Raw genomic sequence first — 51,697 nt, forward strand, 5'->3', positions numbered from 1 at the left:
AACCCCCTGCCAAGAAGCAGGAAAATCTCATTCAAAGCACCCCCGACAGATGGCCATCCAGCCTCTGCTTAAAAGCCTCCAAAGAAGGAGCCTCCACCACACTCCGGAGCAGAGAGTTCCACTGCCAAACAGCTCTCACAGTGAGGAAGTTCTTCCTGATGTTCAGGTGGAATCTCCTTTCCTGTAGTTTGAAGCCATTGTTCCGTGTCCTAGTCTGCAGGGCAGCAGAAAACAATCTTGCTCCCTCCTCCCTATGACTTCCCTTCACGTATTTGTACATGGCTATCATGTCTCCTCTCAGCCTTCCCTTCTGCAGGCTAAACATGCCCAGTTCTTAAGCCTCTCCTCATAGGGCTTGTTCTCCAGACCTTTGATCATTTTAGTCGCCCTCCTCTGGACGCTTTCCAGCTTGTCAACATCTCCCTTCAACTGCGGTGCCCAGAATTGGACACAGTATTCCAGGTGTGGTCTGACCAAGGCAGAATAGAGGGGGAGCATGACTTCCCTGGATCTAGACGCTATTCCCCTATTGATGCAGGCCAGAATCCCATTGGCTTTTTTTGCTGCCGCATCACATTGTAGGCTCATGTTTAACTTGTTGTCCACGAGGACTCCAAGGTCTTTTTCACACGTACTCCACACATGTCGAGCCAGGCTTCCCCCATTCTGTAGCTTTACATTCCATTTTTTTCTGCTGAAGTGAAGTATCTTGGGCAGAAAAAATGAAATGCAAGGGTACAGAATGGGGGACGCCTGGCTCATCTATGCAGCAAACCATTCAGTATGGGCCTCACTGAATGGTCAGTGGCGATAAGGAGGCATCACAGAAATGTCTGACCATGTGCTTTTAAGAATCTACAATTTGCCCTTAAGGAGAATGAGAGTAGGTGAAGTAGCCTATTCCTCCCTCTGCAATGACCAAAAAAGAGAGAGAGAGATGCAGATGTGCACTGCAGCCAAGATCCTTGTTCATCTAAGCCAGTGGTTCTCAACCTGGGGTCCCCAAGTGTTTTGGCCTTCAACTCCCAGAAAACCTAACAGCTGGTAAACTGGCTGGGATTTCTGAGAGTTGTAGGCCAAAACACCTGGGGTCCCACAGGATGAGAACCACTCATCTAAGCGTAACTATAACAATTGAGTTTATTTATTTATTTATTTACAGTATTTATATTCCGCCCTTCTCACCCCGAAGGGGACTTAGGGTGGATCACATTACACATATAAGGCAAACATTTAATGCCTTAACATAGAACAAAGACAGAGACAAACGCAGGCTCTGAGCTGGCCTCAAACTCATGACCTCTTGGTCAGAGTGATTTGTTGCAGCTGGCTGCAGCTGGCTGCTCACCAGCCTGCGCCAGAGCCCGAGTTCCATGATTCAAAGATTTAAGGATGATGTAGCTTTAAGGAACTGATTTTCACCAGTTTCTACTGAGCCACAAGAGAGTAAAGAAGGCAGGCAGGCAGGCTTCTTCAGCAAAGGTTTGCAGGGAAATGGCCGTAGGGTGCATTTAGAACCGACCACAATTGCATCTTTCAACATGTCCCATGACTGAGAGAGCATGACAAAAATAATTTCTAATGCCCTGATCTGCAAGCTGCCTAGTTCAAAAGATAAGCTTTTGGGCGTCATGAACATGGAGAATGATCTCATAGCTATTGAACAGATGCCTATGACATCAACAGGAACTTTGGTGGAGGCCTAAATGAATGTCCTGAATGGCATGGTCATTATATATCTGCTTTCTTTCCCTCTCTCCTTACACAGGCGATTCCATGTATTTAGAGGAAGAGCTGGCGCGGATTGAGCTCTTCTCCTTCTTCACCGCTCTGTTGAGGACATTCCGTTTCCAGCTGCCAGAAGAAGCAAAGATACTCAACACACAACCTCGAATAGGACTGACAACCTACCCTCATTTTCATCAACTCTGTGCCATTCCTCACCATAGGACAGCATAAATTATAACCATATTGGGAGCTGGAATGGAAAAGAAATGTACAAATATAGCCAATGTGTCGTCTAAAGGATCATTGACAATAGTGTACATGTATCTTTTAGTTTCACAACACTGAGAGCAACCCTACATTTTTCATTTTTTGAAAAATTGTATCACCCCCACAGACTTTCATTTCCTACGAGTAAAGAAATGTAATAAAGTAATTTAATAAATTAAGTTCTTGTTCGGATTGGGCAGTGGTTTGGATAGATTATTTGTACTGTCTTCTGTCACTATGAACTTATCAAAATTATTTCCAGATTAGCACAAAGATGGCCATATCCAAATACAGTAGAGTCTCACTTATCCAACACTCACTTATCCAACGTTCTGGATTATCCAATGCATTTTTGTAGTCAATGTTTTCAAAACATCGTGATATTTTGGTGCTAAATTAGTAAATACAGTAATTACTACATAGCATTACTGCGTATTGAACTACCTTTTCTGTCAAATTTGTTGTATAACATGATGTTTTGTTGTTTAATTTGTAAAATCATAACCTAATTTGATGTTTAATAGGCTTTTCCTTAATCCCTCCTTATTATCCAACATATTCACTTATCCAACGTTCTGCCGGCCCGTTTATGTTGGATAAGTGAGACTCTACTGTATATGAAAATGTATGTCCCCTTTTGCCTGGTGTCTGTTGCATGTACATGCAGATCATGTGTAATTAAGACTGGAATTTTATTTAATTTCAATGTATGATTTTCAGCAATGTTTCTTAGCTTGACCAGCTATTGGGAAGAATAAAGTAGGGAGAAGGCAAGCCATGTTTGCTGCCTTGAGCTTTTTCAAGGAAAGGCAAGATAGAAATATTATTTTATTTATTTCCAATATTTATATCCCGCCCTTCTAACCCACCCTTCTACACATAAATGATAAGGATCCTTACCTTCCAGAATTCTATGACTAGACAAAAATGCAATTGAGATACTCATTGAAATAGTACATTAGAGGAGAACAGAAGTGAGATGGTAAGGGAGCAAGAAAAAAGAGAAGGGTTTTTCGTATGATGGAAATACGAGGGTTGAATGAAAAGTAATGCCTCCACCTTCGTTACTTGGGTTTGGATGGGAATATTTTAATAAATCAAACGCAGAAATAATCCTTAGAATGTGCTCTTTAACTACCAGTGTTCATTTCGCCACATAATCACCAGACAATTGGATACATTTCTGCCAACGATGAACAAGTTTTCTGAAGCCGTCCCGGAAGAAGTTGACACTCTGTTTCCGCAACCAACGTCTCACAGGACCCGTTGTGCACAGATCTTCCGATAGCCAAGCAAAGCAATAATGTGACCCACACATTCTTGTAAAATGCCGATTATGCTTGAAATTTGATTGTCCTGAATCAATCTGTCAACTTTTGCTTGTGAAATTTGGTGGTTGCTTTCACAGGACGTCCAACTCTTTGTTTGTTATGCAAGTCAGATGTTCCCACCTCAACATCTTCAAACTTACTCGCCCAATGATCACATCAACACAATCACCATAAACAGCTTGAATCTCCTTTGAGGTGACACCTTCTGCTGTCAAGAATTCAATGACTGCACTTGCTTAAGTTGCATTGACCAACCATCTGTGCAGGGTTTCATACTTCGCACTTTAACAACACAACCGTTCAATGATAAGGCTTCCTGCTCAATGGAACTGTAGAGGAGAGTCTACTGAACAAGCCCGTACCTGCCGCATACCCGGACTGCCATCTGTTGAGGAGTTACGAAGGTGGAGGCATTACTTTTCATTCAACCCTCGTAAAAAGAAATAATTCACTTGGAACTTTGCTAATTTTGATTCAGATTCATGTTGTTGCTTGATTATTTAGAAAAACATACCTCTATTGTTGTCTCTTCATTATATCTCATTTTAAAATTCATTTTCCACATGCTTCCAATGAGAGAAAGGGCAATAGGCCCAGGGGGATAATGTCTATGTGACCACTGCTGTTTCAGAAAGTAAATAAGCAGAAGAACCACAAGCAGAACAATTAAAAATATCATGATTGCAGCCATTCTCCTGCCTCTTTGGCTTTGTTTATATCATGAGTCATCACAATATCCAGCCAATTGTGGTCAAGTTGAAAAGATGTTGGCTCAATGCTCTTTCCTCAGTGATGATGCCACATTTCCCTCTCCCTTTCCTACTAACACCCATATGTATGTCAATGTAGATGTATATATATACACACACAAATATTCCAGGTATACAAAAGCCAGGCAATCATATTCTGAAGTCCTTTTCAAGTAGACATTAAATGTTGCCCTTTGGACTGCTGCCATAATAACACAGCAGTTTTGCAACCGGTTTAATTGTGATACGTTGTGTGCTGCCCAAACAAATGAGTAGAAAGGCCGTCTGAGACTATATAGGATCAATTCTGTGCCATGTATGTTCAGAAGAAGAAAAAATGAATCAGAAAAACAAAATAAATCACACTAAATGGACAGTGGGACTTCTCATGGACAGTACCTGTACATGAGACATCCCATGTTTAATGAAAAGTTTTTTTTAATTGTAGAAGAAAGACAAACCAGCCTTCTTGTTAAAGGAGCATCTAATATCCTTATCACACAATGCCAGTTTGCCTCCTCCCTGAAATTAAGTAGAGGTGTGAATGTTCTCTCTATGTGTTTGCTCTCAAAGTGCTGGTTTTGACCTACAAAGCCTTGTATGGCTCTGGTCCAAGTTATCTGATGGACCTTATCTCTTTCTATGAACCTGATAGACATTGATGATCAACTGGGAAGAGCCTTCCTTCTGATCCCTTCCACACTGCCATATAAAATCCAGATTGTCTGCTTTGATCTGGATTCTATGGCAGTGTAGAAGAGGCCTTTGTCCCACCACTTGGTCAAGTGATTTGTTGGAAACAAGGAAGAAGTCTTTTTGATGGCTACTTCCAGACTTTGGAACACCCTCCCCAAATAGAGAGACCGGGAAGGCGATTGGCTACATCCCTGCTTGCCTTCCACAGGCAAATAAAGTAAGTAAGTAAATATGTAAGTAGGTAAAGGTAAAGGTTTTCCCCTGACGTTAAGTCCAGTTGTGTCTGACTCTGGGAGTTGGTGCTCATCTCCATTTCTAAGCTGAAGAGCAGGTGTGGTCCATAGACACTTCTAAGGTCATGAGACCAGCTTGACTGCATGGAACACCATTACCTTCCTACTGGAGCAGTACCTATTGATATACTCACATTTTCATGTTTTCGAATTGCTAGGTTGGCAGAAGCTGGGGCTAACAGCAGGAACTCACCCCACTCCCTGGATTCGAACTGCCGACCTTTCAATCAGCAAGTTCAGCAGCTCAACGGTTTAACCCACTGTGCCATCGAGGGCTCTAGATAAGTAAGTTAATAATAATAATAATAATAATAATAATAAATTAAAAATCATTTACCGTATATACTCGAGTATAAGCCAACCCAAATATAAGCGGAGGCACCTAATTTTACCACAAAAAAACTGGGAAAACATTGACTCAAGTATAAGCCGAGGGTGGTAAATTTCAGAAATAAAAATAGATACCAATAAAATTACATTAATTGAGCCATCAGTAGGTTAAATGTTTTTGAATATTTACATAAAACTTTAAGATAAGACTGTCCAACTTTGATGAAATCATTATTCTCATCTTCTTCAATGTAAATGTGCTTATGTATCCTTTTAATAATAATAGAGTAAAACAATACATGTAATAATAATATAATAATTATAGGAAAATAATACATGTTATAATAAATAAAGTAAAATAATAAATGCAATAATAATAAGATCAGAGTGAAATAATAAATGTATTAATAATAAAAAATAGAGTAAAATAAATGTAATAGTAGCAACAATAATAGAGAAAAATAATAAATGGCTCTGGAAACAACTTGGAGGAAGAAGGCAGTGGAGCTTACTTTAAGGGACCATCCTGCCTTTGGCTACAGCTCTGCAGCCTCCCTCCCACACTCCACGCCGGTGAGTTGATAAGAACGGAGGGGAACTTCGCAAACTCCGAAACAACTTGGAGGAAGAGAGCAGTGGAGCTTACTTTAAGGGACCATCCTGCCTTTGGCTACAGCTCTGCAGCCTCCCTCCCACACTCCACGCCAGTGAGTTGATAAGAACGGAGGGGAACTTCGCAAACTCCAGAAACAACTTGGAGGAAGAGGGCAGTGGAGCTTACTTTAAGGGACCATCCTGCCTTTGGCTACAGCTCTGCAGCCTCCCTCCCACACTCCACGCCAGTGAGTTGATAAGAACGGAGGGGAACTTCGCAAACTCCAGAAACAACTTGGAGGAAGAAGGCAGTGGAGCTTACTTTAAGGGACCATCCTGCCTTTGGCTACAGCTCTGCAGCCTCCCTCCCACACTCCACGCCGGTGAGTTGATAAGAACGGAGGGGAACTTTGCAAACTCCGAAACAACTTGGAGGAAGAGAGCAGTGGAGCTTACTTTAAGGGACCATCCTGCCTTTGGCTACAGCTCTGCAGCCTCCCTCCCACACTCCACGCCAGTGAGTTGATAAGAACGGAGGGGAACTTCGCAAACTCCAGAAACAACTTGGAGGAAGAGGGCAGTGGAGCTTACTTTAAGGGACCATCCTGCCTTTGGCTACAGCTCTGCAGCCTCCCTCCCACACTCCACGCCAGTGAGTTGATAAGAACGGAGGGGAACTTCGCAAACTCCAGAAACAACTTGGAGGAAGAGGGCAGTGGAGCTTACTTTAAGGGACCATCCTGCCTTTGGCTACAGCTCTGCAGCCTCCCTCCCACACTCCACGCCAGTGAGTTGATAAGAACGGAGGGGAACTTCGCAAACTCCAGAAACAACTTGAAGGAAGAGGGCAGTGGAGCTTACTTTAAGGGACCATCCTGCCTTTGGCTATAGCTCTGCAGCCTCAGTCCCTTCCTCACTTCACCTTGGAATGAATAAGAACAGAGGGGAAAGATCTTTGTATAGCTTCTGTCCTATTGAGCTGCTGCCTGCTGAGCACTTTAAAAACCAGAAGTTTGTCAAACACTTTGGAGGGACAGTGTTGTCGTCATTAAAGCACTTTTAAGTGTAGAAGGGACACCAATAAGCACTTTCCAGTAGAACTGAACTGCTGCACTGCACTTTATGAACTAAACCGCTTACCACCTATATTACATCAAATATTTATTATGATAACATCAAATACCTATTGCTGGACCCTCCTTTGGACTTGAATTAAGCACTATAGCACTTTGGCACTGAGGTCGTTATAGCCACAGTGAACATCTGTAGTGATCAAGGTGTGTTAGTAGCTAGGGTATTAATTAAGGGTCAGGGAGGCTAATAGGAGGGTGGGAAGGAGGGCAGTGGTTAGAGGGTATTGGGCCAGTGCAATTACCATCCACAGATAACAATACAAACAACACTGAAGCACTGGAGCACTTTTATAGGGGTTGGGGTAAAGAAATTAACATCCTATCTCCTTACGCTTAGTATACTACTGCTTCCAATCAGAACATCAATATAACCCTCAAAGGAGGTAGGAGTAGGAAGCAGCGGTAATATGATCCTCGGATGTGAAAGTGTGTCTACCACTATGGTAGACCATGTAGGGAGAGGGTGTGCATTTGGCAGCTGGGGGGGGGGCCCATTGAAGTTATCCAGGGGAGGGGGAGATACGGGAAAGGGAGGCATAACTTAATTCGGCCTAGGGTGAGAAATAGAGTGCTTGTAGATCTAAAACGGCCTCCTGACATAGTAAAGTTGGGTGCCCAGGTTGGCGGACCCTCCGATCTGAAGGTGGTGCTGCTGATCGCCAGGTCTGTCAACGGTAAAGCTGCAATCATCCAGGACCTCATTCTGGATGAGCGGGCAGACCTGGCATGCATAACTGAGACCTGGTTGGATGAGGCTGGGGGAGTTAACCTTACCCAGCTTTGTCCACCAGGATATACCGTGCAGCACCAAACAAGATCTGGAGGGAGGGGAGGAGGGATTGCAGTGGTCTATAAGGAGTCCATCCCCCTGACCAGGTGCCCCATCCCGCAGTCTACCTTGTTTGAGTGTGCTCATCTGAGGGTAGGGAGCCGGGACAGTTTAGGGATTCTGCTAGTGTACCGACCACCCAGCTGCACTACAGTCTCCCTGCCTGAGCTAGCTGGGGTGGTCTCGGGCCTGGCTTTGGAGTCCCAACGGCTCATTGTGCTGGGGGACTTCAATATCCATGCCGAGGCCACTCCCTCCAGTGCGGCTCAGGACTTCATGGCCGCCATGGCAACCATGGGGCTGTCCCAATTAGTATCTGGCCCTACCCACAGAGCGGGGCACACACTTGATTTGGTTTTCTGCCAGGGATGGGAAGAAGGTGGTGGTGTGGAGGAGCTCACCATCGCTCTGTTGCCATGGACCGACCATCACCTGATCAGGTTTAGACTCACTGCACCCCCCAACCTCCGCAGAGGTGGAGGACCTAAAATGGTCCACCCCAGGAGGCTTATGGATCCGGATGAATTCCTGACGGCTCTTGGGGAATTTCCCGCCACCTCGGCTGGTGATTCTGTCGATGCTCTGGTCACCCTCTGGAACAAGGAGGCGGCTAGGGCAATAGACACAATCGCTCCAGAACGTCCCCTCTCGAGTACCCGAGCTAAACCATCTCCTTGGTTTACTGAGGAGTTGGCAGCGATGAAGCGAAAGAAGAGGGAACTGGAGGGCGTGTGGCATTCGGAACCGAGCGGGCCAAACCGAACACGGCTGTGTTCCTATCTTAGGGCATATGCCGCGGCAATAGATGCTGCAAAGAACATTTTCTTTGCAGCTAATATTGCGTCGGCAAAGAACCGTCCGGCGGAGCTGTTCCGAGTTGTCAGAGGTTTGTTATATCCCGTCCCTCAAGATGGGATCGCTGACAACTCGGCAGCCCGCTGTGAAGCATTTGCTCGGTTCTTTGCGGACAAAGTCGCTTTGATCCGTTCTGGCTTTGACACCATATTAACGGCAGTCTCCGAGGATGTAACATGAGCACCTGCTTGTCCTATTTTGATGGATTCATTTCAATTGGTTCAGCCTGAGGACGTGGACAAGGTGCTTGGAGAGGTGAGGGCTACCACATGCATCCTAGACCCCTGCCCATCCCGGCTGGTGAGAGAAGCCAGAGGGGGATTGGCCGAGTGGGTGAAGGTGGTGGTGAATGCCTCCTTTCGGGAAGGCATATTTCCAGCGAGCCTGAAATTGGCTGTGATCAAACCGCTGTTGAAGAAGCCATCACTGGACCCCACTCAATTGGAGAACTTTCGGCCTATTTCCAATCTCCCCTTCTTGGGCAAGGTCGTGGAACGTGTGGTGGCTGCACAACTCCAGGCATTCTTGGTAGATGCCGATTTTCTGGATCCGGCACAGTCTGGCTTCAGGCCGGGGCATGGTACCGAGACAGCCTTGGTCGCCTTAGTCGATGATCTACGCCGGGAACTGGACAGGGGGAGTGTGTCCCTGCTGGTTCTGCTGGACCTCTCAGCGGCCTTCGATACCGTCGATCACGGTATCCTTCTGGGACGCCTCGCTGGGATGGGTCTCGGAGGTACTGTTCTGCAGTGGCTCCGGTCCTTCCTGGAGGGTCGTTCTCAGATGGTGTCATTGGGGGACGCCTGCTCGGCCCCACAACCATTGACTTGTGGGGTCCCGCAGGGTTCAGTACTGTCCCCCATGTTGTTCAACATCTACATGAAGCCACTGGGAGAGATCATCCGGAGTTTCGGGGTCCGGTGTCATCTGTACGCAGATGATGCCCAGCTCTGTCACTCCTTCCCACCTGTCACTAAGGAGGCTGTCCAGGTCCTGAACCGGTGTCTGGCTGCTGTGTCGGACTGGATGAGGGCGAACAAATTGAAACTGAATCCAGACAAGACAGAGGTCTTCCTGGTCAGTCGTAGTGTCAGGACCCAGGCTGCAGAACACCAATAACCATGCGCAGAGACCAGAATCTATCTAATATCTTTATTAAGGAAATATACAAAGTCAATAAAAACAAGTGTAGAATATAGTTCAGAAGTAGACCTTTCAGGAAAGGTCAAATATAGTCCAGGAAAATAATGTCCAATATGTGATATTAAAGTCCAAAGTTATAATCCAATAACCGAAACACACACTTTGCTTGGCAAAGTGTGGGGAAATGACAGGGTCCTTTAGTCCAATGGAGCTTGACAAACAAGGCTGGAAGCAAACTAGATTCTTGGCAAACAAGGCTTGATACGTGGCAACAAGAGGCAAGAAGCAAGAGCAAGGTCCGTGGCAAGGTCCGTGGAAACAAGGAAGCTTGATGCTAGAACAAGGTCCATGAAACAAGGCTTGGAACTTGATCCTGGAGGCAAGGGACTGGAGTAGCGTAGTCCACACACGATCTCACTCCACAAGGTGACGAATTGACTCCGCAAGGATTTCTTTGCGGGTAAACACCTATATAGGATCTTGTTTTCCCGCCAAGGAACGCTTTCCCTGGTGAACAAGAAACGAAACCCATACTGTGTCCAGATGCATGACTCCTTAAGATTTCCCAAGGGAAACAGGCTTAATCAGCTAATTGTCTGGCAGCAATCCTGGCGCTTCTGCGATTCGCCTCCCTAGCGCCTCTATCTTGATTATAATAATCCCGGCGAGAAAATGGGGAGATTTCTGCTCAAGGCTTGTTTGGCTGACTTCTTGTGGGCAAACATCTTGCAGGTGCAAGGGCTCCAAATCTGGCTGAAACGGTGGGAAATCCAAGTTTTCCTCTTCATCTGCCACAATAGTACTAGGAACGGGACTACATGGCCCATGAGTCATCACACTATCCCCCTCCTCAAGGCCCCTCTCCAAAATGGGTCCTCTTCCCGAGGTGCGGGGAAGGGTAGGCCTGATGGAAGCGGCGGACTAAATCAGGGGCATGGACTGTGGAAGCGTCTTCCCAAGAGCGTTCTTCGGGGCCAAAACCCACCCAGTCAATGAGATACTGAAGGCGGCGGCGGTGGAAGCGAGAATCCAAAATGTCCTGAACCTCGAATTCCTCCTCCCCATCCACCAAAACAGGAGTGGGGGCCGGCCGGTCTGCATCGGGGCGGACACCATCCGCCGGAAGGAGCAGGGAGCGATGAAACACTGGATGGATGCGCATAGAGCGCGGAAGTTGGAGTTTGAAAGTCACAGGGTTAAGTTGCGCCACCACTGGGTAGGGGCCAATGAAATGGGCATCTAACTTCCGGCAGGGACGGTGGGAGGGCAAAAAGTGAGTGGACAGCAGAACCCGATCTCCTATCTTGATTTCGGGGCCCGGCTGGCGATGACTGTCAGCGTGGCGTTTATAGTCCTCCTTGGCTTGGTCCAGTTGTTGGTGCAAGAGGTGTTGCACCGCTGTAAGTTCTTGTAACCAGTCCTCCGCTGCAGGGACTTCGGAGGTTTCAATGACAGGAGGAAAGAAACGTGGGTGGAAGCTGTAGTTTGCAAAGAACGGGGTTTCCTTGGTTGAAGCCTGGACACCATTGTTGTAAGCAAACTCCGATAGCGGTAACAGGGAAGCCCAATTGTCCTGCTGGTAGTTTACATAACAGCGAAGGTATTGTTCCAAAGTGGCATTGGTGCGCTCAGTTTGCCCATCTGTTTGGGGATGGTGAGCTGAAGATAAATGAGAGTCTATGCTCAATAGTTTTTGTAGTGCCTTCCAGAAACGAGAGGTGAATTGAGATCCACGGTCCGTGACTAAACTCTTGGGCAATCCATGTAGTCTGAAAACATGCTGAAGAAAATAATCTGCAGTCTCCTTGGCCGTGGGGAGGCCATCGCAGGGAATGAAATGAGCCAACTTGGTGAAAAGGTCCACCACCACTAGGATCGTGGTGAATCCAAGGGAAGGTGGTAGGTCAGTGATAAAATCTGCGGAAATTATCTCCCATGGGCGAGAAGGAGTGGGGAGAGGATGTAATAGCCCCGAAGGCTTCTCCCTCCGTGTCTTGGAGCGCTGGCATATAGGACAGGTATTGACATATTTCTCCACATCCATGCGGATCTTGGGCCACCAGAAATCTCGTAGAATCAAGTGCATGGTTTTAAAGAGTCCAAAATGCCCTGCTGGCTTGCTGTCATGACACAGACGAAGTGCCTTTTCTCTGCCGGGGCCTGGAGGGATGTAAACATGATTCCGGTAACACAATAGCCCATCCTTAAGTGAGAAAGGGAAACGTAGTCCTTGGCGAATCTGTTCTTGAGCCCAGGCATCTGCCTGCTGGCTGGCTCTAATTTCTTGAGCGCAAAGGGGTTCTGGGTTGGAAGGAGTTGGTTCAATTGGGGTGGATTTGGTGTTTCCCACTGTGAGCGTGGCAAAGTTTTTGGGTTGCAGCAATCGAGATTCTGAGGTCTCTCTGCGTCCTGCAGCATACTCTGGTTTCCGTGATAGAGCATCTGCTTGCTTGGTCTGAGCCGGGGTCACATAATGGATCTGGAAGTCAAAACGTTCATAGAACAAAGCCCAGTGCTGCTGCCTTTGATTTAACTTTCATGCGGTCCTTAGGTGCTCTAAATTTCGATGATCAGTATGAACCTCAATGGGACATTCCAACCAATGTCTCCAATTTTCAAAGGCTGCCTTTATGGCCAAGAGTTCTTTCTCCCAAATAGTGTAATTCCTCTCTGGGGCTGTTAGTTGGCGGGAGTAATAGGCGCAAGGATGAAGATGCTCTCCCACTGGTTGCATGAGTATAGCCCCAATTGCCACATCAGAGGCGTCAGCCTGCACAACAAAAGGAGTTTTAGGATCAGGGTGCTGTAGAATTGGCTGGGTCGTGAATAACTTCTTTAATTGTTGGAACCCTTTCTCTGCTTGCTCCGTCCAGCGGAAAGGCTGTTTTCCACGGATGCAGCTGGTGATTGGGTCAGACCAGCGGGCAAAGTCTGGGATGAATTTGCGGTAGTAGTTCGCGAACCCCAAGAAACGTTGCACTTCCTTCTTGTTGGTTGGCGCCCGCCATTCCAATACTGCTGAAACCTTTGCCGGGTCCATGGAGAGCCCTTGTGGCGAGACGCGGTACCCCAGGAAGTCTACTTCTTGCAGATCAAAGGCGCATTTTTCTAACTTGGCATATAGTCCATGATCCCGCAATCGTTGTAACACCATTCTAACGTGTTTCTCGTGCTCCGATTGTGATCTATAAAACACCAAAAAATCGTCCAAGTATATGATCAAGAACCGATCTAGATAATCCTGAAAGATATCGTTGACAAAATGCTGGAATGTTGCGGGAGCTCCGGATAATTCGTAATTCATGACCAGGGACTCGAATAATCCGAATTTGGTCTGGAAGGCGGTTTTCCACTCGTCCCCCTCCCTGATGCGAACTAGATTGTAAGCCCCCCGGAGATCCAGCTTGGTGTAAACCTTGGCCCCTCGAAGCCGGTCTAAGAGGTCCAAGATCAAAGGCAGGGGGTAGCGGTTCCGCTTCGTGATATTATTCAATGCTCTATAGTCCACAACCAAGCGTAGGTCCCCTGACTTCTTTTTCACAAACATCACCGGGGAAGCAGCTGGGGATTGAGAGGGTCTGATAAATCCCTTGCGAAGATTTGACTCTATGAACTCCCTGAGAGCTTCTTGCTCTGGTTCAGTCAGGGAGTAGAGGTGCCCTCGCGGGATCGGGGCCCCCTCCACCAAGTCAATGGCACAGTCGTAGGGTCTATGTGGGGGTAGTTTCTCAGCTTCCTTTTCATTAAAAACGTCCCAGAAGTCTGAATATTTCTTGGGCAAGGTGATGATGGGCTCAGCGTCTGTGGCATGGCAGACCTTGGCTACTAGACAATGGTTTTGGCAATACTTTGAAGCAAACTGTAGTTCTCTGTTGGTCCAGGAGATGCTTGGGTCGTGGAGTGTCAGCCATGGAATTCCCAAAATCACAGGGAAGTGGGGCACCTCGGTAACGAAGAAGGAAATCTCTTCCATGTGTTCCCTTATCCACATTCTGGTGGGTTCAGACCATTGGCTTACTGGACCCGTCTTTAGGGGACGACCATCTATAGCCTGCACCACTCGGGCATTCTTGAAATCATGATATTGTAATCCCAGAGAGTCAGCATACTCTCTATCGATGAAATTGTTTGTTGCTCCTGAGTCTATCATGGCATGGATCATGACGGGTCCCTTTTTCGCTGACCACAACGTGACCACTAGGAGAAATAGGACCCCCGTCTGCGGCTCTTGAGTGGGGTTTTTGACCGGGTTGGCGAGCCTCTCTACGCCCGGTCGCTGGCTTCCCCCGCCGGCTTGGCCCCAGCCGCCTCGGCCGTCTCCGGCTCCACGGAGGACGCTGCTGCCAGGCGGGCGGCGGGCTTTCTTTTGGCTGGGCATTCTCTGGCGAGGTGGCCCCCATTCCCGCAGTACCAACACAAATTCAAACGTTGGCGGCGGGCCTTTTCGGCAACATCCAGTCTGGGGCGCACATTGCCCAACTGCATCGGTTCTTCCTCGCTTCCCATGGGGTTTGGGGCTGGTGGTGGGGATTTCCATACTGGTCGTGGCTGAATACTGGTAGAAGCGGGGGGTCTCACCCCGGCTCTTCCACTCTGACCTTGGAGCCACTGTTTTTTGTTGGCAAGCAGGACTTTGGCTCGTAGACAATGATTAATGAGTCTCTCAAGAGTCTCTGGAGGATCCACCTTAGAAATTTCTTCCTGCATCTCGAAGTTAAGGCCCTCACGAAACTGCCCTCTGAGGGCGATATCGTTCCAACCGGTGTTCTGAGCCAGCACCTGGAACTCGGCTATGTACCGGGACAACGGCCTGTCCCCTTGAAGGAGTGGCCGGAGTTTATGGCCGGCCGCCTCCTCGTTGTCCTCGATCCCCCAGGTCTTCCTAAGGTGGTTCAAGAAACTTTGCGCGGAGCTTAGGTGCGTGGAACCCGCATCAAACAGCGCCGTCGCCCAATTGGCCGCAGGCCCATCTAGGAGACTGTAAATCCACGCCACTTTGACATCCTCGTGGGGAAATTCAGCTTGACGGGCTTCTATGTACGCCTGGCACTGGCGACGGAAAACATGAACCTTGGAGGCTTCTCCAGTAAACTTGGTTGGAAGCGCTAGGGCAGGGAGGCGCGCTCCGCGTTCCTTCAAGCCCAGAATCTCACCCTCCTGTGTTCGGAGAGTATCTCGGATCCTGTCGAATTCTTCCTTGGAAATGGTGTAGCTGAGTGGTTGGGCTTCCGCCCCGGTTCCTGTAGACATTCTGGTCTTAGGTTAATTGGTGCTTAGGGTGGCGGAGTCAAACTGTCAGGACCCAGGCTGCAGAACACCAATAACCATGCGCAGAGACCAGAATCTATCTAATATCTTTATTAAGGAAATATACAAAGTCAATAAAAACAAGTGTAGAATATAGTTCAGAAGTAGACCTTTCAGGAAAGGTCAAATATAGTCCAGGAAAATAATGTCCAATATGTGATATTAAAGTCCAAAGTTATAATCCAATAACCGAAACACACACTTTGCTTGGCAAAGTTTGGGGAAATGACAGGGTCCTTTAGTCCAATGGAGCTTGACAAACAAGGCTGGAAGCAAACTAGATTCTTGGCAAACAAGGCTTGATACGTGGCAACAAGAGGCAAGAAGCAAGAGCAAGGTCCGTGGCAAGGTCCGTGGAAACAAGGAAGCTTGATGCTAGAACAAGGTCCATGAAACAAGGCTTGGAACTTGATCCTGGAGGCAAGGGACTGGAGTAGCGTAGTCCACACACGATCTCACTCCACAAGGTGACGAATTGACTCCGCAAGGATTTCTTTGCGGGTAAACACCTATATAGGATCTTGTTTTCCTCTTCATCTGCCACAATAGTACTAGGAACGGGACTACATGGCCCATGAGTCATCACACGTAGGGCCGAACAGGGAATAGGGTTACAGCCTGTGCTGGATGGGGTCGCACTCCCCCTGAAGACACAGGTTCGCAGTCTGGGGGTTCTCCTGGACTCATCGCTGAGTCTGGAGCCCCAGGTCTCGGCGGTGGCCAGGTGAGCCTTCGCACAACCAAGACTTGTGCGTCAGCTGCGCCCGTTCCTTGGGAGGTCTGACTTGGCCACGGTGGTCCACGCTCTGGTTACAGCTCGTTTGGACTACTGCAACGCTCTCTACGTGGGGTTGCCTTTGAAGACGGCCCGGAAGCTCCAACTAGTACAACGGGCGGCAGCCAGATTAATAACTGGGGCAGCTTACAGGGAGCATACCACCCCCTTGTTAAGCCAGCTCCACTGGCTGCCGATATGCTACCGAGCCCAATTCAAAGTGCTGGTCTTGACCTATAAAGCCCTAAACGGTTCTGGCCCAATCTACTTGTCCGAACGTATCTCCTCCTATGAGCCAGGAAGATCCCTAAGGTCATCTGGTGAGGCCCTGCTCTCGGTCCCGCCTGCCTCACAGGCATGGCTGGTGGGGACGAGGGACAGGGCACAGTACCGAGACGGCTTTGGTCGCCTTGGTGGATGACCTCCGCAGGGAGCTGGACAGGGGGAGTGTGACCCTGCTGGTTCTCCTGGATATCTCAGCGGCTTTCGATACCATCGACCATGGTATCCTTCTGGGGAGGCTCTCCGGGATGGGGCTCGGGGGCACGGTTCTGCTGTGGCTCCAGTCCTTCCTGGAGGGTCGTTCCCAGATGGTGAAGCTGGGGGACACCTGCTCAGACCCCTGGCCATTGACCTGTGGGGTTCCGCAGGGGTCTATTTTATCCCCCATGCTATTTAACATCTACATGAAACCGCTGGGAGAGGTCATCCGGAGTTTTGGAGGGCGTTGCCATCTCTACGCAGATGACACGCAAATCCACTATTCCTTTCCACCTGACTCCAAGGAAGCCCCTCGGATGCTGAACCAGTGCCTGGCCGCTGTGGCGGACTGGATGAGGAGGAACAAGCTGAGGATCAATCCTGACAAGACAGAGGCCCTCCTGGTCAATCGTGCGTCGGATCGGGGTATTGGGTGGCAACCTGTGCTGGACGGGGTTGCACTCCCCCTGAAATCACAGGTCCGCAGTTTGGGGGTCCTCCTGGATTCAGCGTTGACGCTTGAGGCTCAGGTGTCGGCGGTGGCCGGGAGGGCCTTCGCACAACTCAAACTTGTGCGCCAACTGCGACCATACCTCGTGAAGTCTGATTTGACCACGGTGGTCCATGCCCTAGTTACCTCCAGACTGGACTACTGTAATGCACTCTACGTGGGGCTTCCCTTGAAGACGGCCCGGAAATTACAACTGGTCCAACGCTCGGCAGCCAGATTAATAATGGGGGCAAATTACAGGGAGAGATCCACTCCCTTGTTTAAGGAGCTCCACTGGCTGCCGTTCATCTTCCGGTCCCAATTCAAGGTGCAGACCATCATCTATAAAGCCCTGAACGGTTTGGGACCCACCTACCTCCGTGATCGTATCTCCTTCCATAAACCTGCCCGTTCCTTGCGATCATCCGGAGAGGCCCTGTTATCACCATTGCCTATATCCCAGGCTCGCCTTGTAAGTACAAGGGAGAGGGCCTTCTCTGCTGTGGCCCCCCGATTGTGGAACTCACTTCCCACTGAAATAAGGCAAGCTCCCACTCTGTTAGCTTTTAGGAGAGAATTAAAAACATGGCTCTTCCATTGTGCTTTCGGTGAGTAATGTCTGTCATATATCTCCGTATTACTCCCCTCCGAACTTCTATCCTCCAGATTACCCCTTCCAAATGTCCCTGCCCATAGTGGAGTACTTCTCTGTCCCTCTCACTCCGGGTTTTATCTTTGTGTTCAAGTGGCCTGCCCTTGATTTATAGTTTTTTTGTTTTTGTTTTTTTCTTGATTTCTTGATGTTCTGTTTATTATTATTTATTGTATTTTAAATGGTGTTATGATATGTTGTTCTTATATTTTATTATGTTGTATTGCTCTGGGCATGGCCCCATGTTAGCCGCCCCGAGTCCCCATTGGGGAGATGGTGGCGGGGTATAAATAAAGTTTTATTATTATTATTATTATTATTCTCGGTGGTGGCTCCCCGACTGTGGAACACCCTCCCCAGAGAAATACGGCACGCCCCAACCCTTCTGAGTTTTAGAAAAGCCCTGAAAACATGGCTATGTGCCCAGGCTTTCAAAGATTAAAAAAAAAAAGACGACCCCGGACTGATTTACGGCTACAGCATGAGGATTTTGGAGGAATGGATTTTAATCATATGTCTTATATTTTTATATTGTTTTAATTGTTTTATTGGATTTGCATTGCTGTTTTAATTATGTGCAAGCATTGAATTGTTGCCAATTTGTACGCCGCCCTGAGTCCCTTCGGGTGAGAAGGGTGGGATATAAATGTTGTAAATAAATAAATAATAAATAAATAAATGTAATACCAATAATAATAGAGAAAAATAATAAATGTACCATATATTCTCGAATATAAGCTGACCCAAATATAAGCCAACCAGGACCCTCACCCAAGTATAAGCCGAGGGGGGCTTTTTCAGTCTTAAAAAAGGGCTGAAAAACTAGGCTTATACTCGAGTATATACAGTAATCAACTTTGTATTTTATGATATAATGGGTCCATGGTGGCCATAGGGGTTTGGTTCCAGCATTGCTGTAGATAGCAAAATCCAATGGATGCTCAAGTCACATTATTTGCAATGGCATAGCAAAATGGTGTCTCTTATATAAAATGAGAAAATCAAGGTTTCCTTTCCTGATCTTGCCAGGAGTAGAGAAACCGTATTCTAGTCTAAACAAAATGTGTATGAATCTTCAATCAATATGGATGAATCCAATAAAACCATTTAGAATACATTAAAACACAGTTAAAAGAAACTAAACTGCATGAATGTCGATTTACACCTTGGAAGCACCATGTAGGATGCAGCCTTTGTTTACATCCATTGTCTCCACCCTTCAGTGTATTTTGGACATCAGCTACAGCGTTCGTGAGTATTGGCCAAGCTGACCAGGCCTTCTGGGAATTGGAGTCCCAAACATCTGGAGGATGAAAGATTGGGCACCAGTGGTTACATGGACATCCAAAAGACTTTTATGGCAGCCCCAAATGAAAGATTCCAGATGAGCAAAGAAATCCCCTAGACCATCTTCCTGAGACCTCTGAAGATGCCATTGGCCACCAATGCAGGCAAAATATCATGAGAGAATGCTACTGGAGCATGGCCATATAGTCTGAAAAACTCACAGCAACCCAGCAATTTTAGCTATGAAAGCCTTTGACAACACAACAACGATATAATTTGTACCCTGTTTATTTCTCAGGATGGAGACTGTATCTAGCTAAAGAAAGCTATATAATTAAATGTCAAAATTAGAGGTTTCCGAGGTGGCATCTTTCATAAACCAGTCAGGTCATCATAACCTAGATGAGGAAGAATGAAGAGGAGCTCAATCCAAACAAGTCATCAATATTGATGAGGGGTTGTTTTATCTCATTAGGAAGAAGATACTGAGTCAAAGCGTCGCTAAAACAGGTTTGACCTTATCACACCTTCTCTGAGGAAATAGGTTATAGCATCTCAGTGCCCTTCCCTGTGGATCATTTCTCGTCAGCCAGCATTCATATTGCTATTAAAATAGATAGCATTGATGTAATCTCAGTGTCTTTCAAATGCTTTATTGCTTTGTATTTGCAGAATGTTGTTGGTTTTCATTAGATTGGTTGTTGTTATGTGTCTTCAAGTCAGCTCAGATTTACAGTGGTCGTTTTCCAATTCAGCCCCACTGAAGAGTCATAGTTTGTCAAGGAGGGAACGGATATGTGTTACAATAAAAGGTGTAAATCCAATTCATTTAATCACCTTCTGATAGCTCTAGCTAAACTTCTAAAGGCCTTGGATTTTAATGGTTAAAATAGTTATTTTCCTAATTTTTAATACAGCTGAACATTGGGATTATATTGGTCCAGTGACCAAAGCAGAGGATTATAGTGAATCTGGGAAAAAGGAGACATTTTTTAGCATGGTATGCAAAAACCAAAGCAAAAACTTTTGATATTTAGAGAGTTGACATTTTCTTGCCAGCAGGATTTTGGCACAAGCTTGTAGCAAATACGGACATGAAATGACGAATGTGATTAGAGTATTGAAGAGAACAGAAAGAAGAAAATGGTCACCATAGACCAGGCTGGCCATTGAAACAGCTGGCTAGAGCTTCTGGGAGTTGGAGACCTAAACACCCAGAGAGCTGCAGGTTGTGCAGGCCTGCCATAGACTCTTTAGAGTACTTCCTCTTGACTTGTGTGTTTCTTGCAATGGACAGGTTTGTGTTTCTGAAGGAGGGTAAAAGTGCAATCCCACAGTCTGATAGGTTACCATAATCAGTGTAAATGCTTCTCAGCCCCTGCAATAATAATAATAATAATAATAATAATAATAATAATAATAATAATAATAATAATAATAATTCATCATTCACTGCACCCCTCGCAGTGATGTTGACCGGCTCTATCTGCCTAGAAGATCAGGGGGCAGAGGACTCTTACAAGTAAAACAAGCAGTCAAAGAAGAAGAACATGCCCTGGCAGAATATGTAAAGCAAAGTGAAGAACCTGCTTTGATTGAAGTCAAAAATCAGAAACTCCTCAAAACACAACAGACAAAAATCCAGTACAAGAAAACTGCACTACAAACTAGAGCTGACAGCTGGCACAACAAAACACTGCATGGAAAGTTCCTTGACAAAATTGAAGGAAAAGCTGATAAGGAGAAGACCTGGCTCTGGCTCACGAATGGGACCCTGAAGAAGGAGACAGAAGGCCTGATCCTTGCAGCCCAGGAGCAAGCCATCAGGACAAAGGCAATTAAGGCCAAGATCGAAAAATCAGCTGATGACCCAAAATGCAGACTGTGCAAGGAAGCTGACGAAACCATTGATCATATCCTCAGCTGCTGTAAGAAAATTGCACAGACAGACTACAAACAGAGACACAACTGTGTGGCCCAAATGATCCATTGGAACTTATGCCTCAAGTACCACCTGCCAGCAGCAAAGAACTGGTGGGATCACAAATCAGCAAAGGTTGTGGAAAATGAACACGCAAAGATACTGTGGGACTTCCGAATCCAGACTGACAAAGTTCTGGAACACAACACACCAGACATCACAGTTGTGGAAAAGAAGGTTTGGATCATTGATGTCGCCATCCCAGGTGACAGTCGCATTGATGAAAAACAACAGGAAAAACTCAGCTGCTATCAGGACCTCAAGATCGAACTTCAAAGACTCTGGCAGAAACCAGTGCAGGTGGTCCCGGTGGTGATGGGCACACTGGGTGCCGTGCCAAAAGATCTCAGCTGGCATTTGGAAACAATAGACATTGACAAAATTACGATCTGCCAACTGCAAAAGGCCACCCTACTGGGATCTGCACGCATCATCCGAAAATACATCACACAGTCCTAGACACTTGGGAAGTGTTCGACTTGTGGTTTTGTGAAACGAAATCCAGCATATCTATCTTGTTTGCTGTGTTATACAACGTTGTTGTGTCAATAATAATAATAATAATAATAATAATAATAATAATAATAATAATAATAGGGTTGGAAGAGACACCTTTAGGCCATTTAGTCCAACCCCTTTCTGCCTTTGTGCACCAAAAGCACTAGCAAAGCACCTCTTTATAATTGTTAATTAAATAATAATTAAAATACCGTTATAAACAAGCAAAGCTTTGGAAGGTGTGTACCAGATGAGGGAGGAGGCGGGAAAGGCGTGTGCCTTTCCCTCCTCCCTTGCCCTGTGCACGCCATCCTTGGCAGCTGTGGTGGTAGTGGGAAAGGTGCCCGTGGGAAGAGGGAGGTGAATCTGAGGATAAGTTGGAATCTGCGGAGGAGATTTTGCAAGTACCCACATTTCAGGAGAGGCAAAAGGAAACAGAGCAGAGACGTCATTCAGCTAGAATAGTTGCCATAAATGCAGCTGAGTAATTGGGAACTGCCCTAGCAGCTGTGGGGGGACTCAGGACTATAAAGCAGAAGCAGGTGCAGCCAGCTCTTGCTGGTAACAATCTGACTCTAATGCCTAAGCCTTCGCTCCCCTTGTGCCTGCTTCGAGTCTGCATCTGGGAAACTGCTCCTAAGGATTTATTGCTGTTTCTTTGTCTGAAGTAAGACTGCTATTTGATTTGGAAATTTAACAGAGACTAAGAACTGTGTTTGCCCTAAGACTTCCTTGCTTTCTTTTGCATTATTCCACTGAGTGTGCTATTCTTTATGTTTTGCTGAAGTAAAGCAGTTTTCATTTACTTACCACAGTGTTTTAAGGCTATTCTTAAAAACCAAAACAAGACAGAAGGAGGGAAAGTCACATGTCTTTCCCTCCTTCTACTTCGCACTGCAAGAGCATTCCTCGGTGGTGGAGGAGGGAGCCGCTGCTGCACGGGCTGGATAAATGGCTTTTATGGGCTGCATGTGGCCCACAGGCCATAGTTTGGGGACACATGCTCTAAAAGATGAGGAGTTTAAAATTAGCTAATATTTTCTTGATGGTTCATTGCTGTTGGTGACCTGACTGTCTGGTATTATCCTCCAGAGAACTGGACTCTACAATTCTGGGTAGAACTGTAAAGATACCATATTATTATTATTATTATTATTATTATTATTATTATTATTATTATTAAACTTTATTTGTACCCCGCTAGCATCTCCCGAAGGACTCGATGCGGCTTACAAAGGCCAAGGCCTCAACACACAATATAACAATACAAACAGAGGCAAATTAAAAAAAATTAAAACAGTATAAACCACAAGCAATAACAATACGCTAAACACAATAGAACTGGGCCGGGCCACGATTAAAAGTGCTGATGTGACAGGTGATATATAAGGCTTATAGGGCAAGTGCAAAGTGCGATATGCGATCTTAATTCTAATAAAGTGCTTATGGGACTTGGTATTGGAGATTTCCATATGAGTATCTTTACAATTATAACCAGAAAAAGTCCGCTGTACTGAGAAACCATAAGTTTTATATGAAAACAATCTGGGAACATGACTGAAGAAATCAGTTAAAAACAGATCTATAGCTCAGTCACTTGCTGAAGTGTAGAAGCCAGGGATTATTTCTCAAGGGTCATAAAAATAAAAAGGTGCTTTTGTGTAAAGAGGAAACTGCTGCAAAGTGGAAGATTATCAAACTTTTTCTAAATTCTTTATGTGGAAAATTTGTCCAAAGAACAAAATCTGGCTACAGAAAGAGTCTGCAGAGCCTCAAGTGGCGCAGCAGGTGAAACCGTTAAGCTGCTGAACTTGCTGACCGAAAGGTCAGTGGTTTGAATTGGGGGAGCATGATGAGCTCCCGCTGTTAGCCCCAGCTTCTGCCAACTGAGCAGTTCAAAAACATGTAAATCTGAGCAGATGAATAGGTACTGCTCTGGTGGAAAGGTAACGCCGGCTCTTTGGCTTAGAAATGGAGATGAGCACCAACCCCCAGAGTCAGACATGACTAGACTTAATGTCACGGGGAAACCTTTCCCCTTTTAAAGAGTCTGCTCACTTCGTCCTCTGTGCGATTCTACAGGATACTGAAACCTTCTATGTTAACTTATTAAAGTAATGGAAAAAGCAAGATGCTATTTTTGTTGATGTTGCAGAATAGGATTTTGGGCCAAAGAAAATACCGTGTAGTCCTGGTAGAGTATCAGCTCAAAGGTTGAAAACTGCAATAAGAATCACACAGTTCCTGGAAGAATCAGGCAGTAGACTTTGTGCTGAGTTTTGCAGGATGAATGAAATATAAAAATTGGTATCTGTATTAAATATTAATACAGCAAGAATTCTTTAAACAGAGGAATTGGTGAAAAAAGCAAAACAGATTGAAATAAAATTGCTTTATGACTGCATTTTTGGTTTTGTGCATGAAGAAGATGTTTGGGAACATTATATAAAGTTAGAGATGAACTGTTAAAATTACAGCAAATCAGCATAAGCCATTGTAGTTATTTTTGTATGGTTAATGATGAACCAGAGCGAGGAACAGCACACACTTTATAAGGGTGGGGTGGTGTTGTCAGTCCTACTGTAGGCTGTTCGTTGAGTTTTTTGACTCCTGGAGGCAGCTGGAAACGGAAGGCCCTCAGCAGGTTGACCAAGAAGATGAAGAACTCCATCCTTGCCAGATGCTCCCCCAAACACACCCGGGCCCCTGCAAGGGAAACAAAGGCAGAAAGTAAGTATCTAATCTATCCCATTCAGCAAATAAGGATGGATTTGAAAAATAGACTATGGATTGGTAGGTTATGGTCCATTCCACTCTCTCAAAGTAAAAGAACTTTCTGGCTAAAATTGCTGCTCGGGAATGGAATACATGGTGAACCCTCCACTACAAGACAACTCAAAACAGAGGTTGGAAGGGCATCTTTCACAATTTCCTTCATTAATATTTATTTTCCTTGGTAAACACTTTTCCTAAAATTGTTAGGAAAAATCAAACCAAAGAACGAACAACAGAAGATTCCACTCCAGGCATGACGCAGGCAGGGAATGGTTTGTTGTATGACAAAATGGATCGATTATGAGTAATAGTGAGAAATGGACCACAAGAAGGTATGAAACATTTCCTGTACTGTCTTAAACAGAACTTTTATTTGCTTTTTCTCTTTTAATTGTATTTTTTTCTATTCAAGTGTAGTTTTAAAAGTGTTTTTAGATCCACATGGTCACAGAACAGTGAGGGATACCATATCATTTCAGTTTATTTATTTCGTGTCAAAAGCATTGCATAACAAATACATTCAGAACCACTGGCAATTATCTTCGAGAGTTCTTGGAGAACGGGAGAAGTCCCAGCAGATTGGAGGAGGGCGAATGTGGTCCCTATCTTCAAGAAGGGAAAAAAGAACGACCCAAACAATTACCGTCCGGTCAGCCTCACATCAATACCAGGCAAAATTCTGGAAAAGATCATTAAGGAAGTGGTCTGCGAACACTTAGAAACAAATGCGGTCATTGCTAATAGTCAACACGGATTTACCAAAAACAAGTCATGCCAGACTAATCTGATCTCTTTTTTCGATAGAGTTACGAGTTGGGTCGATACAGGGAATGCTGTGGATGTAGCCTACCTGGATTTCAGTAAGGCCTTCGACAAAGTCCCCCACGACCTTCTGGCAAACAAACTAGTAAAATGTGGGCTAGACAAAACTACGGTTAGGTGGATCTGTAATTGGCTAAGCGAACGAACCCAAAGGGTGCTCACCAATGCGTCGTCTTCATCATGGAAAGAAGTGACAAGTGGAGTGCCGCAGGGCTCCGTCCTGGGCCCGGTTCTGTTCAACATCTTTATTAACGACTTAGACGAAGGGTTAGAAGGCACGATCATCAAGTTTGCAGACGACACAAAACTGGGAGGGATAGCTAACACTCCAGAAGACAGGAGCAGAATTCAAAACGATCTTGACAGACTAGAGAGATGGGCCAAAACTAACAAAATGAAGTTCAACAGGGACAAATGCAAGATACTTCACTTCGGCAGAAAAAATGGAAATCAAAGATACAGAATGGGGGACGCCTGGCTTGACAGCAGTGTGTGCAAAAAAGACCTTGGAGTCCTCGTGGACAACAAGTTAAACATGAGCCAACAATGTGATGCGGCTGCTAAAAAAGCCAATGGGATTCTGGCCTGCATCAATAGGGGAATAGCGTCTAGATCCAGGGAAGTTATGCTCCCCCTCTATTCTATTCTGCCTTGGTCAGACCACACCTGGAATACTGTGTCCAATTTTGGGCACCACAGTTGAAGGGAGATGTTGACAAGCTGGAAAGCGTCCAGAGGAGGGCGACTAAAATGATTAAGGGTCTGGAGAACAAGCCCTATGAGGAGCGGCTTAAAGAGCTTGGCATGTTTAGCCTGCAGAAGAGAAGGCTGAGAGGAGACATGATAGCCATGTACAAATATGTGAGGGGAAGTCATAGGGAGGAGGGAGCAAGCTTGTTTTCTGCTGCCCTGCAGACTAGGACACGGAACAATGGCTTCAAACTACAGGAAAGGAGATTCCGCCTGAACATCAGGAAGAACTTCCTCACTGTGAGAGCTGTTCGACAGTGGAACTCTCTCCCCGGGGCCGTGGTGGAGGCTCCTTCTTTGGAGGCTTTTAAGCAGAGGCTGGATGGCCATCTGTCGGGGGTGCTTTGAATGCGATTTCCTGCTTCTTAGCAGGGGGTTGGACTAGATGGCCCATGTGGTCTCTTCCAACTCTACTATTCTATGATTCTATGATTCTATGATTTTAAAATGATGATAAAAAGGAAATCACAAGCAACTAAATAGTTTTAGACCAAAAACGGGCAACAGCAACCGCATTGTCCGTAGCTTTAAACAACTCCTCCTCCGTACATGAGGCAGGGCATTGTGGGCAAGCATACATATGCGGAGTTTTTTGTTCTGCTCCACAGTCACACAAGGTGGAGGATTCCTCCAGGTAGTGCCATCTTGCCAGGTTGTCTTTAGATCTGCCCACTCCGCTTCTGAGTCTGTTTAGGGACTTCCAAGTTGCCCATTCTTGGTTTGCCCCTGAAGAAAGGAAAACCCTCATGGGGGGCCATCCAGTTAGAATTGCCAGGTTTAGCTGCCCAGAGGGACACCCTTGCTGCTGCTGGAGGAACATCAAGAGGAGTGGTGGTTCTCATGAAGCCCTTCCTTGATTTGAGTCTACTGTGAGGAGGCTGATATCCATGCAGTGGGTGGCTTTCACAATGTTTAACCTTATTTCTCTCACCGTTAGCAGCAACTTCCCGTCGCACGTCAGGAGGGGCAATGCCAGATAACCTGTAGAGTTTATCAACAGGTGTAGGTTTAAGGCATCCCGTGATGATTCTGCATGTTTCATTCAGTGCTATGTCCACCTGCTTCGCATGGGCAGACTTTTGCCAGACAGGACAGGCGTACTCTGCAGTTGAGAAAGACAAGGCCAGGGCTGATGTTCTTATTACTTGTGGGTCTGCACCCCATGAGCTGCCAGTCAGTTTCCGCAGGATGTTGTTGCGTGCAGCTACTTTGTGCTTGGTGTTCGTGCAGTGTTTCCTATATGTTAATGTTTGATCTAAGGTGACACCAAGATATTTAGGATGGAAACAGTGTTCGAGCTCTTGGCCTTCCCAAGTAACTTTCAGTTTCCTGTTGGCTTCACGGTTACGTAGATGGAAAGCACACACTTGTGTCTTGGCAGGGTTGGGCTTCAGGTGGTTCTCTTTGTAGTAGCTGGAGAGGTCTTTCAAGACATTAGTGAGTTGGTTTTCAACTGTTTCAAAATCTTTCGCTTGTGTTGTAAGGCCAAGGTCATCAGCATATTATTTCAGTGACAATACTATTAATTCTGGGTTGTTGTGTGTTTTCCGGGCAGTATGGCCATGTTCCAGAAGTATTCCCTTCTGATGTTTCACCCACATCTATGGCAGGCATCCTCAGAGGTTGTGAGGTCTGTTGGACACTAGGCAAGTGGGGAATTCCAGACAGGAAACAATCAGGGTCAACTAACACCTCCCAACAAAGGATTCCCCCAGGCAGGAAGCAGCCAGGCTATTCAATGCTAATCAAGTTGGCCAATTGCAGCATTCACACTTGCCTCAAACAGAGGAGAGTTCTTTCTCCCACCTTGGACATTGTTCCACAGATATATAGATCCTACTTGCCTAGTTTCCAACAGACCTCACAACCTCTGAGGATGCCTGCCATAGATGTGGGCCAAATGTCAGGAGAGAATGCTTCTGTAACATGGCCATACAGCCCAGAAACACACACAACAATGGGAAGAAATAAGGAATGGGGTCTTTTCTTTGAAGGTGCTTCAACAGTAGGCAGTCACAGTAATTTGATCTCTTTATACGATAGTATCATAGCATTTGCAGTTTCATGAAGTGTTTATAATTCTTTGTTTCATTGCCCACATCAGTATATACCCCAGAGCACAAATTGCAGTTTGAAAAAAATACTGCCACAGTACAGTACTGCCTCACAAAGGATAAGGTCTACAAGCATATCCTATCCTGAAAACTCCCCAGAAAGACACTCTGATAAACCACACAAGCTGCTTTGAATAGCTTTTTACCTTCACCAAATACGAGATACTCTTCTCTAGCAACAAAATTTCCATCCTTGTCCAAAAAATGATTTGGATTGAACTCTTCAGGTGTCTCCCAATACTCAGGATCAACAAGTACAGAGCGTAGATTTGGTACAATAATTGTTCCCTGAAAGGTAGAAAGTAACCAATGTCAGACAAACAAGCACATGCACCTTGCTCTTAGATCTGAGGATTCAGTGGGAATGGGTCGTTTGATCACTTTTTAAGCCCAATTAAGGTTTGCTTTTTAAAAAATGGTTTATTTTATATCCCACCCTTGTTCTTTGAATGTAGAAGTGCATATCTGTATCCTGTACCTTAGGGATGAGAAAACCTCTCATCTTCACATCAGTGACAGTTTGTCTTGGGAGCCCAAACAAGAGGGGATATTTTGAACGCTGAATCTCATGAAGCACGGCATTTGTATAAGGGAGCTTCTTTAGATCTTGGTAGCAGAAAGAAGAGGAACTCAAAGCATCTTCTATTTCCTTGTAGACTTTATCTGTGGAAAAAGATGTACTGAATAATAATTATTCATGGATTTTTATAATATCTAGTGAAATATGTCAAACCACGGTTAGTAGCATCCCCGTATAGTTTGATATGCAGAGTGCGGAAGAATGTTTGCCCTTATCCTGTTAAGGATGCAACAGCCCATTTTACTCTGTGTGTCCCTGAACTCAAGTCCTGATGAAAGAAAAACACTTGAGTCAGTTGTGCTTTAAAGGAAAAACTTTTTTTTTCGTGTCAGGAGCAACCGAAGTTGCTTCTGGAGAGAATTGGCCATCTGCAAGGACATTGCCCAGGGGACGCCCGGATGTTTTGATGTTTTTTTTTACCATCCTTGTGGGAGGCTTCTCTCATGTCCCCGCATGGAGCTGGAGCTGATAGAGGGAGCTCATCCCCACTCTCCCCGGGTGGGATTTGAACCTGGCAGCTTTCAAGTCAGCAACCCAACCTTTAAGTCACGAGGCTTTTATCCCCTAGGCCACTGGAGGCTCCGAAAGGAGGAAAAACTTAAAGTAGTTCATTCACTTTAAGGATAACAAAAATATATAACACAGTTCACAGCAGTTATCCTCACTACAAAGAAAAAGCATACAAACACTCTCTCCTTGAGAAGTTTTCTGGATAATACGAAGGAAAAACATAAACATTTCAACTTCTTTCTCCTTACGAAGTTTGAGGAAGGGTGCAGTGAGAGGAACACTCACTTTTGGCTTTTTCTGTAGCTTCTCTTCAGCTTCCAGTTCCAGCAGCAACAACTTGTGGCTACACCAGTGGCTAACAGCCAACACCAGCTACTTACACCAGTAGCTAACAACCAGCAGTGAGCAGTTAACCCACAGTTTGTTTTATTCGCTTGGCTTGTTAATTTTTTATTTATTTATTACAGCATTTCTACCCCGCCCTTCTCACCCAATAAGGGGACTCAGAGCAACTTACAATATAAAATGCATCTATAAACAATTACAATAACATTTCAATTCAATTTAAAAATTTGATTACATTAAAATATTCATAAATACGTATACATATAAATATACATTTAGGTGCATTTCGAGTTCAAAACTGGGTCTGTCACTCATATCCTAGAACATATGTGGTAGTTGATGCTGCCTCTATTGTCCGAAAGCCTGGTCCCACAGCCAAGTCTTAACTCTTTTATGGAAGGATAGGAGAGAGGGAGTCTGCCTGACTTCACTTGGGAGGGCATTCCATAGGCTGGGGGCCACCACTGAAAAGGCCCTATCTCTCATTCCCAACAGCCGTACCTGTGAGGCTGGCAGGACCGAAAGCAGGGCTTCCCCTGAGGATCTTAAATTACGTGGTGGGTCATAGTGGGAGACACGTTTGGACAAGTAAGCTGGGCCGGAACCATTTAGAGCTTTATAGGCTAAAGCCAGCACTTTGAATTATGCTCGGTAGCTAATTGGCAGCCAGAGGAGTAGTACACTCCAGTTATCAACCTGGCTGCCTCCCGTTGGACTAATTTAAGCTTCCAAACAGTCTTGTTAATACACCCATCTAACACACTGCAGCTGCTTCACTCTTGTTACAAAGGTTCTGATCCTTATTATCACTTAGAAAACATCTGTAGTAACCCCTGTAATTCATACAGGTCTATCCATTACAAATCAATGCAGAACAAACTCTCCAATTGCAACCAATTTATTATATTTGTGTCCCACTTTTCCTTCAAAGAGTTCATGTCATTTTCATGGTACTATGGTAGCGTTTGTGGACTTCATCACACGCAATTAAATAAGTGTTTCAGTACACACTTAAGAAACAGCCACTGAGAGTGCCCTTCACACGACGCAAATGTGGGGTAGAGGTATCTTGCCATTTCTAAAGTGTGGGTTTTCCCCCATGATTCCTTGATTCGCCAGTGACTTATTCCTCAATTCCTCACACAGAGATGTGTAAAAATGCCCAATTTAACATGTGATGGGATTTCCCTACTTGCTTGCTTGTAAAGACAACAATGACATCACCAAGGAGGGAGAAGCCAAGATGAGTAGAATCAATTTATTTCTACTGCATTACCATTTTGGGACTGAGGAGATATAGAAAACAAGATATTCAAAACATTCAGGAAAAAATAGCAAGCATGCAAATCCTGTGCTTCTTCTAGTGACTCTGTAACCTTAACAACTTTGTTTTTTCAACATTCTCAATTGCCTCTCTGAAACTCCTGTTGTTTTGTCAGACTTTTGTTTTGCCTATCAAAAGGCTAGCAGATATATATATATATATATATATATATATATATATATATATAAGAGCTAATGCTTCATTCCCCCCCCCCCCTCCCATTCTGAATTTGGGCTCTAAATTGAACGTCTGAGATTAGAGAGAAGTTTTTTTAAAAAAATGGGAGGGACAGTAGAGGAAACAAGTCTTTGTGTGATGGCAAATCAAATGGATAAGTCTTAGTGGAGAAAAGGATGAGTGTGATGGGGGTAGAAAATCTTCAGTTTAATTTCCAAATGGATCTTGGTGAAATTATGGGAAAAACAACTCCCCATAATGTTTGACTTATTCCATGGGATGAAGTCTAATTTGTCAGACAATGCGTAGAATGAGACCACTGAACCTACCAGACCTACTGAGTTCCAAAGCCATCTTGCTGCTAACATCTTCTGCAGCCAATTCAATTTAGATCCCACAGCTGATGCAGAAATCAAGTAGAACATCCTCAAGGGTTTTTTATTAATGACTAGAGTTTCCATTTCGTACATAGCAGATCCATCTATTTGAGCATTTGACAGGCTCCTTTCCTTCCACTCCCACAGGGATAAACATTTCCATTCTTCAATTTGGATATCTCCTGCTTTCTTTCATTCAGGTGAATTTTTCATTTCTATTTGTTATATGTCTATCTGGGGTGTTGTGTGATTTCCAGGCTGTGTGGCCATATTCTAACAGCATTTTCGTATTTTCTCTTCTATCAGCATTTTCTCAGAAAGGAGAAAATGCTGGTAGAGCATGGCCAAATAGCCCAGAAAAGACACAACACTACAGTGATTCCGGGTGTGAGAGCCTTCGACAATAAATGTCTGTCTATTTTTGCCTTTATCCTCATGCATTCTGTAGGAGGTTCTCCTATTTTATTTTTATAGCACCTCTGGTATCCCATGTCTTATTCATTCACCAGCCTCTCTATCCCTGCTTCTTCAGATAATCTCTGCTCATCCAACAAATTACAAACTGGAGGTTTTCCATGCAGGAACTGGCAGTTCAGAAAACCTCATACACTTTGTTTTATTTTCATTCTGCTAAGCAGTTGAGCAGAATTATAATTTTTATAAATTACACAGAAAACTTTATTAAAAAGGAGAAAAATAATCAAAACTAAGCAAAAGAATTTTAGATTAGCTCAGAAGTTGTGGATCCCCACATATTCTCAAATTTGAGTAAATTACTGTATATACTTAAGTATAAACCTAGTTTTTCAGCCCTTTTTCAGGACTGAAAAAAACCCTCCTCAGCTTATATTCGGGTGAGGGTCCTGGTGGGTTTATATTCAGGTCGGCTTATACTCAAGTATATATGGTTTATTTATTATTTTTCTCTATTATTATTGGTATTGTTACATTTATTATTTTACTCTATTAATTATTATTATTACATTTATTATTTTACTCTATTAATTATTATTAAAACATTTATTATTTTACTTTATTATTATTATTATTAATATTACATTTATTATTTCACTCTATTATTATTAAAGGGATACATAAGCACATTGACATTGAAGAAGATGAAAATAATGATTAATTCAGAGTTGAACAAACATACAGTAGAGTCTCACTTATCCAAGCCACGCTTATCCAAGCTTCTGGATTATCCAAGCTATTTTTGTAGTCAATGTTTTCAATATATTGTGATATTTTGGTGCTAAATCCGTAAATACAGTAATTACAACACAACATTACTGCGCATTGAACTACTTTTTCTGTCAATTTCTTGTAAAACATGATGTTTTGGTGCTTAATTTGTAAAATCATAACCTAATTTGATGTTTAATATTCTTTTTCCTTAATCCCTCCTTATTATCCAACATATTCGCTTATCCAAGCTTTTGCTGGCCCGTTTAGCTTGGATAAGTGAGACTCTACTGTATCTTAAATTACAGTTTGATTCAAAAACACTTAAACTACTGATGCCTCAATTAATGTAATTTTGTTGGTATCTCGGCTTATACTGGAGTCAATGTTTTCCCAGTTTTTTTGTGGTAAAATTAGGTGCCTCGGCTTATATTCGGGTCAGCTTATACTCGAGTATATATGGTAGCTTACTAGCATGTTTTATATTTTCAATGGGCAGCACTATTAGGCTAGAATCTGGATCTGATTTTCTTTCTTCTTTGTTTTAGCACACTGTTTATTTAAAAATCCTGCTAATGCAACAGGGATCTCTCTTACCTTGAATATCTGGGTGATTTGCCAAAAGGAGGATTGCCCATTTCAGAGAAGTGGCAGTCGTTTCTGTTCCAGCAATAAATAAGTCATGGATATCCTGAGCCAGGTTCTCTTCGTCATATGTAGAAGTAGGATCATTCTTCCTCTGATGCTACAAAGATGAAAGATGAAGTATGACCTTCTGATTGACCATAAAGCTTCCCTTCCCTGCCATTGAAGGGTGAATCAACATGTAGGGATCTCCCTCTGATTCAATAGGTCTACTCTAATCAGGAGTAGGATTTGGACTTCTGCTGTTGAGCTATTTTACTACATTCAGACCTCTACATTTGTGTGTTTTACATTCATGGTTGTGATGATTCATGAGTTTCTTCCACCCCATCTGCTTCTCAGAGTTGGGGCTGCCGTGTGAACATTCACCTAGCAAATCATCCTCAGAAGGAGTGGGAAGATACTAAGGTCCCATTGAACACCTTGGAATGGAAATAATTGGATACAAAGCAGATACTTACTTTCTCCATTTTAAGCAAGTAGAAATCAATTAAATCCTGTGGCTCATGAAAGGACTTTTGATCCTTATGTTTCTGTATTTCTTTCTTTGCTAATGAAAGCACCATCTCTGTACCATGCAATGCCTTCTTGTGAGGTCCTGGAAGATGCTTCATGAGCCATGGGAACATTTCGTATGCCTACATCAAAGATAAAACCAAAGGACTGTCAATTTCCTCTTCATCAACCCGGCAAGGAGACACCACAAACTGCCAAAATTACCAAAAAGATAAATAAATGGGTCCTAAATAAATCAAGCCTGATCTCTCACAAGAAACCTAAACCAGATGAAGACTAGGACTTGGAAGGGCAGCTAGGAGGGAACTAGACAAGATCCTGAAATGTCAAGATAAATAACTGAATATTAAGGTTAGGATTGTCCATGCCAATTTCCAATTTCTATGCATGTGTCTGAATTCTGAACAGTGAAAAAAGTTGACAGGAACAAAATTAACTAATTGGATTTTTTTTTTTACTGAAGGACTGTTCTACAGACACTATGAATTGCCAAAAAAGACAAATAAATGGGTTGTGGAATTATATGGGAATTGTCATTTTTTAACATCTTTAGCGTTGTCTACCAAAGAGTATTGGTGCCTCACCAATCTAGAAATCCCCGGATTCCATAGCATTGAGCTATTGCAGTTAACCTGGTGTCAAACTCCATTCATTCTAGATCACCCTAAAGTTCTTCATTGTAGCTGTGAGAAATGGTTTAAGCTAGGCATGGATAGAATAATTGACAGTCAGTTCTGTCTAGTGGATTAGAAATCCCAGGACCACAAATTTTCCTGGCTTCATGTTATAACTAGAGATACACTTCATTATGATCATGTCTCAGAAAGGATATTGTAGCACAGTTAAACAGCCAGTGTGGTGTAGTGGTTTGAGAATTTAATTAGGACACCAAAGAGTGCAGAATTCATATCTTGCTTAGCTATGAAACTTGCAGACTGTAAGGTCCCAGGCTCAAATCCAGGGAGCGGAGTGAGCGCCCGCTGTTAGCCCCAGTTTCTGCCAACCTAGTAGTTTGAAAACATGCAAATGTGAGTAGATAAATAGGTACTGCTCCGGTGGGAAGATAACAGTGCTCCATGCAGTCATGCCGGCTACATGACTTTGGAGGTGTCTACGAACAATGCTGGCTCTTCTGCTTAGAAATGGAGATGAGCACCAAACCCCAGAGTTGGACACGACTGGACTTGACATCGGGAAAACCTTTACCTTACTTACCTTAGCCATGAAAGCATATTGGGTGACCTTGGGCAGAAAATACTTTCAAGCCACATCTACTGTCATAGACAGAACGCCAGTGAGTAAAGCAAAACTCAGTTTATTGAGATTACAGAACTAAAAATGCCCGTAGGAGACAAAGAACAGGGCAAACACTTGACTTCAGTGTGATAGGTAACACAAAAACAACTCAGATTGAGCTTAAACAACTCAAAGGGAAAAACCGGGTTAAACAGAAGTATAATCCGGATTAAATCAAAAGTGCTTACTTCAGCCTGGCAAACAATGCAAACAAAGGAGGATCAACAGGAGTCAGAATGTAAACAACAGACTGGTAGCAGATTCCTCTCTGCTACTCAGAAACAGCAGGAGACTAAACCAGGCTTGTTTATTCCTCCCTGCAGCGAAGGAAAACGTGGTCGTAGTCAGGATTCAATTTAAGGTTCAACAGCCAATGATAACCAGGTCCAGGCTCAGCAGTCAGGGAAACGGCAGTCAGCAGGGTCCCAATCCGGTCCAGAGGTCAATAGCCAAACGTAGTCGTCTAGGAATCCAAAGGTCTCACCGATAAGCAGCAGAAGGGATAATCCAGAATCGAAGTCAGTCAGTCCAGCGTCAATCCAGTGTGAGTAGGTATTGCCCATCAAAAAGACGACGGAGGTCCAAGCTATTGAGATTAAACACAAGTTGCACAGAGAAAAACCCCGCACAGTTCCTCCCGCCGTCGATGCCCAGTGTCCTTGGTAAACTTACGTATCCAGCAACGAATCACACCCGTCTTCAGGAAGTTCCCCAACAAAAGCCCAAGCGTCCGTCCAGATTACCTTGCCCAACGCAATTAGACATTGATCCCAAACCCCAATTTATCCCAGTTCAAGCTCATCATCGCTGTCAGCTGCCATCCCAATTCCAGGCGCCCCAAACTCATCATCCTCATCAGAGCTAAAGCACCTTTGACTACGCCCCACAGCATCCCCAGCTGTGGATCCCGCTCCATCCCTCCAGCCAGTCCATGGGTCTGATCCTGCAACCCGCCACTCACCTCCCATGCTTTCATTGCCTGTTTCCCCAACACCCAAATCCTCCCTCACACAAGTCCATTCCATGTCATCCTCCTCCGAGCTGGCCATCTCTTCCTCCAAACCCTCAGAAAAACCCTCAAATGAGTCCTCATCTGTCGGGTCTGTAAACAAATCCCGGAGCCGTTTTCGTTCACGCTCCTCGAAAGAGTCTGACTCTCGAGGAGTCTTATGCCCCCTTCTTCTATTATCGGAGCCCGAAGGCTCAACCATAACACTATCCCCCCTCACAAAGGCCCCACCCTCCAAAGGTGGAGACACCGCAGAGACCTCCGCGGCTACAGTTGCCCGTTGCCCAGAAGTGTCCAACTTTAACAAAGAGCGATGGAATACAGGATGGACCTTAAGAGAGGACGGCAACTGTATTCTAAACGCCACAGAAGAGATCTTCTTAACAATAGGGAATGGCCCTAAATACCGTGGTCCAAACTTTTCCCCAGAATGTTTTATATACTTAGAGGATAACCAAACCAGATCCCCCTCTTCTAACTCCTCTCCTGCTTGCCTATGTCGATCTGCTTGAGTTTTCTGAGCTGCCTTGGCTTCCAACAACAACTTACGAGCGATATCATGCAAGGCAGCCATTTCAGATGAGCGATATACAGGATCAGAAGAAACCACATTGGTTGACGGTGCCACTCCCCCCCCCCCCCGCGGATGGAAACCATAAGTCAACTCAAATGGTGTGTGTCGACTGGACGTATGCGTAGCGTTATTATAAGCGAACTCGGCTACCGACAACCACTTCACCCAATCACCAGGTTGTTCCAGACAAAAGCAGCGCAAATACTGCTCCAACAGTCCATTAACTCTCTCAGATTGTCCATCCGTTTGCGGATGGAAAGCAGAGGACACATTCAACTTGGTTCCTAAACACTCGTGGAAATGCTTCCAAAAACGAGATACGAACTGAGGAGCCCGATCAGACACAATAATCTCAGGAGCCCCATGCAAACGGAAAACATGCTTAGTAAAAAGTAAAGCCAATGTAGGAGCCGCCGGAATCGTTGAACAAGGTATAAAATGAGCCATTTTAGGAAATAAATCTACCACCACCCAGATACACGTGTAACCCCCAGACCTAGGTAAATCAGAAATGAAATCCATAGAAATAATTTGCCAGGGTCTTTCAGGAACGGGTAGTGAAGACAATAATCCCCTAGGGCGCTCGACAGGCGTCTTACTCTGTTGACATACTGCACAACTATCACAGTAACGAAGAATGTCCTGTCGCATTTTAGGCCACCAATAATTTCTGGTAATAAGTTGTACAGTCTTAAACCTACCAAAATGCCCAGCCATCGGCTCATCATGATGTGCCCTGATTACTTCCAACCTGAGTAAACCCGCCGGTACATAAACTTGCCCATTACGCACCAATACCCCCTCCTGTTCCTGTAAATGAGGTAGCACAGTACGAGTCCCTACCGAAAGCAATATGAGTTGTTCTTGAGTCCAGTTATCATTCTTTTGAGCCTCCAGAATCTGAGTGTGCAGCCCCGACTCGTTTTCTACCACACATAAAGAAGCAGTTGGTAATATCGTCTGACGCACTGTTTGCTCGCAAGTCTTAAACTCTGGTTTACGAGACAAAGCATCCGCCCTTAAATTAACCTTCCCCTCCACGAACTGTACCTTAAAGTTGAACCTAGAGAAAAACAAGGCCCATCAAATCTGGCGTTGATTCAATTTCTTGGCAGTCTGTAGATGTTCCAAGTTCTTGTGGTCAGATCTGACCACGATTTGATGACGTGCCCCTTCTAACCAGTGCCGCCACACCTCAAAAGCCACCTTTATAGCCAACAATTCCTTTTCCCAGATGGTGCAATTTTGTTCAAAAGGTGTTAGTTGTCTGGAATAGAATCCACAGGGACGCAAGGTCCCTGATGAATCCCTTTGAGATAACACAGCCCCCAACGCATAGCTAGAAGCATCTGCTTCTACTATGAATGGTTTATCAATGTCTGGATGTATTAGTACATTATCATCTTGGAAACTAGATTTCAACTGTTCAAACGCATCTCGAGCCTCCCTTCCCCACACAAACGGTTGCTTCTTACGTAATAGCTGTGTTAAAGGTACAGTAAGTTTAGCGAAGTTTGGAATAAACTCTCGATAGTAATTAGCAAACCCCAAAAAACGCTGTACATCTTTTTTAGACTTAAGTTCCTGCCAGGAGTTGACAGTGTCAACCTTGTGCGGGTCCATTTTTAGTTCTTTTCCTGAAACTACATGTCCCAAGAATTCCACCTCTGACACGTTAAACACGCATTTGGAGGCCTTAGCAAAAAGCCCATTATCCCGTAAACGTTGCAACACCTGCCTCACATGTTGCTGATGTTCCTTCTCATCTTTTGAGAAAACCAATATATCATCCAAATAAACAACCATAAATTGATCAATCAAATCTCTAAACACGTCATTTATGAACCTTTGGAAGACGGCGGGCGCATTACATAACCCGAAAGGCATCACACGAAATTCGTGACATCCGAAGCATGTATTGAATGCCGTCTTCCATTTGTCACCTTCCCGTATCCTAATCAAATTATACGCCCCCCGTAGGTCAAGTTTAGAAAAGATTTTAGCCCCTTGAACTCTTGAGAGAAGCTCCGAAATCAAAGGTAGCGGATACCTATCACGGATGGTATACTTATTAAGAACCCGATAGTCACATACTAGCCTAAGATCCCCCGTCTTTTTAGCCACAAAAAACACAGGTGCAGCAGTTGGAGAGCTAGATGGACGAATAAACCCTTTAGCTAGATTCTCATCAAGAAATTCTCTCAAGGCTTGTCTTTCAGGTACCGTTAGAGCATACAACCTTCCTGCTGGTAACTTAGCGCCTTCCACCAGTCTAATCGCACAATCGTATAGTCTATGAGGCAGTAACTTATCTTCTTCCCTCTTACAGAAAACATCTTGGAATTCCCTGTATTCAGTAGGCACACCCTCCATATCTATCTGGGAAGAATTTAAAGCAAAACATCCCTGCCTTTTAAAAGCTATAGTAAGCTTCACCCAATCCACTTGAGGGTTCACCAAAGATAACCAATCCATTCCCAGAATTACATTGTATCTTGGTAACCGTGTGATATCCCATACAAACTCTCCAGTTACCCCTGGCACCTCCCATGTTATTCCTGAGGTTTCTTGATTAACCACTCCAGATTCCAGTAGTCTTCCATCCGCCCCTTCCACCCATATATCGCATGCTTTACGTATTGTAGGGAACCTATGTTTTCTTGCAAACCCAATATCCATGTACGAGACCGTAGCCCCTGAGTCCAGCAATGCCAGAGTTGAAACAAGTTTCTTTTCCCCAACAGATAGAGAAATGGGTACAAAAACATGTTTCTTTCCCTTTAGTGACTGCCTTATAAGCCCTAGTGCATTGGACTCACATCGCACTAGGGCTGGCCTTTTCCCGAAAACTGAGAAGGCTTGATATTACAGTTCCTAGCAAAGTGCCCAGCAGTCCCACAATACAGACATAACCCTAATTGCCTTCTACGATCCTTTTCCACCGTTGACAACTTTCTAAACACTCCGAGCTCCATAGGCTCCTCCCCCTTAGCTACAGGTGCCCTAGATACAAATACAGAGGGCGCATACATAGGCCGAGATTGTTTACGCAATTCAAACCGGGCGTTCAAATGCAACACCTTAACCACCAAAGCGTCCCAGTTTTCTGCTGGCTCTAACCGTGCCAGTTCATCTTGAAGATGGTCACTTAAACCAGCTATAAACAAAAGCATAAATGCATTCTCCCCCCAGTCCAATTGATGGCGAAGAGAGTTAAACTTATTCAAGTAGTCCAAAACAGACCCTTTTCCCTGTTTTAACCGGTAAAGAGCCCAGCTAGCGTTCTCCATACGAAGGGGATCCCCAAAAGTGTCCGACAATAATTTCTTGAAGTTGACCAAATTATCCTTGACTGGGTCATTACCCAATATCAAATTAGTTGCCCACTGTCCCGCTGAACCGGTCAGTAAACTCAAAATAAATGCCACCTTGCTGGTGTCCGTAGGAAAAGCTTGTGGGCTAATCTGAGAAAAATAAAGTTCTATTTGAGCCAAAAAAGTAGGCAATTTGTCCCGGGATCCATCAAAACGTTCAGGAATCATTACATGTCCCTTAGCTGGCTGTTCTGCTTGTGCAGCGTAAAATGCAGCCTGCAGCTGGTCAAAACGGGCCTTGAGCTCCTCCATCGTCTTCTTGACGTTGGTACCTCACTGAGAAAAAAAATTTTTTTTATAAGGGCGTTGGGCAATCTGTCATAGACAGAACGCCAGTGAGTAAAGCAAAACTCAGTTTATTGAGATTACAGAACTAAAAATGCCTGTAGGAGACAAAGAACAGGGCAAACACTTGACTTCAGTGTGATAGGTAACACAAAAACAACTCAGATTGAGCTTAAACAACTCAAAGGGAAAAAACCGGGTTAAACAGAAGTATAATCCGGATTAAATCAAAAGTGCTTACTTCAGCCTGGCAAACAATGCAAACAAAGGAGGATCAACAGGAGTCAGAATGTAAACAACAGACTGGTAGCAGATTCCTCTCTGCTACTCAGAAACAGCAGGAGACTAAATCAGGCTTGTTTATTCCTCCCTGCAGCGAAGGAAAACGTGGTCGTAGTCAGGATTCAATTTAAGGTTGAACAGCCAACGATATCCAGGTCCAGGCTCAGCAGTCAGGGAAACGGCAGTCAGCAGGGTCCCAATCCGGTCTAGAGGTCAATAGCCAAACGTAGTCGTCTAGGAATCCAAAGGTCTCACCGATAAGCAGCAGAAGGGATAATCCAGAATCGAAGTCAGTCAGTCCAGCGTCAATCCAGTGTGAGTAGGTATTGCCCGTCAAAAAGACGACGGAGGTCCAAGCTATTGAGATTAAACACAAGTTGCACAGAGAAAAACCCCGCACAGTTCCTCCCGCCGTCGATGCCCAGTGTCCTTGGTAAACTTACGTATCCAGCAACGAATCACACCCGTCTTCAGGAAGTTCCCCAACAAAAGCCCAAGCGTCCGTCCAGATTACCTTGCCCAACGCAATTAGACATTGATCCCAAACCCCAATTTATCCCAGTTCAAGCTCATCATCGCTGTCAGCTGCCATCCCAATTCCAGGCGCCCCAAACTCATCATCCTCATCAGAGCTAAAGCACCTTTGACTGCGCCCCACAGCATCCCCAGCTGTGGATCCCGCTCCATCCCTCCAGCCAGTCCATGGGTCTGATCCTGCAACCCGCCACTCACCTCCCATGCTTTCATTGCCTGTTTCCCCAACACCCAAATCCTCCCTCACACGAGTCTATTCCATGTCATCCTCCTCCGAGCTGGCCATCTCTTCCTCCAAACCCTCAGAAAAACCCTCAAATGAGTCCTCATCTGTCGGGTCTGTAAACAAATCCCGGAGCCGTTTTCGTTCACGCTCCTCGAAAGAGTCTGACTCTCGAGGAGTCTTATGCCCCCTTCTTCTATTATCGGAGCCCGAAGGCTCAACCATAACATCTACATTAACATTATAATGCAGATTGAATTGGATTATATGGCACTGTAGACTCAGGCCTCATCTGTACAGGCCCCCAAACCTCCAAAACATGATATCTGGGGGGGATGTACTACTACAAAGCACTGTATATCTCAGTGCTTCCCCCCAAAACAAGCCTTTCTTGCAGTACGCTGGTGTACTGCTACAGCGCTGATCCTCATTTTAAAATCCTGATATAGCTGATGCATCAGTGCATTAGCACTCATGAGCATTTGCAAAATGCTTGTGATGTGCAGCCCATCTTGGAGAGTAATTAAGAAAAGAAATTAAAAGAAAACCTACATCCTGTACTCTTTATGTTTCTGTTCAATCCGCATTAACCAAACCTTTCTGGATGCCGTAAGATCATTTTTCCCAGGACGAATGTTGAATGTTGTAGTGTAAGGATTCTCCTTAAGGTACTGGGATTTTTAACCCCACCTCCTTACTCCAGATTAAGAAGCTTGTCTAGAAGGCCTCCTATAATCCAGTTTAATATGCATTATATACAGTAGAGTCTCACTTATCCAAGCCTCGCTTAACCAAGGTTCTGGATTATCCAAGCCATTTTTGTAGTCAATGTTTTCAATACATCGTGATATTTTGGTGCTAAACTCGTAAATACAGTAATTACAACACAACATTCCTGTGTATTGAACTACTTTTTCTGTCAATTTTGTTGTATAACATGATATTTTGGTGCTTAATTTGTAAAATCATAACCTAATTTGATGTTTAATAGGCTTTTCCTTAATCCCTCCTTATTATCCAAGATATTCGCTTATCCAGGCTTATGCCAGCCCGTTTAGCTTGGATAAGTGAGACTCTACTGTAATATAATTCAGATTGCATTATATGGCAGTGTAGATGGAGCTTCCATCTCAGAGGTAAGGAGCAGTACACCTCCTCTTAAAAATACTACTAATAAAGCCATATGATATTATGTGTTTGTAACTCAGAAATTATTTCAAATCACAAAAATAGAAAGAATATTTTCCATTGTTCATTTTCTGGTTGAAAAGTGGGTTCCCAACGTTCAAGAAACCCAATCAGGAAGAATAAACAAGAGAATTTTATTTCAGTTTTTGCTTCATGTTAAGTACTCTGAAATGTTTCAGGATATTGTTTTGCACAGAAGAGCACATGAGGTTCTTTTTGTGTGAAAATTGAGTATTTTGTATGTTACCTCCACCCATGTTTTATACGAAGCAGCACAACTTCTGGGTAACCATGCAGATTGTTTTATCCCAGTCTGTTCTTTCCCCCATAAAATGCAGAAATTTTGCACACAAAATACCATGGCTCTTTAGAAACAGTACCTGCCATCTCGGTACAAATTTATGCCATCATAAACTAACTTGAATAGTTTAAATTGTAGAATTGATCTGCCTTTCTCTTAGCACATTTTTCCCATTCGTCCTCCATTCGTGCCTCATTGAAATCCACAGCACTGTTGGCCACAGCTGACTTCCGGTTAGACACTTGAGAGCCAGGGCTTCCCAGTTTCTGTGTTTATTTCACATTTTTTCAGGTTAGCTTTAAGCCGCTCTATAAATCTCTTTTGTTGTCCACAAACATTTTGTTTTCCATTCTTAGGTTGAGAATAAAGTAACTGCTTTGGGAGATGGTGATCTTAGGGCATTTGGACAATGAGGCATTCTGTCCAACAAAGTTGATGGAGGAGGATCATCGCTTTGATGCTGGTGGTCTTTGCTTCTTCCAGATACTGATGTTTGTGTGCCTGTCTTCCCAAGAGAATTTCAGGATTTTTGAAGGCAACACTAAAGAAATCTTTCTAGAAGTTAGGAATAATGTTTGTTTTGCAGGAGTACAATAAAGTTGGAAGGATAATAGTTTTATAAACAAGCATCTTGGTATCTCTACGAATGTCGTGAACCTCAAACACTATTTGCTTCATTAAAAATGCTGCACTTGCAGAGCTCAGACAGTGTTGTATTCTGGCATCGATGTTGGCATTTGTGGAGAGGTGGCTAGGTACGAAATGTTCAATATTTTCTAGCATCACACCATTAAGCTTTATTTCTGGCATTGCAGAGGGATTGGGTGGTAGAGCACTTTGGTTTATCCAATGTTAAGTGAGAGGCCAAGCTTTTCCTAGGCTCCTGCAAAGGTGTCTAAAGTGGCTTACTAAATGAAAATGACTTACCACATGAAATGGACTTCCTGCAAATTGTAAGGTGAGTGCCACAGCATCGGTCAGTTTCTTGAAGGTTTCATCTTCAAGGGGAAACCGGTATCCAAAAGTCATGGCACATACCACGTTGGAGATTGAATTGGTGATGGGCAAAGCAGGATCAAATGGCTGCCCTGTAAATCAAGTTTAATTAATATCAGTTCAACCAAATAATATTCGGAATTGGATTTTTCCTTTGGAGAACAGAAGTATTGGGATTTCTGAGCATTTATTTTTGTATTAGGAAGCAAGATAAACATGTCAAATTCCATACCAAAAAGAAGCACAGACTACCCAAAGGAAATCTTCAGGTTAACACATGATCACACCATCCCTGTGTGATGCCTAGGGCACCTTTGGCCCTGGACCCTGTGCCATTTCCTGACCAGGATGAAGAAGATTTGGGTTTTTTCCCAAGTCAGCAAGTTTCGACACCCTTCCAGATGCCTCATGTTGACATTTCCGGGCCAGAGGCAATTAAGAATGCCCTTGAAACAATGCAGGCTCTCCCAGATTCTCCGGAAAACTTTGGCGTTTGATCGTAGGGCATTTGTACATTCAGACAGATCAAACAGACAGAGCCTCCGGAGAAACGCCAGATTAGCTGAGCGTGGTGACTATGGTTAAGCCCAGTTCTCTTGGGAAGAATTGGGGAGTTAGACACCTGGTGTAATAACTGTAACAAGCTCAGTTCTCTTGGGAAGTTTTAGGGAGTTAGGCACCTAGTTTGGGGAGCTTATGAATTTCAATAAAAGTGTTGTGTTGAGAACTCGCCTTTGCGGTGACAACTTTACATCTCATGGGGAAACATCATCGTCTCCAGCTCCTGGATTCCAAGTGGCCCGAAGGTGCGCTTACTCTTGAGTAGACCGGGTGTCGGTTTACCTTCTTGCCAAGTTTGGACTGCATTTCAGCTCCTTAACATCTAGTTTCTGCCTTGCCCTGAAATCCTGTTTTTGGACATTTATTCTAGAAGACTCTTCTTGCTTCCTGCTCTTTTCCCCACTCAAAACTCAGGCGGAGTTTGAGTATGTTTCGGTTTCTGGATTTTGAACTCTAATACTGGACATAAGACTTTATCTTACTGGACTAAAATTGATCTTTCCTGGAAGGTCAATTGCTTCTTCAACTTTGCTGCTTATTTCCTTTTGGAACTTTACTTGCTTTAATAAAGATATTATATTGTTATTGGTCTTTGTTTTGGTTTTCGGTGCTCCAGCTGCCTAGGGCGTAACACCCTGTGACATACCTTTTTCACGTGCAAAAACCTCTACAAGCTGTCGGGATTCCTCTTCTATTTGGCCCTCCATGCTTTTTTTCCCCACTCCCAACTTCCGCAGAGTAACAAGGCCAAACCGTCTCTGCTGCTTCCAGGTATATCCATTTGAAAATACAATACCTGAGGGTGGAATGAATCAGTAACCAGTTATTACTTACAAAGTAGAGGTCAAATATAGCTAGGTTGCTACTGTGGAAGAGGCCAACTTAATTACAGACCATGACAAGGCACATGATTTCAAAATCTAAAAATACAGGTTGTATCTTCTCTGACCATGACACATCACCTCTCTTTCCTTACTGCTTGATCTCTTTTCCTGGACAGGAAAAAAGGTCTAAAGATGGGCTTAAAGCTAACCTCAAAAACTGTGGCATAGACACTGAGAATTGGGAAGCCCTGGCCCTTGAGCACTCTAGCTGGAGGTAAGCTGTGACCAGCAGTGCTGTGAAATTTGAAGAGGCACAAATCGAGGGTGAAACGGAGAAACGTGCCAAGAGGAAGGCATGACAAGCCAATCCTGACCAGGACCGCCTTCCACCTGGAAACAGATGCCTTCACTGTGGAAGAACATGTGGGTCAATAATAGATCCACAGTCACTTATGTACTCACCGCCAAGACACTACACTTGGAGGGCCATCATACTAGGACAATGAGGGATTGCTTAACTAACTAATTAATTATTTGATCCACCTGACCCTCAGGGCAAGCAATGGGGGGCAGGCAGGTGCCATGTCATGGTCAGAGACTACAGTGAGATGGGGGGACCTACTCAACTTTCTGCACTTTCCTGAAGTTGGAGAAAAGCTCAAATCTCTGGCAGAATACATTCTGATGGGGTTTGCATTGACCCTCCTCTGAGATTGAGGAAGTCCAAGGTCACACATTAGGTTCACTTGGCCAAAAGGAATCTCAACCCTGGCTTCGCGATATCCTCGTCCAACACTCAATCTATTGATGCACAAATTAAAACAAAACCAAAAAGAGAGAGTGGAGTTCTGAATAAAGGATTGAAAAATGAAAGAAAAATATTTTCCGTTGGCCAAGAAAGGAGAAGCGTGCTCAGTGTATTAAAATAGAGCTTCTCAGAGCCCCGGTTGAGTAGCAAGCTCTTACACACCTTTTCTCTGCAGAAGCAAAATCAGAGAAGTGAGAAAAAAGGTGGATACTGTTAGGTCATGTAGATGTAGGTGTTTCTTCTAGTTTCCACGTCCGTGCCTATACAATTCTTTATGCCGTTGTCATCAGAATGAAAAGAGTCACATGTTTTCAGAAGTTGTCTAGCTGTTATGACTAGTAAGAATGCTTCTGGATGCATGGGTATTTTTTAGTTCAAATACTTCTTCCATAGTTTTATGGATCTCAATCCTTTTTGCAGGACCATCACATATGAACAAATAATTCTATTGCTTGTTTCCAGGTATTTTTCAATTGTGGCTGCATTTTGTCTATTATTACATGTGTCATGTAATATGGATAGAGCATTTTGTAAAAAATTTCCAACAGGGATTTCTGAATGTTGTTTTTTTTTTTTACTTTCCACTCCAGAGGCATTCCCATTGTCTAGGCTAATTGTATGGCCAATATTTTTGACCCATTTTAGCATGCATTCTTTGATATATCCATCTTCCGTGAGTAGTTTTATTTCTTACTTGTTAATTTTAAAAGTAACTCATCAGCACTTTTGAAACCCCTGAAAATATACTCAGTATATATTTTAACTCGGGTAAATCCTGGCTAATAGGGGAAAATCTGGCAAATTTATTTGTTGTTGTTGCCCTTCATGTATTTTCAAACTTATGACAACCTTGAGGTGAGCATGTTACACAGATTTTTTAAAAACAAGAATACTCCATGGAGGTTTGCTATTGCTTTCCTCAGGGACTCATAAAGTATGACTTGTTCAAGGGTAACTAATGAGTTTCCAAGGTTCAAACTACAACACCATGCTGGCAAAAACAGTATAGTTGCTATTTTCAGAAGTGACTTTTTAGTGTAATTTCAACAGTTAAAAACTGCTTTAATCTGTCCTCATTTGTTTCTCTGCAGAAAGATCTCATAGTCCACAACTTACCCTTTTGTCTTCCTATAAGTGTAAGGAATGGAGTTTCTGGCCGATCTGAGAATTCTTCTGAATGATCAACCAGTCCTTCTTTCACAGCTTCAAATCCAGACAAAACTACTATTGGAATATGTCCTGCCCAATAAGTATAAATGTTCCCATACTGTTTTGCCAACTGCAGTTTGGATCAAAGCAAGAAAAAGAAAAGCTACAATCAAATGAAGCAAATAATTTCAGGCTAATAAAGAAATGGTAACCTATTTCAGATCCTCATCTCTGAAGTTTCTGGCCACAATGATCTATCCTTATCTTTTCTTACTCTCTTTCACATGTATTTTGAAACATGTGGTCTCACATACTTTGAAATATAAGTGCAAAGGAGTCTTACAATATTAATGAAAAGCACACACAGCAACACCGGAAGCACTCCAAGTGGCCAACTTCTGGTCGAAGGAAATTTAGTATGATGCCAAGTTTTAAACTTTGCTTGTGGTTTTTTGAACACTATATAGTGTTCCCTCACTACTTCGCAATTCACTTTTCGCGGATTCGCTGTTTCGCGGTTTTTCAATAAACTCCAAAAGACTATTATAAATCATAAAAATTACAATTTACAGCCTAAGGAAGGAAGGAAGGAGAAGCCAAATGGAGAGAAAAGGAGCCCAAGCGGCAACAGGAGGAGAAGGAGGTGATTTGTCAACACAATTGGTTGATAAAGACTTAAAATAGTGTATAACTACTAAAATAATGTATAAATATTAAAATAAATATAGTGTCCCTACTTCGTGGGTTTTCACTTATTGCAGGTGGTCCTGGAACCCCTGCAATAAGTAAGGGAACACTGTAACTGTATTCTCAATTCGCTCATGACATGATAAGTAAACAAAATAAACAAAAAGCACTTATTTAATTGTACAACAAAAAGCACTTATTTAATTGAACATTAGCCCTTTAAATAATCACTTGTAGATCATGTATCCTAAACTACCTCAACAGATATATCATGATGAAATATGATGTATGGTTTGATGAAAGATGGGTCATGAAAGATGAATGAAAGAAAGCTAATAATTTTGAAGAGAATCAAGCAGCACTGTTAAGAATACCAGATTTATTTCAGCAACCGTTTTCATGAATATGAAACCACTTTCTTCATCAGTGCACCTGAAGAAGTGGATTGATGCCTACAAAAGACCAGGCTAAAATGAATCGTTTAGGTTCAAAGTGCTATTTGATTCCTTCACCCAAAGCATCTCACACGTTCCATTTAATGTTGAAACAGAATGCCAAAAATATCTCTTTGATATCTATTTAACACTTTTTGAGGCATGACTGGTGTGCTTTTCCACTACATACAAAAGACTTTGCAGAGCTTTAAATCCCAACACTCTTACATTCCATGGGATTCCATGATCCCCTCTCCTACTGCAAACCTGCACAAATTCTGTGATCCACTGGAGAGGCCCTACTCTCATTGCCACCCTCGTTTCAAACACTATTGGTGGGAACAAGAGAGAGGGCCTTTGCGGTTGTGGCCCCTCGGCTCTGGAACTCTCTTCGGAGAGGAATTAGATTAGCCCCTACATTGATATCCTTCAGAAAAGCTTTGAGAACTTGGTTTTTCCAAGCTACCTTTGACTGAGGTAAACAGTTGATTGGGTCCGCACCTGTTCCTATAGCACAGTCTTTTATTCCTTATCACAGATGGGCATGATTAGCTCTCAGAGTGAAATAATAAATGTATTCATTATAATAATAAAAATAAAGTAAAATAAATGTAATAGTAGCAACAATAATACAGAAAAATAATAAATGTACCATATATTCTCGAGTATAAATATAAGCCAACCAGGACCCTCACTCGAGTATAAGCCGAGGGGGGCTTTTCAGTCTTAAAAAAGGGCTGAAAAACTAGGCTTATACTCGAGTATATACAGTAATTTGGTTGATGGAATGTTTTTGTTAATGCAGCTAGGAAGAAGGAGGTTCTCTGTGTTGTCGAAGGCTTTCATGGCCGAGATCACAGGGTTGTTGTATATTTTCCAGACTGTATGGCCATGTTCCAGAAGTATTCTGGAACATAGCCATACAGCCCGGAAAACATACAACAACCAAGGAGGTTCTCTCCACCACTCTCTTCATGTCATCAAAATTGCTCCTGGAATTGGGAGCACCATCCACAGCAGATATGTGAGCAAACATAAAGGGCCGCATGGAGCAAAATGAGGGAGGAAGTCTCATTGCTTGCACAAAAGTATTATTTTCATAGTACTTTTGTGAACTGTTGGTTCCACTGGGACAATAAGCAGAACTAAAAATTTTTTATTTTTGGACTATAGCTGCAATACGCAATGCCCATACAGTCTAGGCTAGGAGATTCTAAGAGCTATATTTCGAATAAGCAATATCTTCAATCTCTGACAAAAAAGTGGTGGGCAAACTATAATAATATTATTACAACATCTAAGCATATTGTCTAGGACATTCTAGTAAGTAATTATAAGTTTTCACAACTCTTTGGTCCATTGCCACCACAGAAAAATATTGCTTAATAATCAGAAGAAAGTACCTTTATTAGTGTTTCTTCATTATATCCAATTCCAAAGTTAATTCTCCATACGCCTCCAATGACAGGAAGGGCAAGAGGTCCAGGGGGAAAGTGTCGGCGTGACCACTGCTGTTTCAGAAAGTAGAGAAGCAGAAGAATCACAAGCAGAAGAATCAAAAATATCCGGGTCCCCTCCATCTTCCTGCCTCCTTTCTCTTTGAGTATTTCCAGCCAACTGTGGAAGTTGAAAGATGTTGATTCAATGTTATTCCCTCGCTCTCTTTCCTACTAACATTCCATATATATAGATAAATATATAGATTAGATATATATACACGCACACACTCAAGTGATAACAAACTTAAACCGGCAAGTCATCTTCTGATAGCCACTGCGATTTGCAACACGTTTAATTGTGTTATGAAACATGTTGCTCAAACTAATTAAGAGAAAAGAAAAAAGTCCCACGTTGAATGGGCATGGGCATTCAATATATCTGTACATGAAAGGTAATGTGTTTTATGAGACTTTATTACATGAGATCAAACAAGCCTCCAAGCAGGAACACGGGTCATAGGCCACGTGTAATACCATTACCTGTTTACTTCCACCTTGAGATTAGCCCAGCGAGTTAACAGTCCCTGTGTGTCTATATAACTTCAGGTTGCCTGTTGACTTATGGCAACTTCATCAATTTCATAGAGTTTTCTTAGGCAAAGGATACTAGAGGTGATTTTGTCTGTTCCTTCCTCTTGCATTAATTGGCAGTCCCTCCTTCCAAGAACTAACCAGAGCTGACCCTGCTTAGCTTTTAAGATTAGACAGGGCTCCGGGCTGTGGTGCAGGCTGGAGAGCAAGCCAGCTGCAACCAGCTGCAATGAATCACTCTGACCAGGAGGTCATGAGTTCGAGGCCCGCTCGGAGCCTGTGTTTGTCTTGTCTTTCTTCTATGTTAAAAGGCATTGAATGTTTGCCTATATGTGTAATGTGATCCGCCCTGAGTCCCCTTCGGGGTGAGAAGGGCGGAATATAAATGCTGTAAATAAAATAAATAAATAAAATAAACTGGTGCCTTTGGGATATTTAGGTAAAAACTTGGTTGTGGGGCCAGGCTTTCGAATAAGAATCAGCAGCATTAATTACTATCATGTATGCTGGAACTCAATTGACAGACCCAGTCTTTTAAACTTGTACACGCCTATCTATATTTTATAAATGCATTTTATGAATGTTATATGTAAGTTAATTTTTTAACTGATTTATAGTGTATTGTACTGTTTTTATATGTCTGTTTTATTGTAAGCCGCCCTGAGTCCCCTGTTGGGTGAGAAGGGCGGGATATAAATATTGTAATAAATAAATAAAATAAATATTTAGGCCTTTAACACTTCCTATATGGTCCCTAGACTAGAAGTTACATAAGTAACATGACAGTCTGTGTTCTCCAATTGTAATTGCCATAGAGAACTCCAGCCACTGGGTTTCCCAGAAACAAGGTAACATCTGCCTTCAAATATTTATAAATAGATAACTTTTGAGGAAAGAAAATATTACTGTAATTTCAGTGATCACTGTAATAAAATATTTGCATGCCAATCACATATGAATATAAAAATGAATATGAAATTAGTCTCTAGTTACACAGAAGAGTGTCCTCCAAATACAGTAGAGTCTAACTTATCCAACATAAATGGGCCGGTAGAATGTTGGATAAGCGAATATGTTGGATAATAAGGAGGGATTAAGGAAAAAGCCTATTAAACATCAAATTAGGTTATGATTTTACAAATTAAGCACCAAAACATCATGTTATACAACAAATTTGACAGAAAAAGTAGTTCAATACACAGTAATGCTATGTAGTAATTACTGTATTTACAAATTTAGCACCAAAATATCACGATGTTTTGAAAACATTGACTACAAAAATGCGTTGGATAATCCAGAATGTTGGATAAGTGAGACTCTACTGTATTTGAAATCGGAAAGATGTAAACACATCCAGTTAGGAATTTGTATACAGTCACATTTGTTTAATTAAGAGGAAACTGGTCTTGGCATGAGATAATCAATAATCAAAAACCTGAAAGGGAAATCAAGATGGTTCTCTGTCTCCCAAATACTTGGGTGTTACCAACAAGCAAGCAATAAAAGCTCAGTTAAAACATCATGGCATAAGTCAGGAAAGATAGGAAAAAACTACCAGGATCATCAACATAGTTAAATAATAGTATCAAAAAAGCAAGAAATGG

General features: G+C 43.6%; 2 protein-coding genes across 2 annotated transcripts in view; one reads left to right on the plus strand and one right to left on the minus strand.

Moving 5' to 3' along the window:
* The window catches only part of LOC100563353 (cytochrome P450 2J4), a 19,042-nt gene extending 16,850 nt beyond the window's left edge, over nucleotides 1-2,192 (plus strand). Inside the window, exon 9 of the mRNA XM_003224340.4 lies at nucleotides 1,769-2,192. Coding sequence (XP_003224388.2) covers nucleotides 1,769-1,959 — 191 coding nt within the window. The 3' untranslated portion in view covers nucleotides 1,960-2,192. The remainder of the gene's footprint in view (nucleotides 1-1,768) is intronic.
* Nucleotides 2,193-21,779: 19,587 nt separating this feature from the next.
* Nucleotides 21,780-49,863, minus strand: LOC100563550 (cytochrome P450 2C39-like). The gene is made up of 9 exons (XM_016995687.2): nucleotides 49,467-49,863; nucleotides 46,910-47,072; nucleotides 44,808-44,957; nucleotides 43,532-43,692; nucleotides 33,484-33,660; nucleotides 32,975-33,122; nucleotides 28,358-28,542; nucleotides 28,026-28,167; nucleotides 21,780-24,124 (listed from the first exon to the last, which is right to left on the minus strand). Exons 1-9 carry the CDS (start codon nucleotides 49,641-49,643, stop codon nucleotides 23,919-23,921), a joined length of 1,509 nt encoding a protein of 502 aa, XP_016851176.1. The 5' UTR covers nucleotides 49,644-49,863; the 3' UTR covers nucleotides 21,780-23,918.
* Between the last annotated feature and the right edge of the window lie 1,834 nt (nucleotides 49,864-51,697).

The sequence above is a fragment of the Anolis carolinensis genome, chromosome 3 (assembly GCF_035594765.1).
Source record: "Anolis carolinensis isolate JA03-04 chromosome 3, rAnoCar3.1.pri, whole genome shotgun sequence".
Lineage (NCBI taxonomy): Eukaryota > Metazoa > Chordata > Lepidosauria > Squamata > Dactyloidae > Anolis > Anolis carolinensis.

Excerpts from the sequence above, each read along its gene's own strand:
- LOC100563550 (XM_016995687.2), bottom strand. The coding sequence starts at position 49,643 with ATGGAGGGGACCCGGATATTTTTGATTCTTCTGCTTGTGATTCTTCTG. Across the intron at positions 47,073-49,466 it reads ATGAAGAAACACTAATAAAG|TTGGCAAAACAGTATGGGAA; the intron begins GTACTTTCTTCT and ends TCCAAACTGCAG. Across the intron at positions 24,125-28,025 it reads GTATCTCGTATTTGGTGAAG|GGGCCCGGGTGTGTTTGGGG; the intron begins GTAAAAAGCTAT and ends TTTCCCTTGCAG.